The sequence below is a fragment of the Candoia aspera genome, chromosome 4, assembly GCF_035149785.1.
Source record: "Candoia aspera isolate rCanAsp1 chromosome 4, rCanAsp1.hap2, whole genome shotgun sequence".
In the NCBI taxonomy this organism is placed as follows: domain Eukaryota; kingdom Metazoa; phylum Chordata; class Lepidosauria; order Squamata; family Boidae; genus Candoia; species Candoia aspera.
In genome coordinates this window covers 116,730,738-116,791,685 of record NC_086156.1, presented here as the reverse complement: position 1 = coordinate 116,791,685, position 60,948 = coordinate 116,730,738, and the positions used below count along the sequence as shown (strand labels likewise).

General features: G+C 50.8%; 5 protein-coding genes and 6 non-coding genes across 14 annotated transcripts; 6 read left to right on the top strand and 5 right to left on the bottom strand.

Moving 5' to 3' along the window:
* Window positions 1-320: 320 nt before the first annotated feature.
* KIF4A (kinesin family member 4A) lies at window positions 321-22,339 on the bottom strand. 3 transcript variants are annotated; one of them, XM_063301625.1, is made up of 30 exons: window positions 21,794-22,336; window positions 21,382-21,496; window positions 19,157-19,347; window positions 18,120-18,212; window positions 17,302-17,468; window positions 16,941-17,035; window positions 16,483-16,602; window positions 16,190-16,365; window positions 15,963-16,024; window positions 15,024-15,156; window positions 14,591-14,649; window positions 14,224-14,329; window positions 13,206-13,262; window positions 12,126-12,311; window positions 11,464-11,567; window positions 11,233-11,377; window positions 10,745-10,855; window positions 10,072-10,155; window positions 8,659-8,772; window positions 8,305-8,460; window positions 7,994-8,079; window positions 7,106-7,235; window positions 6,717-6,887; window positions 5,497-5,604; window positions 4,757-4,834; window positions 4,568-4,669; window positions 3,885-4,037; window positions 3,124-3,243; window positions 1,771-1,896; window positions 321-603 (listed from the first exon to the last, which is right to left on the bottom strand). In XM_063301625.1, exons 1-30 carry the CDS (start codon window positions 21,914-21,916, stop codon window positions 397-399), a joined length of 3,678 nt encoding a protein of 1,225 aa, XP_063157695.1. In that variant the 5' UTR covers window positions 21,917-22,336; the 3' UTR covers window positions 321-396. The 3 variants fall into 3 exon arrangements, with proteins under 3 accessions (XP_063157695.1, XP_063157696.1, XP_063157697.1); XM_063301626.1 differs by lacking the exon at window positions 4,568-4,669 and having other exon boundaries at window positions 21,794-22,339; XM_063301627.1 differs by lacking the exon at window positions 3,124-3,243 and having other exon boundaries at window positions 21,794-22,337.
* Window positions 22,340-24,283: 1,944 nt separating this feature from the next.
* On the top strand, window positions 24,284-29,226 carry PDZD11 (PDZ domain containing 11). Of its 2 annotated transcripts, XM_063301634.1 has the most exons (7): window positions 24,293-24,411; window positions 24,990-25,128; window positions 25,364-25,447; window positions 26,438-26,494; window positions 27,172-27,270; window positions 27,669-27,729; window positions 28,189-29,226. In XM_063301634.1, the coding sequence occupies exons 2-7, from the start codon at window positions 25,030-25,032 to the stop codon at window positions 28,221-28,223; spliced, it is 435 nt and encodes a 144-aa protein (XP_063157704.1). In that variant the 5' UTR covers window positions 24,293-24,411; window positions 24,990-25,029; the 3' UTR covers window positions 28,224-29,226. The 2 variants fall into 2 exon arrangements, with proteins under 2 accessions (XP_063157705.1, XP_063157704.1); XM_063301635.1 differs by lacking the exon at window positions 25,364-25,447 and having other exon boundaries at window positions 24,284-24,411.
* Window positions 29,227-31,429: 2,203 nt separating this feature from the next.
* On the top strand, window positions 31,430-31,501 carry TRNAQ-UUG (transfer RNA glutamine (anticodon UUG)). Its single transcript has one exon. It is a non-coding gene; the product is annotated as a tRNA-Gln (tRNA).
* A 472-nt stretch (window positions 31,502-31,973) lies between these two features.
* On the top strand, window positions 31,974-32,044 carry TRNAG-GCC (transfer RNA glycine (anticodon GCC)). The gene has a single exon. It is a non-coding gene; the product is annotated as a tRNA-Gly (tRNA).
* A 1,101-nt stretch (window positions 32,045-33,145) lies between these two features.
* On the top strand, window positions 33,146-33,227 carry TRNAS-GCU (transfer RNA serine (anticodon GCU)). The gene has a single exon. It is a non-coding gene; the product is annotated as a tRNA-Ser (tRNA).
* A 231-nt stretch (window positions 33,228-33,458) lies between these two features.
* Window positions 33,459-33,540, bottom strand: TRNAL-AAG (transfer RNA leucine (anticodon AAG)). Its single transcript has one exon. It is a non-coding gene; the product is annotated as a tRNA-Leu (tRNA).
* Window positions 33,541-33,694: 154 nt separating this feature from the next.
* On the bottom strand, window positions 33,695-34,225 carry LOC134497242 (histone H1.01-like). The gene has a single exon (XM_063302911.1). The coding sequence runs from the start codon at window positions 34,223-34,225 to the stop codon at window positions 33,695-33,697; it is 531 nt and encodes a 176-aa protein (XP_063158981.1).
* Window positions 34,226-36,589: 2,364 nt separating this feature from the next.
* Window positions 36,590-36,661, top strand: TRNAD-GUC (transfer RNA aspartic acid (anticodon GUC)). Its single transcript has one exon. It is a non-coding gene; the product is annotated as a tRNA-Asp (tRNA).
* Window positions 36,662-37,789: 1,128 nt separating this feature from the next.
* LOC134497476 (histone H3) lies at window positions 37,790-38,231 on the top strand. The gene has a single exon (XM_063303134.1). It carries the CDS (start codon window positions 37,796-37,798, stop codon window positions 38,204-38,206), a length of 411 nt encoding a protein of 136 aa, XP_063159204.1. The 5' UTR covers window positions 37,790-37,795; the 3' UTR covers window positions 38,207-38,231.
* A 2,714-nt stretch (window positions 38,232-40,945) lies between these two features.
* TRNAA-UGC (transfer RNA alanine (anticodon UGC)) lies at window positions 40,946-41,017 on the bottom strand. Its single transcript has one exon. It is a non-coding gene; the product is annotated as a tRNA-Ala (tRNA).
* A 2,406-nt stretch (window positions 41,018-43,423) lies between these two features.
* Window positions 43,424-43,894, bottom strand: LOC134497475 (histone H2B 1/2/3/4/6-like). The gene has a single exon (XM_063303133.1). It carries the CDS (start codon window positions 43,886-43,888, stop codon window positions 43,508-43,510), a length of 381 nt encoding a protein of 126 aa, XP_063159203.1. The 5' UTR covers window positions 43,889-43,894; the 3' UTR covers window positions 43,424-43,507.
* Window positions 43,895-60,948: the final 17,054 nt, after the last annotated feature.

The following is a 60,948-nucleotide window of genomic DNA, read 5'->3' as shown; positions in this document are numbered from 1 at the left end:
CAGGTGGCCCTCCAAAATCCACGCCCGCCCTCGAAGGCCTTCAGTGGCTGCAGTACAAAGCCAGGCCACCACAGCTCGGCCACCGCTGGTGTTCGGCTCTGCTGGAGGGCCGCCCATATTTCCTTGGCACGGACACGCATAGGATGCCCCAGTGGCTGCTGGGCAAAGCAGGCAGCAGAGCTCCCTGCTGGAAGAGGCCAGTCCTGTTTCCACCACTCTTTGCTCAAGTGCGGTCTGGGGCGCTGGGCTAGGTTCTCCATCAGCTTTGAGGGGAGCCACAAAGTCTAGGTTCCCCTGGAGCCAGGCAAAGAAGAGACTGGTATGTTGCCAACGTTTATTCAAAAAATCTATACATTCTAAAACAACTATACACGCTAAAAGAACGGCTCGCTTTGCTCATTTCTCCCCTTTCTCCTCTGCAAGCCCCTCTTTGATCGGGGTGCACCCCGAGAAGAAGCGGCTGGTGCTCAGGAGGCGCGTCCGGCGTTTCTTCATTATCGGCAGCAGGGGCTGGCCGGCCTCCATGGGGCGCAGGGGCAGGAACGAGGCCGGGACGCCGTTCTGGGGGGCCGAGGCCTCCAGCTCCATCGTGTCCTCCAGGACCTGGTGGGGTGGGGGGAGAGCATGTGAGCTGAGCTGCCAGGCCGGAAAAGCCGCCAACAGAGAGGGGTTCTCGGCCAGGCCGGGAGCTGGAAACGGCACATGGCTGGGAGAGATTCCCAAATCAGTCTCTGAAGCAGGACAGAGCGGGACTGTCTGGACCAGCAGAGGGTAGGAGGAGGAAACCAGGTCCTGCACCTCCACAGAATCTAGTCGGGGGTCTCTGCAGGGAGGGGGATCCAAAGAGCCAAGTTGGCGACCACGACCCTGCGATTGAAGGCCCGGTCTTTTTTACACACATTGTGGCACACGTTAAAAAGGGGCAGGACTTCAACTGTGTGGTGTGGCAGCCATCCTGATTTTTTCTGACCCCCCCAGCCCCCCATATGGATCCCCCCGAAATCTGGTCACGCCTTCTGCAGAGCGCGCTCCTTTCAGACAGAGACGCCCCGTGCTCTCAGGCGGGGCCGGGGACTCCTCCATTTCAGGGTCCCAAAAAGCCCTGCAGCAGGGAGGCTCACGGATCCCCACGCCCTCCCTGCGGATGTGGGGCTGGCAAAGCTGGAGTCCAGCTCAGGCTTCCCTTAGGGAAGGCCCCAGGGCAGGGCCCACCTCTGCATCGCTGAGCCGGAGGCTGCCACGGAAAGAGGCCGCTGCTGGCTGCTAGCGAGAGCGGGGAGCAGCGCTCCTCTTAGGGAGCAAGCGCCAGCCCTGCTCTCCTTGTGCCTGCTGCGCCCTCCTCGCTTGGGGGCACTCCAGAGCCCCAGGCTGCGCTCGGCGCTCTGCCTGCTCCAAGGGAGATGGCAGAGGGAACGGCTTATATGCTTGTCTGTCAGGAGAGTTTGTGCCAGCTTCACTCTTTGGGCATCAAGTCAGCCCAGGAACATGGCACGTGGGGGAGAAGCCCTTGCCACAACCAGCCGAGAAAACTTGTCTAGAGGGAATACCCTATAGCAACAAGCGTTAATGCATCCGATTTCTCCACGCTGCACCATGTAACATTCACCTCTCCTTTCCATTTTTTACGTTTTGAGATGGCCAGCTGGCTCGCCGAGTGTCTGGTTCTGGCTTGCTAAACGATGGCCTTTCCCTGCCCCCCAAGTCGCAGCCCCCAATGAAAACTCAGAGCCCTTCCAGTCCACCCCAGCGGCATCCTTGCTGGGCCTGTACCTTTTTTGTCGGTGCGATGGCGGGAGGCTCGAAGAAAGTGTCCCCTCGGGCCACCTGGGTGGGATCTTCCAGGTTGAAGGCGGTGTCTTGGAGGCCGCCCATCTGCTCGTCGGTGAGCACCCCTTCCTAAGGGGAAGACACAAGGCGGGCATTAGCCAGATGGTGCTCGCATCAGCCAGGTTACAGCACTTGCTCTGATAGACAAAGCTGGCCGAGGGCAAGTTCAGGCCAAGAGCTCAGTATTCTCCAAGGCTCCAGTAATGTGAAAACAAACTCCCTTTTACTGACAAAGCAACTTAACATAAACAGGGAGAGATTTAGCAGTGCAGGGCAACCCTCCCCAGCCATCTGACCACCAGATGCACTGGAGTGGAGGCTCCATTGTTCCCAACTGGTGCAGCTGTGGTGGGATAATGGGACCTGCAATCCAACATGCCTGGAGGAGGGCAGACTGAGGAGAGCCATGGTAGAGATTTGAGACTTGCCCTCTATTTAGTCAGGGCCAGCCAAAGAATCCGAAAGATGATCTCAATGTTAAAACTTGCAGATCTGAGCCTGCAACGCGGGAGAGAGCAAACACCGCCAGCACCAGCACAGATGATGCAGGAAGGGCTCAGGAAGGGACCAGTCAGACACATACAAGGGAAGCCCTTTCCATGTCCCCAAATCCAGAACCGCTTCTTCTCAGGGCACAGAAAAAGATCCCTTTAGGAAGGCAAAGAACTGTTTTCCTCCTGTTTTTAACCAAACATTTAATCTGTCAATTGAATGAACGTGGTTGACCAGCTCCAGATTGTGTGGATTTTGTTGGAATATGCATTACAAAAGGCAGAGAATCAACCCTGTTTATCAAGTTATACAATTGCGCAAAACTTTTAATTAGATACTGTATGTTGTTTCACTGTTTTCCTTTTTTTCCCTGGTAACGATTTGTTGGCCTAAACTATTTTTCTTCTTCTATTGCAAAGGCTGGTCAAAGACCGTGATAAAAGTTATTTTGATCTGAATTTGAACCCTTTTGCCCTCATGTGGGATGTAAGGACACTTCTCGGATGTATGAAGCAACACACATCTGCTTTTTCTTGAAGCCTCCTGTTTTTGACCTGTGCAACGTTGATCAATTAGCTGGTCGATCGATTCTGCTCTTTTGAATCTTCTTTCAGCAAGTGAATCATTGGGCTGCAAATTTCAGTTCTGCTGCTGGACAAAACGGCTGCCAGTTTTTTCCTTTTAGCTCCACAGGCCCTGCTTTGCCCCCTAACGAGGTTGACCTCCTCTCCCCTTACGCTGCTGCAGGCTGCTGGGCTCCCTTGGAAGAGGAGCAAAGATGCTTCGCCCCTGGGAGGAACTCACCAAGACGCAGCTGTCCCGGTTCTGACACTTTTCTGCCTCACAGCGACAATCCTGCGAGCAGGCAAGTTTCTGTTTCCGGCAGCCGCACTGCTTGTTTCTGCAGTGGCCTCGGCAGGTGCACTAGGAGAGGAGATCCCCAGGAGAAAAGTCAGGGAGAGGCCCCCCCAGGAAAGGGCTGTGATGCGGAAGCACCTTCCCCAAGATCCACCTGGCCGTGAGGCCTGGGCTCAGCGGGCCATTCCCCCGTGCCAGAGAGAGAGCAAACTGGCCGAGGAGCCAGCAACCTCACAGGAACCCGGGTCTAGCGTGAGACAGAAGGAAGGCACGGTGCTCCAAAGCAAGTTAAAGGAAGAGATCCCAAGGGCCTGGTGCTCACACAGAATTCCAGCCTGCAGGAATTCTCCCTAGTGATTGGAGGTTAGCATGCAGCCAAGGTTCTCGCTCCCTCCTGGCAATGCTGAGGCCTTCAGATTACACACCGTGGCCATTTGGAATTGGTTTCATATTTACTTCTGCAATTGATACCCAGAAGTGAAGGTGTTTGGACAACCCTGGCTGGGCTGCATTCAGGGGGTAAAGATGGGAACTCGACAAGAGAAAATTTCAAGGGTGGCTGCCAAACTGGAGGGGAAGGCAAACCTCTGAAGGAACTCGATGGCTGCTAGCTAAGATGGAAGAGGGGAGCCCCGTGTTCAGGAGCAGTCTACTGAAAACTAGACGACAACAAATTGTATGGAGTTACTTCCCTGTCACTCTCGTACCCCTAAAATGCTCTTCCTGAGTCCTCTGGCGATTTTGGCAGGCACCCACTCAGCATCCTCCCCTTCTTCTTCCGTCTCATCTGATTCAGAGGACGATTCTTCTGCTGCCATCTCTGATTTAGGCCTTGTGCAGGTTGGCCGGCGGGGCTTTGGCTGTGGAAGGGAAGAGAAGGGAAGAAATCTGAGTTCCCAGCTGAAGCAGAAAACGAGCCAGGGTCAATATTATCAGCCTAGGAGCTTTCAGGCTGCTAGTTTAGCCAAGCCATGCATGGGCAGCCCTGAAGCCCAGAGAAGGGAGTTACAGATGAAGACAGTGTGGACTGCAACTCCTGGGAATTCTGGGAGTTGAAGTCCACCTGTCCTAAAGTTGCCGAAGACTGAGAAACACTGGCCTAAGAGCCAAAAAGGTTCTGAATAGCCCTTTCAACTCTCATCTCCTAAAACACCTTTCTGCAAACTAGCCACCCTCCAAACGTGTGGACTTAGGCTTCCAGAGTTCTTAGCCAAGAACGTGGCTGCTCCTAAGTAGGGCCAGTGCATGGCCGCTGTTTAACGGGGTCAAGGCTAACGAAAATATTATAGTTTGCGTATTTCTAATCCATGCTGAATTGTCCAGGCAACAGGATGATGGGCTTGGGATCCCAGCCGTTGCCTTGGTAGGCTCTGCCCCACAGAACACGCACCTTGGGTGGGATGTAATCAAAGGGAGACTCGGGGGCATCTCCAAGGGCTGTCTCAACTTTATACATTTTCTGGCCGCCGGCAGCCTGAAGGATCTTCAGCTTCTGCAGGAAGGAAGGTGGACAAAGAGTTGCACTCCACAGCAAGAGGTCAAGCCACCTCCCGGGCGGTTGAGTCCTCCTCGGACCCACCTGCTTGACCACTTCCAGCTCTTTGCAGAGCTCCTGGTTCTTCTCAAAGACTTCTTTCATCTTTCCGAGCTCTTCGTCCTGCTCACAGAAGGGGAGATGCGTCAGACAAAGAGCCCGCCTAGGTAGGAGGGAGGCCCAGTGCTGGGCTACTTGCAAGCGAAGCAGAAATATCCTCTCCAATCTGCCCTTGGTAAGGACTCGGCTGGGCTGAGCTTGGCTCCCTGATGGCCACTGTGGCTTTAGGGTCCCCAAAAGCTCAGATACGGCCTTCCAGAGTTCCCCCTGAGTACCAGATAAATGTTTAATACGGCCGAAGGGACAAATTATTAAGTCAATATAATGATATTTAATCCATTCCCCTGAAATGGAAGCAGAAGACAAAATTCTGTCCTGGTTCTGTCCTGTCTGCAGCGCAGCCACCTGATGCGTGAGGAAGACTCTGGCAGAGCCCCCGTTCATCTTCTGGCTCTTGACAGAACCGCTCCGCTTGCTTTAGAAGGGCAATGACTAAAAGAGGCAGCGGAGTCACTTTCTCCCGTCCTCCCCATCAACCAAAAGAGCCCTCCGGAGTGGGTGGTTGCCTGCTTTTCTCTGGAGCCGCCAACAAGCCATCATTAGGCCCTCCAATCTCTGCACGCGGCCAACGAAGGAGTTGCTGGATCGGCTGCCAGATGTCCTGAAACGCTGCTGAGGCCTGCCCGGTTTTAAGGACAACCTCCCTACCCCCCTCGCGCTTTTACCTGGAATTTGAGTCGCTCGAGAAGATGCTGCTCCCGTTCCGACATGGAAGTTTCAAGCCTTTTCTCAGCTTCTTTCTTGTGCTGGATTTGGCCGAGCAGGTAGAGAATCTACGGAAGGGGGCAGGAAAGACGGTGGCGGCGCTTGGAAAGAGAAGGTGAATGCAGCCAGGCACCAGTGATTTTGGTCCAGTGAGCGCAGGCCCCATCATCCACAGCCTCCCTGCCCTTCTCCCTCTTCGGCTTGTGTTCTGACTTTCCTGCCCTTTCCCTGCTTCCTCTCACTATTACAAAATTAAATTTGCACGGCAGCCTATTCACTAAGCAACTCTTCCCGTGACACCCGCATTTCTCTTTGCATCACAGTTTAGCATGTAAATCCCTTGGGAACCCCTTTTTTTAATCGTGCAATTAAGTTTACGCATCTTGATGATGCCAGAGAGAGACTAATTCCTGGTCAGGCCATCCCAGACCCGAGAGAGATTTGAGGTGGAAGCTCTCATTCCAGGCACACCCAAGACAAAAACGCACACAGGAGATCAACACTGGCTCCCACCTGCTCAGGACCGAGGTCAGCCCCGATCAAACCCTCAGGCTGGCTAAGCCACGAAAGGGAGTGGCCGTGCTCAGTTGGGCAGGGCCACCGAGCCACGGTGTTCCACAAACAGCCCCAAGTCGGCAAGCCGGAAAAAGGAGCAGAGCGCCATTCCAGGGTGCTCCTGCCTTGGTCCACAAGGGGACCTGTTCCCAGTCCCTCTTCTTCGCAGGAGACCAGGCAAAGTTTGGCTGAACCGGCAGCCCGTTGTGGGGATCGCTGGCGAAGAAGGTGGGGGCTCCCTCCAGGGGGGAAAGCGCATGCACAGCGTAGGATCTCTTGGGCTGCCAGCCAAGAGAATCAGAAAAGGACCGCCTTGGGGTTCGGGCGTTTTTACCGCAGAGATTGCTAGCTCTGTTTCAGTTGAGCAGGATTCTGTCTATTCGAGTAGGAGAATAAATACCAGAGCTCAGTTCCTGCCTCAGCGCGGTTCTTTGCTCTGTGTCCTGACACGGCCAGCACTTTTAAAGTCAGCCGGCAGCGTCCGGAGGGTAAAGCTTCCTACTCGCGCCTCCGGTCACAGGAGCCACTCGGCCCCTTTACGGAGGGTCGCTGCGAGGGGGGAGCCCCCCTCCCCTTCCCAAAGCAGTGTTTCTGCCGGGGAGGGGTCTCCGGTGGCAGGTGGTACCTTCTCCTGATGATCCTGCTCCATCTGGACGAGCTGCCTCTCGAGCTTTGCTTCTGCGTCAGCGGCCGCCTTCCGCTCCTCCAGCAGCATTTTGTGCACGTCGGCACAGGTGGTTTTGCTCTGCTGCAGGCGACTCTCCAACTTCCCATCTTCCACTTTGGAGGAGACCAGCTTTGGGAGCAATCGAGCCAAGGACGGGGAGGCACCGTTAGGGGCGTTTCTGAGCCAGGCGCCTCTTCGAAGCCCACATCTTGGCCAGCAGGGGACCGCGAAGGTTGGGCCTCTGCTTGAAGATGCCAGTTGGCCACACGCGGGACAGGCAACCCGGCAGGTAAGCCCCCCGCCCCATTCCTGAGTGGCTGCCGCTTCTCCATTGCCCCTGAACTTACTTCGCCAATCAGGTACTTGATGGCGCACTTGGCTTCCGGGATGGTGGCGATGCTGTCCCAGCGCTGCTTGGCCCGGTCCCCAGTCTCTGCATCCAGCAGCTTCTGCTGCAGATCCGCAATCTGGGCGCTCCTTTGGAAGGGGGAGCCGCAGCATAGGCGGACGTCAGCTCAGGAAAGAGGGCGCCGCGGGAACAAGGCCGCCTCACTCCCTGCTTATGTGCGGACTGCGACCCTCATGGGGGGCTGCCAGTCCACCTCCGTCCCTTTAGCCCTCGCCATGCTAAAATATCTACAGCAAGGATTCTGCGGGAAATTGGCCAGAACAAGCAGGCAAAGGTGGTGGCGGCGGCAACCAATTTATGAACTTCAAACAGGTTACTGGGTTGGAGGGCCACCTATTGCCAGAGAGAAAAGGGGCTCTGCGACCCTTCTGGGGGACCGCAGGGAAGGGCCAAGGCTGCTATCCTGTCCCCCTGGAGGCACCCAGTTGTCATTCCTAGTCTGCACTCCAGACGACATAAATTCTTCCCTTCATTCCATATTTGCTCTTTTGACCATCTACGGCAGCCCTTCTCAACCTCTGCACCCTGGAGGAACCCCTGAAATATTTCTCAGGCCTCGGGGAACCCCTGCCCATTCAGGCTCAAATATGGGCCAGAAGCTACAGAATTATGCTATTCGTTTCACGGGTAGGCCTGTGTGGATGCCCTAACAGTGTTCTTAAACTGAAAATAAAGAACGAAACCTCTTTAATGTGAAGTGGCCTGAATTTTAAAGAGTTTTTAAGGTCAATTGTGATCTCCCAGGGAACCCCTAGTGACCTCTCGCAGAACCCGAGGGTGCCAGGGAACCCTGGTCCATGGGGAGTGGCGTCTCGTGCCCCCTTACCGGAGCTCCATCTCCGTCTCCAGGCTCTCTATCTGCTTGCCGATGGAATGGTTGGCCTCCACGGCTTTATACGAAAACGTGCGTCTCTGGGGAGGAACGAGAGAAGTGAGTACTAGAGCAGCCCAAGAGCCTGAACAAGGAGGGCCTGAATTCACTCAAAGCAAGGAAGGCTGCTTCCGGTGCTCTTTCCCGGGCGGAGAATAATCTCCGAGGGGAGTGCCAGCCCGTCCCTGAAGACCCGCTGCCCACCCCGGATTCAGCGGGAGAGGCCCCTCCCCTCAGGGCCTCGGGGTGCACCAGACGCCGCCCACCTTGTATTTAGAGGGCAGGTTCTCCCCGGTCTCCTGCTTCTCTTTCAGCAGTGCAATCTCCTTGGCCAAAGTTTTGCGGTCATCCAGGAGGTCGTCCAGGTGGCGTCGAGCCTCTTCTATGCTCACAAGGACCTCGACTTCATTCACGAGCCAGTTCTGGGGCGGAGGAGAATATCTGGGTGCCCGGTGCCCACGAGAGCCTCCCCCGGTCAGTGCACCGGGCTACTGTCCCCCACCATCCGCTCCTGGCAGGGACACCTGGTAAAGAAGGCGGGTGCGCTTCCCCAGCTGCCCCGCTGGTCGCCCGAGACCCGAACCCGGCTGAGGAGCAGGAGGGTCCCCCGGGAGCCTCACCTTCACCCGGGAAGCCGCCCCCTCGAATCCGCGGTTCTGGTTCTCCTTGCGTTTAGCGGCCGCTTCTTGCTGCTTCTGGAGAGCCTCCTTCAAGCGTTTGTTGGCTGCAGCAGCCTGTGAGGGTGGTGGGGAAGGTCAGAGAACCAGCTGGAGGCATTCCAATCCAGGCCCTCACTTGGTGGGTGACCAGAGGACATTCCCTCTCGGTCAAGCCCAGGAGAGCCAGTGGTGAGTTTTGAGACCGGAGGAGAGGAGGAGGGAAACGGAATCCAAATAATATTCTCAGCTTCTGGGAGGAAGGGCAGGAGACGCGTCGTTGCAGTCTTGCAAGTCGGCTGGACAGAGGTGGGCGAGATTCTCCCTTCCCAATCCACAAAGGAGCAGGGATCCTCTCCGGCTTGGAAGGCCGCAGTCTTAAAACTCTGCCTTTAAAGTCCACCCGCAACTTTGAGGCGGTGGAAGGCAGAAAGGCAAGAAAAGCAGAAACAAGAGGTTGGCAAGGGTGAAAAGGGAGCGGCTTCCTCAAGGTGCTAGTCCACAGATCTCCAAAGGTTCCATTTCCTCTAAGGGAGGCTTGGATGCTTCAGTTTGCTGGGAGTCGGGTGGCAAAAAGATTTTAATCCATTGCTACTATCGTCAATATTATTATTTATCAGTGTTACTGTTCCAAGAGCCAGGGTACTGAAGCAGTTAAACTCTGAGCTGGAGCAGGGAGACGGAGGGGAAAGTCCCCACTCATTGAGGGATGCAGAGAGAATCACTCTCTCAGCCATCCTACCTCACAAGGCTGTTGCTGTGGGAGAAAATTAGGGGAGGCCCCAGGCGAGCTGCTTGAGCTCTCAGAGTAAAGGCAGGATACCAACACCATCGTACAGGTAGTCTTCAACTTACGACCATTTGTTTAGCAACTGTTTGAAGTTATGACACCGCTCAACAAAGTGACTTATGATCAATCCTCACACTGTTGCAGCATCCCCGCCATCCCATGATCAAAATTCAGGCGCTTTGCGACCGGCATGTATTTACGATGGTTGAAGCGTCCTGGGGCCATGTGATCGCCATTTGTGACCTTCCCAGCCAGCTTCCGACAAGCAAAATCAATGGGAAGCCGTATGATTCACTTAATGACTGCATGGTTCACTTAATGACCATGTGACTTGCTTAATGACCACCACAAAAATGTTGTAAAATCAGGTGTGGTCACGTGATGCCTTGCTTAACAACAAATTTTCCAGTCCCTATTGTGGTCGTAAGTCGAGAGCCACCTGTAGCACGGTCTGTCTCTTCACCTTGGAGATCATTTCCCATCTCATCCGAGCCTCTCCCTCTACAACCCTTGTCATTATTAGCATTATTATTTCAGGACGAAGCTCGGAGACCTCCAAAAGAGAAAAGGAAAGAGCAACCCCTCACTTCTTCCGCTTTCCGTCGGAGGACGGTGGCTTGTTTCTGAAAGTCTTGCTCCAGCTTGACGAGTTCGTACTGCCTCTTGCGATCCTGAGGACGAGACAAGAGTAGAAAAGGCTCAGGCCGTCAGCAGCAGCAGCAGCAGCAGCAGCAGCAGCAGCAGCAGCAGCAGCAGCAGCAGCAGCAGCAGCAGGAGGAGGAGGAGGAGGAGGAGGAGGAGTTTGGGTTGGCAGAAAGACCCAGGTCTTGTCACCTGAGATTCTGGGACATCGCCACCAGCTCAACGTTAAGTGAGCACATGGGAGGCAATTCCTATTCCACTGGGCCCAGATCCATTCCACGCCACCCTCCAGGTGATCTCCAGGTGATCTGGAACATCACTCCCAGAATTCCCAACCTCACAGCTATTGCTTGGAACGCCCGGCAGTTAGGGGAAGGGCGGTCTGACCTGCCTGGAGTGCCACAGCTGGGAAAGCTGAGCTGCCATATGATTTACTTAGGGAGAGAAGAACCCCCCCAAAAGGATGGACGCTCCCCCTGGCTTGCCACGGTCTATGACGGCCGACCTCTACATTTCAGTCGTAAACCCCCTGGAGGCAGGCAAGCAGTCCCCCGCTGCGCTCGGAGAGCTGCCTCAAAGGAAGGGGCTTTCGTTGAAAACGACCAACGTCCGACCCACCTGGGCCTTCAGCTGGATGACTTCCTTGTCCTTCTGCTGCTTCCACTGCCGGAATTTCTCAGCATCTTCTTTCATCTGCCGGATCAGCTGGATGCGCTGGTTCTTCATTGCCTGCAGGCCGAACACCGAGGAGAAGGCCGGCTTTTGGAACACCAGTCCGCGGGAAGGGTAAATACAGTTCTAGTCCTGACAACTTGGGGGAATTGTTCTGAGAGGGGCGGCAGGACCAGGATGCCTCGCACCGCACAGACAGCCTCGGGAACTGACCGTGTCACTAGCCACCTTCCTCTCCCACAGTCAACGGGTCAGGTTTCCAAACGTTGTGTGTGTCACGCATGCCCGCCCATATACCACGTGCATCCATGTCATTGCCCTCCGAAGATTACCCCAAGGTATTTTTCTAGCACTCGAGGGAAAGGCCAACCGCACAGCCCACCGGCTCCGCTCTAAAACGTCTGCGGCCGCCGCCTCCTTCCAGCATTCTTTACCTGGATCTCCTGGTGCAGCTTGCACACCGTCTGCTCGCTGGACTCTTTCATTTTCAGAAGCTTCGACTGCTCCTTCAGCTTCTTCTTCAGATCCGTCATCTCCCCTTCCAGCTCCTGGAGGCGCTTCCGGCGACGCTCGCTCAGCCTGAAAGGAGATGGGAGCCGGGTGGTCTGAGTCCAGGACCCACCTGAGCCCCTTCCCTGACGGGGAAGCCCAGGGGCATTTCTCACTTGGCTTGAGTGACATCTTTCTTTGTCATGTGAAGGGCAAGGACCAAGTCTTCCTTCTCCTTCTGCAGCTTGGCAACCTCCACTTCTAGGTTCTCGATGTTGATCTTGTCGAAAGGAAAAAGGCAGCTTAGCTTCTTTCGACTGGGGGCAAGTTTTCGAGTCCAACCGCTCAAACGCCACAGCCCAAAGGGTTGCTTCCTCAGGCCAACCAGCCTCGCCCCCCTGCTCACGCCTCTTGCGAGCCGGCAAGAGGTTTCCTGTGATTCTGAGAGGGAACCCCGTAACGGATGCTCAAAAGAGGCTTTGCAAAGAGAACAAGAAGTCCAACGCAAAGGGGCAGGATGGGGTCACCCAGCTTGTGGACGGACGTCAGTGCAAAAAGGACGGGGGCCGATCACAAGCTGAACATGAGCCAGCAGCGAGGGGACTGCTGAAAAGATCAGCGCAGTTTGATGGTGCTTCAATAGGAGTTTCCAAATCACATGAAGTTAAAATTCCTTTCTGTTCTGTGTTGGTCAGCACAACACACACACACACGCTTTGCACTCCAGATCCAGCTCTGAGCAGCCAGCCAAGAGCTGGGCCTGGCAGTGAGTCGCCACGAGGATTGAGCTCCCACGACTCGGCCTGCTGGGTCAGACGGTGCAGCCTGCCAGCCTTACCTGGGACTGGCACTGGATGGGTTCCAGCTGGCGGTCGCTCTGGGAGAGCTTCCGAGCCAGGGCCTCCTTGAGAGCGAGGGCTTGGTTGAGTTCAAGCAGCTCCTTTGACATCTGGGCTTGCTGGAGAGCATGCTGGGCAGCGTAGTCCTCGGAAGACTGCGGGGCCCCCAGGTCTCCTGCGGAAGCCTGGAGAAGAGAGAAGGTGGGGGTGGGGCGGGATGGTTAATTACATTAATGCCGTAATGAAAATAACACAAAGCAAAAACTCACCATGCCCCGTTTCTCCTGAAGGTGAACACGAGAGAGACCGAGAGAGTGAACACCCCCTGGAATTGGTGAGCCACACTCACGGATGGGGATGGGGACAAAAGGGAGCAAAGGCTGGCCCCATTTCTGCCCCGCGTATTCTTTATTTAAAAAGAAAAGGAAAGGAAATCCTTCATTCAATCCTTCAAACAGATCCTGGTTCAGACAACAGAAGAATTTAAATTCACGTCATCAGAACATGGTGGTGAACAACCTCAAGGTGTTCCTGGATGAACAGGAGTTTGGGGGCAGCTTTACAGAGTAACGCACTTAATAAAAGGCAGAAGCTCTTGCGAGTTAAGCTTTTCAGACTAACAAGTTGTTAAGCTGAAAAAGGGCTACCAGACTCTTCCTGATTTTTGGCTACCATGGACTTCCCTCCCACAACTTGTTCCTAGCTCAACGCTTGCAAAGTGAAAATCAAGACATCCTGATTTTAAACCACATTTTCCAAGAAAGAGGACGTGCCTGGAGCTTTACTTCTCAATTCACTTTAAGCTGCTGATGGAATCTGTATATACAGCATTCAACCAATTTAAAGATGAGGCTGGATAAGGCAAGTGGACCGGTGGAACTTGTACATTAAGTACCGATTACCAAAAAGCACCTGCAAAATACTTCAAGACTTACTTCCCCAACCCCAAATTCCAATTTGCACAATTCTTTGCACAATTCATTGAAATGGAGCAGTGATATATATATTCTGCCAGACAAGTGTCCATTGGGTGGAAAATAAAGGAATTCAAGCCAGCAAACTAGAGGACATTTACTTACAGGATCAGAATTCTGCTCTGTTATGTCCACGTCCGCAATAGCAGGAGGATTTTCATTCTGGAGGAAGCACAAAGTTTAGGTTGCCAAATACCACAGTTCCCACACCTTCCTATTTGCTGCAAATAATTTTACAAAAAAAATTGCATTTTTTTCCCCTTGTACTGCTGCCAAGAGAAAGACACAGCTATGGTCTTTTGTGGAGCAACAACAAATGTCACATCATGGGTAAGCAGGTTGCAATCCTTCTTGCCTTCCTCAGAGGAGTGGAATTCTGGGTCATCGGACAAGGGTGACCAATGGGAAGGTTCAGGACTGAAAGGAGATCTCTTTGATACATCCCAATTTCTTCCCTCGGTCAGACTGGAAGCGCAGGCTGCAGGGAAAGGCCCGGGCAGCGACCCACTGGGCAGAGTGCTACTTGCTCTGCCCGGATCCTGCTTTTCACCTGGCTCTGGAGAACCTCGCAAGCCCGGGACAATTAGAGGCAAAGATCAAGGGAAATAAAACGTCCCTAAAAGAGAGCCTCCACGAGAGAAGAGGCAGCATGAACTTGTCACGCTGGGCGGTGAAGGAACATGACAGACAAATAGATCAATCTTCACATAATGCCACCCGGTTTGCTCCAACAGGACGCGCTAACGGCCACCCCCTTGGAAGGAGTTGATGGACGACAAGGCCACCATGGGCAGGCAGTCCTGGGGCCTCTGTGCCCCATCTGGAGCATGAGCTGGAGGCGCCACCTCGGCCTCTGCTCCTGCTTACGTGCCTTGATCGCCACTCTGAGGACTGAAGGTGGGCTAGGCGGGCCTTTGGCCCACAGAAGGGCACGCTTCAGCTCTCCGCGAACCCTCCACCCCTCGGCCCAGCAGCAGCAGCAGCAGCAGCAGCAAAAGTGGCCCCAGGTAAACTAAACAAGTTGGGTTGCAAGGTGAGCCTCTCCAGGAGCTCCTTCAAGGAGGTCCCCGTTTGGGACAGTGTCACCCCCAGAAAGACCCACGTTTTTCTGGGCAACCCTCACCGGCAGCTGGGCGATCGTCTGCTGTAAGTGGCCAAACAGCTCCAGGCGCTCTTTCAGCTCTTCATCCTCCAGGGGCTCGAGCAGCTTCCGCAGGTCGAGCTTCAGCCTGAAATTTCAAGACGTCTGTTTGGAGACACTTCTTTGCACCGCAGATGGGGTGGGCTGACAGCCTGCATTTTGTCCAGTGAAACGGCACGCGTGGGCCGTTCCCCCCCACCCTCTTCTCAGCATTTCTCCATCAACAGAGCATGAGAGAGCGAGCTGCAAGCAACATATTCCGTGTTTTTGACACAGCTGATTCCGTGCCACTGCTGTAGATCTTATACAGCAGAGGACCTGTGGGCAGGCGCATGGAGAAGGCACTTACGCCGCATGGTCTTGGAGCTCCTCCAGCTTCAGGCCGATCCTTTCATTCTGCTGCTCTGTCTACAGGAGTGGGAAATGGATTTAGAGAGTGTCTGTGATGCATATTAGCGGGAGATCCCAAACATCCTCCACGCACACCTCCCGGGTTCCCCAAGTGGTGGATTTGCCCCGGAGCCCAGATCAGCCTTGGACAGAGGCTATTTCTCTATCTCCTGCATCTACACCCTGGGATAAAGCCGGAAAAACTCTCCGGAAAACCGATTCAGATTAAGGAAGGGAAGGGAAGGGAATAAACCCCCCCAGAGCATTGCGTTTTTACAATCTGGCTGCATTCTTTTTCACAAAAGAATTTATTCCTCTTTTGCGGGGGCCCTCTGGTAGGAAACCGTGCCTGAGCCTAGGGCGGGGAGCACTCCTGGCAGCTGTGGCCTTACCACAATGATCCTCTCCAGCATCTGGGCAATCTGACCGGCTGCTTCGCTCAAGCTGCGGCTGAGTTTTTCATTCTCCTCCAGGAGCGAGTGGTTTTTCTCCATCAGAGACTGGAGGTTCTCCGCAGGCTCAGCCCTACCGGTGGGAAGAACGGGAGCGTTAGACCTAGCCCTTCAGGTATGCCTGAAGACACTGCAGCATTCCTGTCTTTGAAGCTGCTATTTGATACACACTGAGTGGAAAAGAAGTCCCAGTAAGAGAATAAGGATTGCTCTGTAAAGGTCACCCACATGCCTGTTGGGGCTAAAAGCGGCTTCCTTTACTTTATGCTGAGACTAGGAATGTTCATTTACGTTGGAGAGATAATTTGTTGAGAGCCAGTGTGGTGGTGTGGTTAAGGCGGTGTTTCTCAACTTGGCAACTTGAAGACGTGTGGACTTCAATTCCCAGAATTCCCCAGCCAGCCATGGCTGGCTGGGGAATTCTGGGAATTGAAGTCCACACGTCTTCAAGTTGCCAAGTTGAGAAACACTGGGTTAAGGCATCAGGCTAGAAACCGGGAAACCGTGAGTTCTAGTCCCACCTTAGGCCCAAAGCCAGCTGGGGGACCTTGGGCCAGTCCTTCTCTCTCAGCCCTAGGAAGCAGGCAATGGCAAACCATTTCTGAAAAACCTTGCCAAGAAAACTGCAGGGACTTGTCCAGACAGTCTGAGAATTGGACACGATTGAACGGGTTAAAAAAAAAAAAAAAAGGAACACCGATTTATGTTGGAGAGATAATTACTGTAGACAATTTAATTTTCCTCCAACCACAGACAACGTCTTAGGGAAGCGCAGTGCGATCGAGTTTAAGAGGAGAAAATGGAGATGGGGGGGGGGACTTCCTGGGGGGCAGAGAAAATCTTCAAGCCTCCAGGCATTGAGGGACTGCCAGTTCTTACCGAAGAGACACCGGCAGGGTTCCCCCATGGGCTTGGAGCAGTAAGACTTGCAACTCCTGTACCTGGAGAGGAGAACTAAAATTCAGGGGTCTGAATTTTAAAACTTCACCCTGTTCCAGTCCGCGAGAAGACCTGCAGGGACACTGAATGTATCCCCACAGCTGTGCCCACCTTCAATGCCCACCATCTCCCATCCCCGGCCTAACGTGCAGGGTTGCCCGTATTACCTGCAGCCTCAACCGGCTGATCTCAGCAGCTTGAGGATCAATGTTCACGATTGGCTTGTTCTTTATTCTTCTGGCGCGGTCCGCGTAGCGGAGGGTGTTCAATGTCTCCTCAAGGTTGGAATCTGCTGGGCTCACGCAGGCAATCATCAGGGTGTGGCTGTTGCCACCCAAGGAATCTGAAACAGAAGCAGGCTCCTAAAACTCCCGTGGCCGCACCACTGTGGCGGGAAGAGCAAGGCGTGGCGCGTGCCCTCTCCGCCCATCCCCCCACAGGCCTGGCATCCCGCTCTCACCTTGCAAGAGCCGGGTTAGCTTGGAGTCCCGATAAGGGACAAACGTGCCTTTCTTGGTTTCGTCCCCAAGAGCGCTGATGACGTTCCCCAGGCAAAGCAGCCCTTTGTTGATGTTGATTCCTGTAGAGGTGCAGGAAGAAAACGGGTCACCTCAGACAATACTTCGGAGTGAAACCTTCACCCCTCGGAAGTGTCACACCAACTCTCATTCTGGAACATAAAAGAGCTAGAGCAGCTATTTCCTTGGCTTACTATAAAGGAAAAACTCAGGGCCATTTCCCTGTGTTCCCAATTGTCAGTGGTTTCATCCCCCTAAAGCAGCACTGCTTTAGGGGGATGAAACATGCGGGCTGGGGAATTCTGGGAGTTGAAGCCCACACCTCTTAAAGTTGCCGTGCTTGAAAGACACTGCCCTAAAGACACAAGCTTGCCTTGGTCTCATAACGTCTTCCCTTTACCTTCTCGCAGACGATCCCCTTCAGCTTTTGTCTTCTTTTGCCTCTCCGAACCAGCCAGGTCGACCAGATGCAGTTTCGAACGAAAGCTGACGTTCCTAAACCGGAAACATGCAATTTACTCCCAGGGCAACCGACGGAAAAGGCTGGGGTTTGAGAAACAGCTTAATACGGAGTATTTAAAACAGTAACCAGATATCCTGGGGCCCAGTTCAATTAAAGTAGAAACCCCACAAGAACAGAACTTGGGAGTGGAAACAGGGGGTTATTCTCCTGTGCTTCAATATCTCTCGTCCTCTCGTATCAGAGAAACCCCAAGTCTGCGCGTCTATAAAAAGGCTGGCGACCCAAACGCTCTTCTTACGCATCAGTCTTGCTTTTCTGCTCCACAGACACTGTAAAGATGGCATGGGAGCGGGATGACTGCGTGTTCATCGCCGTGGCCGCCACCGTCCGGGAGTTGTTGCCTTGTTCCAGGCAGAGGACGGTCTCTCTCGCGCTTGACACGGTGTGCTCCGTTAGACCCACAATCTGTATCGGGGCAAGAGGAGGAGAAAAGGCACTTTCCTTTCTCATGCGGCTGGCGTCCCTCCATGTTCAGAACCCCCCGGGCTGAACGTTGGCCCAGGACTATGGCTGTGCAAAACCTGGATTCCTCCCCCTCATTAGATCTGCTTCAAGCTCCAGCCATCGAGATTCACAAGGCCGTGAATCATTTGGGAAGACGGCATCCACCGCGATCACCGACCAGCTTACTTCTCACCAGCCACTGTGCATAGTCACATGGAGAACAGGCGAGTCTCTTCCTTGGGGTCCAAATGGGAGGACCCCCTTAAAAAAATCCAAAAATCCAGTCCCACTTACTCCAGAAGTACCCTTGAGGTGGGCTGGCCTTCAATTCCTAGAGCCCTCCAAACTGGAGAATTACAAGCTCGCATGTACTACCATAGAGCGAGGGAGGGCTAAGGTAAAGTCTCCTGCAGCCTGGAGCTGACCAGCCTGATCTCCAGCTCTGATGGTCCCCCACGTAAGCATTAGCTAAGCTCAGTCCCCTTTAGTTCTGAGTCCAGCCCAGATTGGGCACCTGGTGGAAAATGATCAGTCGGATGGTTGGGGCCCAGCTTCTGAAGGTCCTTGATGTTACTCCCTTAAAACTGGTAAAGTATTAATAAAGACCCCTACCTTAATGCCTTCCTTGGGGTCTTCACGAATGCTGATTTGAGAAGTCCGTTCTTTGCCTGGTGCCAGGAGGTCCAAGATGTCTTCGTTGTAGATCTGAAGGCACGGAAGAGAATAGAGGAGGCATGAGGGGAAGAACCAGATTTAAAGTGTCTAAATTCCCATTTCTGCTTTAGAAAGACCCTGAAAACCAGGCTTCAAGGTATTTCGTGATCCCAGGTGATAACTGATGCGGGATGGCTAAAACTTTTAAACGTACTTCCTTAGAGAGTCATTTAAAGTTCATACCTTTTGCATTTTGATCGTTCTGAGTTTTTAACATAAGGTAACTTGAGTTTTTCTGATTTGATGGCAATAACAACAATCTTAACAACAACAATAAATGAAGGCTGTGGTCTTACAGTACCTCACAGGAGAATTTATTTTCAGGTCAGCTGGCAGAGTTTACGTGGAGTGGTCTTGCTTTTGAAACACAAGTCAAGGGTTCACAAATCAGCTAGCTGGCTGGCTGGCTGGCCGCTTAACACAATCACTGTTTCAAAGTGCAGTAGAAATGTTTCTAAATTGCACTTTAAGTGTATTTGCTTACCGATAACACCTGGCACGTTGACTGGCATTCTGATAGCCAAGGGACAGTGCCTGTCATTTACTGGCTCAGCCTCTCTGGCACTGTCAGCTCCTCCGGCCACCCTGCCAGCAAATCCAAGCTTGGGGGCCTTTTGGGAATCTAGTGCCACAACAGGGTCCCCCTTATTCTTCCAAAGACGGAGAATGGTTTTGTTTCAGCTTACTCGATTTAACTGTAGGTTGTTGGTAGGCTTTATACGCTCTGGTTTATTATTTGATTGTACTGTAAAGGGATTATCTGTTCAGTGCCCCACTCAACCAGATCCTTCTTGACTGTTCAAACGCCCGATGACCCATCCAAAGGCCATCGCGGTCCTAAGCGTTACTGCCCTGTTTGGATCTCAGAAGCCCAAACAAGCAGATCTGCGGCAGGGCGTTGGCACCCCTTGCTTTGAATATAAAGTGGAACCCACCTCCAGGTAGGAGACCTTCAAGGCGAAGTGCCACTGCAGCTTTTGCTTCATTTCTCGGAACAGAAGCGCTATCACCCGGGGAATGGCTCCCACCGTGGGATCGTTCTCCTGGTCAGCGGTGTAAGCCCCACCCATGGAATAGGTCTTCCCGGAGCCTGTCTGCCCATAGGCCAGGACCGTGGCATTGTATCCTAGGTGGGGACAAGCACAAAACCAAGTTAGGGTTAGCGGCACATCCTTAAGGCAGGGAACGTGGGCATTCTAGTTCCCACAGCGCGGCGGAGATACCTCAAACTGACCAGCGTCCACATCGCCAGATCATGACTCCCACCTTGTTCGGGTCCTGCTTTGCGACTTCGTAACCCGGAAGTATCTTAGTGTAATGATTGCCTAGCCTGACAGACTCAGACTCCCAAGCAGGTACTTAATGATATCTGATTTATTAAAAGAATAGTACGCAAATACAGAGAAAGCTGAGAATGAGCAAAAGCGCGCCAGATACAAACTAAAAACCCTCGGCTCGAAACGTAATCCCTCCCCTCGCCCAACTGCAGCAGCCACCCCCCCCCCCCAGGTGCTGGTAACCGTTTCTGCTGATGTCCTGGGAAAGCAACCTTGAACACACGAGATAGCCCAAACACATTCCAAACCAGCAGCCAATAGGATAACGACTCCCCGAAGTGGAATCCTCCTCCCTCCCGAGATTACACACGTATCAGGGAAATGACACGTGAAACGTTACGATGTACCAGGAACATTGGAACGGTGAACATGACACTTAGTCATAATAGTTTATATATTATATCAGCCACGGTATATTTTATTTTCCAATCCCTGTTACAGTGAAGGAACTGCAGCCTGGTGATCAAGGCCTGGCAGCCTACCCAGATGCAGTCCTCACCCTGCCCAGCTGACATAGCTATTGTGAGGAGGGACCGCGGTGAGATAAGCTGCTCCTGATCTGACTGTGGATGGAAGACTGTCTGGGACCTTCTAACTGTGTTCCTTTATCTCCATGAAGGGAGGTGAGTACATCAAGGATTGCAAAGTGATGTTTCTAAACTGACTCTTTTTTTGTGATTAGAACAGTGATCTGATAGACTTCCCCCCCCACATCTAGCATCGTTAATACAAATACTTATGAACAGCTGCAGTCCAGTGGAGGCATTCTCCTCTTACTGTCCCACAGGCGGGGACGCCTCTTTTTAGAAGAAGCCTCCCCCAAACCATGTCTATAAAATCTAAAAAGATACTGCTTTGTTCCAGTTTATCTTTACAAAAATGCAAATTTAATGGGCCGAGAGAGCCAGTGTGACACAGCAGTTAAGATGGCAAACTAGAACAGGAGACTCTGGTATATGCAGCCTTCAGAAGAGAAAACCGGGATGAGATATGGCAGCCTTCTTCAAATAACTGAAGGGCTGTCACACGCACAAAAGGGAGTGGACTTACTCTCTATTGCCCACCAGCACCACGGCTAAAGGTACAGGGAAAGCAGATTCGGTTTAGATAGGAGGAGCAAATTCCTGATGGCAAGAACAATCAGCAAACGGAATTGGCTGCCTCGTGAAAGGATGTATCGTCCTTCAGTGGAGGTCTTCCAGCAGTTAAGACACTGCCTCTCTGAAATGCTTTAGGATAGTGTTTCTCAACCTCAGCAACTTGAAGATGGGTGGACTTCAACTCCCAGAATTCCCCAGCCAGCTGGCTGGGGAATTCTGGGAGTTGAAGTCCACCCATCTTCAAGCTGCCAAGGTTGAGAAACACTGCTTTAGCACCTCTTGCACCAAGCCGGAAGCTGGACTTGACGACTTGTACAGCCCCTTCCGGTTTTATGATTCCACCACCTATATCTTTAAGAACCTGTTAGGTAAAGCACATTATTTACTCAGCTGAGTGATCTACAGCAGTTTGCCAGCCATGCTTTTCAGCAGGGTGGGACTGGATTCCTGGACCTTATTCCCAGCCTTTGTCCCTATTGAAGGTGAAAGGAGATGTACTCCAGCTCAGAAACTCACAGATTAAAGACTGTAGCTCTGGTATTCTCATTTGCAATAAATATTGCTCAGATAATAGATTCCAGGCTGGAAATATTTCACTTCTAAGAAGTTAACTATTCCCAAGCATACCTGCTTCTTGAAACATAAAAGACTAAGTGTGTCTCCAGGATACTGTCCCTTCTACTGAAGATGCCCCCTGAATGTTCAGCTTCTCGAAGCTCTTACCAGAGAAAATACCCCTTACAAGGGGGGCAATGCAGGTATTGAACACTTCCTCCTGCTCAGTTGATGGGTCAAACACATAATCATATGTGAATGGTTTGTCCTTGCCGAGAACCACCTGTAGAAAAGGAGGAGAGAGAGAAGAACAGTACTATACAATGTTGTCTTCTCGTATATTTTTTTATTTATTTATTTTCTATCCTGCCTTTATTGTTTTTATAAATAACTCAAGGTGGGGAACATACCTAATGCTCCTCCCTACTCCTATTTTCCCCACAACAGCAACCCTGTGAGGTGGGCTGGGCTGAGAGGGAGGGACTGGCCCAAGGTCATTAGTGTGAGAGGCTCCCAGATGAGCTGTAAGATTTCAGTAGTCAAAGGGCATAGCACCTTCCAGGTGCAAATCTTCCCTCACCTGTGGTTCTCCAGGGACAAAAGACAAACACATCTGACAGCCCTCAGAAATTTCTTTTGGAACGAGCGGGCGGCATCTCAGTGCCACCTTCACCGGGATTACCCGGTCTTCCTCTTTAGGCATTTTATATTGTTATCTTCCTAAAAGAAATCACAAATGTTAGGAGACACCAAAAATGTATGTAGCTGTTTTTTTGCAGCAAGCAACACCTTCCAAACATAACCATCCGTGTATAGGTTGGTAATGATCAACTGTATAGCAAGGAGAAACCCTGTGTCCAAAAACTCATAATGATTTTTTTACAGTATTAGGACTTGTTTTTTTAAAAAAGTAAATTCTAGGCCTAGTACAAAGGCAAGAGAATTAAAAAGCTTTCTAATCTTTTGAATGAGCTGCTCCAGTCAGTATTTGGAAAAACACAAAGTAACTTTTAAGCCCTAAGGCTGCAACCCTATATTCTTACTGAATTCAGTGGGCCTCATAAAGGAATAAACCAACCATTCCCAAAATAAGGGCTAGGTCCCTCATGGTGAAGTGGAGATCTCAAAAAAGCCCAGGAAATGGTATAATATAAGTAGAAAAACCTCCCACACTCCAGGCCAGATCTGCAGGGGCCAAACATCCCTCAGCCGAGGTTCACATCAAGCACAGCAACCTTCCCCTTGACTTAGCTGTTGGCAAGCTGATCACTGAATTCCTCATATGAATAACGCTAATACTGTACTAGGAATCACGTTATTCTATTCAGGCTCAACCCCTTGTGATTTCCCAGGCTGGGTCATATGGATTTCTTGGCAAAGGTACAGAACTTGTTCGCCACTGCCTTCTGGGAAGTTGGGAAACTTCCTGGTCTAACCTACCCCCTTGGATTTCTTAATAGTATCCCATCCAAATGCTAACCAAATACAATACTATTTAGCTTTTCGAGATGAGCCAGGCTCCACCAGAGGTATAACTTTCTGCACAGCACAGACAAATGCCCACAAGGCCTTGTTGGAACCCCCCCCCCCAGCCCCGTAAATCAGATCAACATCAATGCATCAGATGAGGGTGGGAGAACTGAAAATTCAAGACTATGCTTGCAAGGAGTAAAATAATAATACTGTGGGCTTCTGCACCAGTCCTCTGTCGTCGGAAGTCACAGACTGCGTTCTTTCCTGCGATTTCTGACCGACCTCGCACCTCTTGGCTGCCAAGCAGCCGCATTCAGCCAGCCTCGGTCTCCCAAGCCCTTCGGTGCTGGCGCTTAAGGACGAGCGGCTCGGCCAAGAGGACGAGGCCCCCAGAGGAGCACCGCTCCGATCCAGCTACGTTGAAAAGTCGGGCAGAGGAAGGGGAAACAGCCCCGGAGCAGCTCAGGAGCAGCCGGGAGGCCCCCGGAAGGGGAGCCAGAGCGGGAGGCGGCGAGCGCTGCGCGCCCGGAGAGGGCGGTTACCTGCTCCGGGGCGCCCGAGGGCCAAACCGCGGGCCGCCCGGCGCGGCTGTCACGCGGGAGGCTGGGCTCGAGCCCCGCTTCGAGGCGTCCCGGGCGCCTGCGAGGAAGAGCCCGCGGCTCCCCGCCGAAGCCTACCTCGCGGGGTTGTTGTCTGGGGAAAAAGACACCGGGCGGAAGAAAAAGGCGGGGGAACGGGGGGAGCCCTCCTCGCCCCGGCGGTTTCCGAGGCCCCCAGGCGCGGCTCCGGCGCGGCCCCGCCGAGAAGCGCCTCGCCCGGCAGGCGGACAGGGAGGGCCGCGGGCGCTCGACCGCCGACCGTTGCCCGCCGAGCGCCGGTCCTCCCTCGCGTCCGCCCACGGCGTTCGAACGTGGCGCCAACCCGGGTGGGCGGGGAGCGTCGGCCGTGACGTCCCGACGCCGCCGTCAGAGCCGCGCATGCGCCGGAGGAGGGTTTCCGGGGCTTGGGGCGGCGAAGGCGCCCGAGGAGTCTGCCGGTTGGGGCTGAAAGGGGCTTGGGACCAACGCGTCCGGAGGGCTGCTGGCGGGGCGGGGCGGCGTACTGGGGGGCGGCACTTTCTGCGCCGTGAGGAAAATAAATGGCGCCCGCCATTTTCCCGACTCCTTCGTGGCGTCGCTCTACCCTTCAATACACTATTGTGAGCCCTGGCGTGGCCCCTCCCGCCGCGCCTCATCGCCCGTGTCACGTGGGCGGGATTAATCCGGCCTTTATTATGCAAAGAAGTCGCCTTTTCCGGGGCGCCGTTTGCACGTCGCCCGCCGCCCGGAAGCGTTGCCATGGCAATCCCCGCAGCGGCGAAGAAGGCGGGGCCGTTTCTTTTTCTCGGCCCCCCTCCGGCAATTCCAACCAATCCGAGCGCCGCCTCTACCGTCAGGCAGAACGCCTAGACCAGTAGCAGAAGGGGATTCCTTTCCCTCTACCTGATTGGGTTGCTGGTGAGAAGGGCCTGCTTGGATTGGGGGAAGGAGAAGAGGGAGGCGGGCCCTCCCCGATTCCTTCGGATCAGCTGGCCAGGCTGGGAGCGGAGGCGGGAGAGTCCCGGTCGCGGCGTCCAGCGGTCGCCGCCCTTGGAAGGCGGGCGTGCCCAGATGGGCTGGCGCCATCCGCGGAAAGAGCACGGCGGATCGTGGCCTTCGGAACTCAAGGCGACTTGACGCCGAGCAGGTCGGGCCTAGGGAAGCTCGGGGCTGCGGCGATTTAAGGGGCGCTCGAGGGAGAGCTTCCTCTTTCTGGCCGGGAATGGGGGAGAAGGGTTTCCAGGCCTTTGGAGCTGACAGCCTTTTCCTGGGAGGCCTTTGGCGCTGCAGCTGAAACAAAACAGCTGCCACCATCTGGAATGACTCTCCTCCTGTTTGCTTTCTCTACAGGTAGTCCTCACTTAACAGCCATTTGTTTAGTGATGGTTCAGACTTACGACGGTGCTGAAAAACTGGCTTGCGACCCATCCTCACGCTTACGGCCTTCGCAGCAGCCCTGTGGTCGTGGTTTGGGCGATTGGCAGATTCCCTTAATGACTGCTTTGCTTAGCAACCAAAATTCCGGTCACCGTTGTGGTCATTAAGTGAGGACTACCTGTAGTTCCCTCCATTTCCTCATTTTTAAGATGGCAAGGGTTTAGGGACAGGGATGCATTCATTCTCTTCTGTAAAAACCCAAAGAACAGCTATGTCTCTGTCTGGAAAAACTGTTAATTAATTATGGGGGAACTTGTAGATGGAAATCTCACTGATGCCTTGTGCTAGGAACCGCTGGCGAGCTTTCACGTTTCTGCACTGAGCCAACATGGATATTGGAGGCAGTAGCCGGATTCCGTATGATGATTATCCTGTGGTCTTCCTCCCCCCCTATGAGAATCCTCCAGCCTGGATCCCCCCTCATGAGGTGCGTAGCTGTAGATTCCCTTCTGTTTCCAGTGGAGATCTACCGTCTTGCTTGGATTTGATATAATGCTGACCTTGCTTTTAAAGGGCCTGAGACATTCTCTGCAGCAAATCCCCAAATTCTGATAACTTTCCACCTGGCAGAACTAGGGAGTGGTGCATGCCAGCAAGGTGTCAGATTTCCAAGAATGGAATTCATCATGCTGTATCTTGGTGTATCCTTTGATTTTCCCTAGAGAATTTACCATTCTGATTACAACAACGAGTTAACGCAGTTCCTGCCTCGCACCATTGTCCTGAAAAAGCCTTCGGGGGCTCAGGTGAGACACAACCCATTCTCAAGGGGGAACCTCTAAGGCATCCTTCCCACACTGATGCTCTCCAACAACTCGCATAATCCCCAGCCATAAGTAATGGGAACTGTAGTACAGCTGGGGGAATAGCACTTTGGTTTTTCATGGACAGTTCTGTTAACTGAAATCCTCTACAAAAATGTTCGTTTTCCTTGGGAGGTGTGGAATTTCTTCTGCAGCGCTACTGGATAGCCGGTCAGTCGACCTTAAAAAGCTTAAGGTTTTGCTGAATTGGGAGGCTGGGTAGAGAGGCCAAAGCAGTTCGGGGGAAAGAAATGTTAGTGGTTACTGAACACTTTGCAAGAAGATTAGGCTGTGTGAATCAGAGTGGGTGGGATAAAAGCGAGCTGAAAATCACTGTGCTTTTCTGCCAATGGGTTGGATTCCCATCTTTCTGGGATCCTGGTCTATTGTATCTCTGAGGAGGGCAGAACTGATAATAACAGTCAAGTGGTGAAGGCACCAGGCTAGAAACCAGAAGACTGAGAGTTCTAGTCCTGCCTTAGGCGTGAAAGCCAGCTGGGTGACCTTGGGCCAGTCCTTGTCTCTCAGCCCAACTCACCTCACAGGGTTGTTGCTGTGGGGGAAATAGGAGGAGGGAGGATTATGAGGTATGTTCACCGCCTTGAGTTATTTATAAAAAACAAGAAAGGCAGGATAAAAAATCTAAAAAACAAAGCCCAATGCTGGCTGGGGAATTCTGGGAGTTGAAGTCCACACATCTTAACGTTGCCAAGGTTGGGAAACACTGTTCCATTATAAAGTGTTGTATTGAGGTTACTTCTGAAAAATAACTAGTGAGATTTGTCATGTACACCCTGACTGTAAAAGCTGTTGGTTGCTGGGCTTCCATGCCAATAAATGGCTGCACAGATCCTTCTTCAACAGCAAATTTGTAGAGCTTTAAAGAAGCAGTGATATTTGCTGCCAACTTTCTTCATTCTTTTTCCTTCATAGCTGGGCTTTAACATCCGAGGTGGCAAAGCTTCTCAGCTGGGTATTTTCATCTCAAAGGTATGGTGTCCTCTTGTTTCACTCCAGGGCTCCTTCCTCCTTAAGCAGCATGTGACATGGGATTTCCAGCCCTGTGTTTGTTGCAGAATCTGCGGCTTGATCCTTTGTCTTCTCTAGCCAGCCGCCAAGGGCCTACCTAGTCATAATCCCATTTCTGTTTAAAAGATTACAATACAGAAGTAGACTGATAAGATCCCATTCTTCTGGGATAGCATCTGTCGGTTTTTCTGTGTGTTTACACAGGAGAAAATACCACGTAGTTCTGTGTGGCTTCCTTCGAAACAAAATTTTAAGTTGCAGCGTGTGAGAGAATTCATCAGAAAGACTGAAACTAAAATGGAATGTATGGAGCCAGATGTAACTTGTTTAGCTGTTTCCAACATGTTTTAGGTTGTAAAATAAGTGGTAGGATGGCTTTCTGGTCTTTTCAATCCCACTTCCATTATTTTGCTTCAATCCAAATCTTTTTTCTTCTGCGCTTCCATTTTTCTGGGCAAAGGGAACAATACAATGCACTGGCCTTCCCCCTAAACTTGTCCCCGTCCCCCCGATGGATTTTGAACTATAACATCTGTCATCCCTATTTGTCATCTAAAGTATTTGGACTGCCCAGGTTGGGGAAAAGGCTGTCTGACAATTGTCTTTGCTGTGGTGATCTCTTATTTGTTCCGTGCTAGGTGATCCCGGATTCTGACGCTCATCGAGCCGGGTTGCAGGAGGGAGATCAGGTCCTGGCCGTGAATGATGTGGACTTCCAAGACATTGAGCACAGCAAGGTGAGTGGTAGCTTCCCACTGGGTGGAGAGTTTGGATGTTGGACTTGGCCCTCAGCCAAAGGAGGTCCCAAATGGCTAATCATGCTCCCTCAGCCCAGCCTGTCCCACAGGTACAATGATGTCCAGTGGTGCAAAGGTGGGGTATAAATCAATGTTTGCAGGAATTGTCCCAGCACATCTTCTGGACAGCAGGCTGGGGAAGGGAAGGCTGACCTTGCTGAAATGCCAAATCGCGTGTTCCTTGCTGAAATGCAGCCACTAAGTAGCTGGGTGGAAGTTGTTCTGAACCTTTTAGGGTTCCCCCACTTGAATTCCATCAAGGAAACAGAGAATTGACATAACACGACAGTCCTGTTTGCTGCTGTTGAGGATTCAGCATTTTTTCCCCTCTCCCCCAGGCTGTGGAGATCTTGAAAACAGCTCGGGAGATCATTATGAGAGTCCGTTTCTTCCCTTACAGTAAGTACTGCTGCCACTTTTTGGGGGGAAGAATGCACCTTTTTAAAATGAAAGTGTATTGTGTGATTCACAGTCTCACGAAATTCCTAGTTGTGAATGTGCCCCTTTTTACAAGAGGCTTTACGGGATCCCTTCTGGACTTAGGGGAAAAGAGGAATCTATTGGATATTCATATCACTGGGAAGGATTACAGGCCTAGTAGGTTTTAGGAACATTCTAGGAAAATTGACAGAAGAGATTCTGTGCCAGGCTGTGATGGGGGAATGGAAGCTCTGTGCCCACTGTGGAATGCCAGTTCCTGGAAGCCATAGCAAAGGAGGGCTTTTGACCTCGCCCCCATCTGGTGAACTTCACGCTGACCTCTGTCCACCAGAAGCAGGCTGTCGGGCTTTTCATTCTGACTCAACGGGGCTGTCTGAGATTCTGGGCTTCATTTCTGTTTCTTCCCTTCCCTTCCAGATTACCAGAGGCAGAAGGAGAGAACCGTTCACTAGACATTCCATCCCAGTTTCCACCTTCCCTTTGCAGAGAGCTTGCCAACTTCCAGCCAATTCTCATTTTTAATTGCTTTTTGTAATTCTGGGCTTTGTTATGAAGCGCACTCTGTTATAAAGCACACTCTTTTATTCTATTTTATTTATAAGTCCCACTGAGGGCCCAAAAAGTTTTTTGGGTGCCAAAAGGAAAAGAGAAAAGAGTTCCCCTCTGGTCAGATGCATCGTGGAATCTCTACAAAGGAAGACAGAGCTAAATTTTCATTTTACTTCCTCTGCTTCATGCTGTGGACCAAAAGATGAGGGCTCTCCGACTGATCCAGAAGGAGATATCGATGGCTAAAGATGCCATGTCCCTGTGGAATTGCAATCCTTTTTTTTTTTGGTCTCCCAGAATTGGAAGAGGAGCAACCATCTGTCTCAAAAGGAGCAGATCAGCTGTTTGGCTCAAAACTCTTGGACATCGGAGGCCTGTGGGGCAGGCTCGTGGCACAGCCTGCCACAAACATCTGCCCTGTGCCCTGTTGCTTTGAAAGGGGTGATTCCGGTTCCCTTGTTCAAAGCAGGAATGCTCCTTTGCCTCTGCTGTTGCATATGCTCTTCCAAAGTGGGATTAGGGTTGTTTTCTTTCAGGGAAGATGATTACGTGGTGCTTCTGTCCTTTGTCATTAAGGTGTTAATGGAAGGGAGGTGCCTTCCTTAGCAAAGGATTCACCTGCTTCCCCTCCTTTCTCTTTGGCCTTTGATCCACCCAAATGAGGGCAGCCGGAAAGGCCACCCCTGCAGACACACAGGGCAAGCAGCCATAGATTCCGGTGCTTGAAACTTGCAACACAGCCTTCGCAGAAACAGGTTTTTAATCCTCCAATGTCCGCTTTTGTCTGACTACTTCAAAGCTGAGTTGTCTTGGGACCTGCAACCTTCTGTGCCTTGAGTTTGATTTTTCCATCATGGCCCTGGTTTTGGATAAGTTTCCATCTCTAATAAAATATTCCTATCACGCAATGACTGATATATTGCGCTGAGAAGCAGGTGTCTTCCAATGTCACATCCCCTTTCTACCTCTCCATCAGAGATGTTGCTTTAACCATGGCTAAGTAGGAGTGATGTCTTAAAAAAACAGCTTTTCTCCTGGTTCCAGAACCGGAGTGCAAGCTGGGGAAAAACTTGCTCAGCCGGTGATGACAACTTGTTCAGTGAAGTTTCCAAGGCTTTGGTGCACAGCAGGAAGAAAATTAGATGGTCCACTCCAAATTGGCTTTGAGTGGGAGGGGAACGTATTTCCTTGAAAGCAGTGCAACTGTAAAGGGGTCAGGAGCAGCTGGGATGCTGCCTTGTTTTGAAAGATTCCAGCAACAGCAAGCAAAGTCACTCTGAAGCCTCTTTCTAGCAAGGCAAGGCATGTCTGCCTTCAGCTGGAGAGAGACTTGGACATCTGGGTGTGTGAAAGGTTCCAACGAAGAAAAAAAAGGGTTTTCTTCCTGCACAGAAGTTTCTATTTTTTAAAATGGTCTGCTCTGGTTAAAGCAATTGCAGACAGTGTTTCTCAACCTTAGCAACCTTAAGATGGGTGGGCTTCAACTCCCAGGATTCCCCAGCCAGCCTTGCTGGGGAATTCTGGGAGTTGAAGTCCACCCATCTTCAAGCTGCCAAGGTTGAGAAACACTGCTTTAGCACCTCTTGCACCAAGCCGGAAGCTGGACTTGACGACTTGTACAGCCCCTTCCGGTTTTATGATTCCACCACCTATATCTTTAAGAACCTGTTAGGTAAAGCACATTATTTACTCAGCTGAGTGATCTACAGCAGTTTGCCAGCCATGCTTTTCAGCAGGGTGGGACTGGATTCCTGGACCTTATTCCCAGCCTTTGTCTCTATTGAAGGTGAAAGGTGAAACTCGTTCCCCTTGCTGGCTGGGGAATCCTGGGAGTTGAAGTCCACCCATCTTAAGGTTGCTAAGGTTGAGAAACTGCAAGTTTGATGTGGAAGGTGGCTCCAGACAACAAGCAAAACTTGGTTTTTTGTGGCTTGGGGTGATTTGGACACCCAGTGCTTTAGGCCACGTAATGGCCCAATGTCACGTGTGAGATGGGATTCATTCAACCTGTCCCATGAACACAGTGTGATTATTCCTCAGTAAAAGCAGTCAGCCTACTTACATAGCCATCCATCCAAGTGATGCCCTAACAATTGATTTTGGAGCCCGTCATTTACAAATCTGATTTCAAACTAGTGACCAATAAGCTGTGACGGAGGCTGGTGAACACGGTGACCTTGGGAAATGCTTCACTTTCTGTGTAAGCTGAGTCAACGCGGGTTGAGCAAACGTGGCTCAGTGTGATATATGAGCTCGGCTAGTGCTCCGGTGTGCTAGATATCGCCCTGCGGGAAGTAGCTATTCCAAGTATTTGGATTGCTCTAAAACCTTAAAATGGGCTGCTGCTGAGTTACTAGAAGTCGAGAACGCTGGGTGTGTTCACACAATGCAATACAGTTGGGGCGCTAACCCAAGTTCTGTTCGCCCCACAAGGCAATCTAAGGTAACCAAACCGGTTGGACCGGACCACCGTGATAAGCCACAGGGACTCCCAACCTACAAAACGGGAATCCAATCTATGCTCGTGCGGCCAGAAGATTTGGGGCCAGAGTTCAGCATTTTGTGCGAACCTAGCCCATGTGTAAAAATGCAACTATGGAATACTCCTCTTTACCACTGCCTCACCTTTCTCCCCTTTCCTGCTAAAGGCCTGCTTTCAGAGAGGCTAAGGGTTGACCCCATTCCATCCATGTCAAAGGTGTGGGCTTTTATGTCAGCTAGCGATTCACCGGTAATCCAAAACACTGGTTGACCATTGCGCCACGCCAGCCTTTTTTCCAACCACACCCTTTTCCCCCCAAAGTCACCCTTCCAGTTCAGCAGCAACCGGCAAGACAACCAGGACTGGGATCTCCAGGTGGTCTCCCATCTGGGCTCTAACCAGTCAGCAGCTCCCTGGGGATCAGCCTGGTCCCCATGGGGCTGCCACCTGCTGAGGCCAAGCCCGGAAAAGCGATGCACTCCTGGCAATGTGCAGCTGCCTGCTCGGTTCTTCCCCAGGCGCCTCTCTGTGTTCCGGGATGCAGCCAGAACGTGGGAAGCAAGCGAGCAACGGAAGGCAGGCGGGCAGGGCCTCAATTGCGGCCGAGCAGAAGACCAGATTGCTGCTGGTTCCATGGTGTAATGGTTAGCACTCTGGACTTTGAATCCAGCGATCCGAGTTCAAATCTCGGTGGAACCTGCTTTTGGGCTCCGCTTCCGGAGGAGAGTGGGAGGTGGTGTACCTTTCTCACCCGCCCCCTCCTCAAGCCCCTTTTGCTGCCCGCTGCAAGCCCGTTTCACCCGCAGCGTGGTGGAGGGGGCCCCCCCGGGGGGACTTTCAGGCAGTGTTTCTCAACCTTGGCAACTGGAAGCTGGGTGGACTTCAACTCCCAGAATTCCCCAGCCAGCTGGCTGGGGAATTCTGGGAGTTGAAGTCCACCCAGCTTCCAGTTGCCAAGGTTGAGAAACACTGCCTGAAATGGCAGGCAGGCTGGGCCGCTGCTCCTGCTCTCGGGGAGACCCAATGGCCAGAGTTGGCGGGAAGGGAGCCCAGCAAGGGATGTGCCAGAGGAGGCTTCCAGGGCAGGAGGAGAAGGGAGAGTTTTGGGGAGCGCAGCGCACCCCCCTTTTAGGCACACACTACCAACCAGGAGAGAGACCTCCCTGCCGGCGCATTGGTGGTTCAGTGGTAGAATTCTCGCCTGCCACGCGGGAGGCCCGGGTTCGATTCCCGGCCAATGCAAGGCGCTCCTTTTGAGCCGCCCCCTTCCCCGCAAAAGTCCTCGGACTCTTCTCCCAGGGAGGACAAACGCTCTTCGCGGATTCCCCCGCCGCTTTCGTTTTGCAAATCCCAAGACCGGATATTGGCTTCCCTTTCCCATTAAAGGGCTCTTTTCCCCTTCCAACCGCTGCTGGCGGCCGAGCAGGCAGCGAGCCGGCCTGAACGGGCAGCCCGGCTGCGGCGGCGGCGGCGGCGCCTGCGTTTTCCTTCCACCGGCCTTGCTCTCCCGCGGAAGATCCCCCGATCCCTTTGCACGGCCCGTCGTGCAAATCGGGCCTCTTGCACGCTTGCGGATGCTAACAGCCCCAAAGGCGTGCAAGGTTTTGTGGCTCTCCGCGGAAGACGTCTACGATCCAAGTGTCTTTAGTCACCTTTGCAAACGAGAGAGGAAGTTCTCCCTCCGGTTCCTTCCTCCCCCATTTCCACTTCAGCGGGGACTAGCGGGGCGCCCCGAGTTTGGCGTGGAGCCGATGAAAACCTGGTCCCTGAATTTGGGAGGGAGACTAACTTTGCAACGTGGCTTTTTGCCCACCTGGAAACACGAATCACACAGCCACGCAGGCAAAAACAAAAGCCTTTATTAAGGGGTGTGTGTCAAGTCCTTTTATGGGGCACAGAGGCAAATGACACATTCATCTGGTGTTCGTGGTAGGTCACGAAGCGAGTAACCAAACGATAAAAGGCATTGATTCCACGCAAGAACTGAACAATAGAAAACATGGATTCTAGGTAACATTGCAGAAGGGGCAAATTTCACTCCCTTTCCCAGCCGGGCTTGTATCGTCTTAAAACCGGCCAGCGTGTTCGAGGGCTTTCGGAATACGCCCCCTGTCGTTTGGCTGCTGAAAAGGCGAGTTTTTGCACGTAAAAGGAAGAAAGGGGTTTGGGCGAAAGGAAAACATGGTTTCCCGAACTTCAGAAGCAGGCATGGATGCCATGCTAAAATGCTAATATCGCCGTTATTGGAAAGCTAACAAGGAAGGCTAAACATTGCAGGTGACAGGTAAAAATTTACGCGAGTGGAGCTGGGCAGGGGAAAACCGGGGCCGCTGCTCCGCAGGCGACGAGGTGGCCGAGTGGTTAAGGCGATGGACTGCTAATCCATTGTGCTCTGCACGCGTGGGTTCGAATCCCATCCTCGTCGGCGCTGGGGACGTTAGGAAAATACGCGCTTCCGTTTTGTTTCCGGCGGTCAGGAAGGGGCGGCGCTCGATACCCGCACGCGGCTCCCTCGGGCGATTCCTTTTACGGCGCGTCGCACCTGGCGGGGTGCACCTGCCCGTCCCTCCCCAGAGGCGGGGAAGTCACGTTCGGTGTACGAGTAAAAGCATAAGCGCGCCTTGAGCGCGCCGCAGGCCGGCGAGAAAAGGGGTTCTGGCAGCGGTGGGATTCGAACCCACGCCCCCGAAGAGACTGGAGCCTTAATCCAGCGCCTTAGACCGCTCGGCCACGCTACCTTCCCGCGGCCCTCCCTGCCCAACCCTCCCACCAAAACAGGCGGACGGAGGCGGGCTCCTCCGGCCGGCGAGCGCAGCTCTCTCCAGGACGGTCTGGGTGGCTCTTAAAAGAGCCGTTGGGTGGGAAGCGGCGGCGGCGCCGCCGGGCGCAGCCTCACTTCTTCCTGGGGGCGGGCTTGGCCTTCGCTTTCGCCTTCAGGGGCTTCGCGGCCTTGGACTTTTTGGCCGCCGCGGCGGGCTTCTTGGCGCTCTTCCTCGCCTTCTTGGCGGCGGCTGCTGCGGAGGGCTTCTTGGTGCTCCTGGCAGCCGCCGCCGGCTGCTGCGGCGGGGGCTTCCTCCGGGCCGCCGGCGCCGCCGCCTTGTCCCTGGAGCCCGCCTGCTTGCGGTTGAGCTTGAAGGAGCCCGAGGCGCCCGTGCCCTTGGTCTGCAGCAGCGCCCCTTTGGTCACCAGGCTCCGCAGGCCCAGCTTGATGCGGCCGTTGTTCTTCTCCACGTCGTAGCCGGAGGCCGCCAGCGACTTCTTCAGCGCGGCCAGCGAGATGCCGCCGCGCTCCTTGCAGGCCGTCACCGCCTGCATCAGCAGCTCCGTCACGCTGGGGCCCGACGGCTTCCGCGACTTCGCCGCGCCCCCCGCCGCCTTCTTGGCCGGAGCCTTGGCCGCCACAGCCGGCGCTACCTCAGCCATCACCAACCGCCCGCCGAACCCGAACTCGGGCTGGGCGCCCGCCGCGCCTGCTATTTATAGCGGAGGTTGCGCTCTGATTGGTCCGTTTCGCAAGGGGCTTGAGCCTTCTAAACGCTCCTTCGCGAGCTTGCGTTTCTCAAGCCTTCGGTGGATTCAGATTGCTCGAAGCCCCCTTTCGCGGATCTTTCTGGTTCCTGGTAGGATCGATGAGGAGGAGGATGACTCTTTCCAGCGTCCGGACGTTCACGCTTGGGCGAAGTAAATCAATTCCGGCAAAGAGAAAGAAGCCCAACCACCGCTTGCTCTTTCTGCTCGCCAATTTGTAAACTTCTGCTTTTCTTTGGAAATAACAGATCTTCGTTTCCGCCGCTCTTCGTGGCCGTTCTTGAAGACGCTGCTCTGAAGGGTGCGCATCTTGCAGGCGAGGAAAGGAACATTTCTGGCTGAAAACTCCACGGTAATCTCCCAGATTGTTGGCTCAAGTAACACACATAGCGAAGACCTCCATCAGTCTCGAAGGTCCTGGGGTCGGTTGTTGTTTATTCGTTTAGTCACTTCCGACTCTTCGTGACTTCATGGACCAGCCCACTCCAGAGCTTCCTGTCGGTCAACACCCCCAGCTCCCCCAGGGACGAGTCTGTCCCCTCTAGAATATCATCCACCCACCCTGCCCTTGGTCGGCCCCTCTTCCTTTTGCCCTCCACTCTCCCCAGCATCAGCATCTTCTCCAGGGTGTCCTGTCTTCTCATTATGTGGCCAAAGTATTTCAGTTTTGCCTTTAATACCATTCCCTCAAGTGAGCAGTCTGGCTTTATTTCCTGGAGGATGGACTGGTTGGATCTTCTGGCAGTCCAAGGCACTCTCAGAATTGTCCTCCAACACCACAGTTCAAAAGCATCGATCTTCCTTCTCTCAGCCTTCCTTATGGGGTCGGTACTTATTGTAAACTAAACACGCTTCTTGCAAATGTGTCCAGGCTGTCACATCACGGCTTGGTCATCAGTGATCCCTCTTCCAAACCGCCTGGCTTTAACCTGCCTCCCTCTGTCTGCATGAAATGGAATAGAATCGGATGCGAGTGCCTCTGCTCTGCATCAACGGGGCTGGAAAGATTCCCCTTGTTGTGACCGTGGTGCGGAGATGCGAACTTTGAAGCACACTGCGTGAGACTGCCCACGACGCGCGTCCCCCGGCTGCTTAGAAGACCTGCCCGAAGCAACACCGGAAACCATCGCCTGGATAGCTGAACTGGACATCCAGTTGCGAGGCTACTGCCGTACCCCCTCAGAAATTCTGCATATAATTATGTGGACTGCGTGTATATATTTGCCTTTTGTCATGTGCTCATCATACGCTACATATATATTCTTGTAAAGACGAACAGAGAATTTAAAAAAAGCCATTGATCCTGAATACTGTTATTCTGAACAAACAGTTCCCATCAGGCATCGGTAGCCATCGGAAAAAAAAAAGAGAGGATGCACTTTACATGGTTTTGAGAATAATTTTAGGGTTAGAAAACTCAGCATCTTTGGACCAAAGATGTTTGTTCTGAAGCCTCCCCCAAAATACACCGGTTTTAGTAGGGATGGTATTTCTTTATTTACTGATTTGGACCTGCACCCCATTTTTCTAGTAATAAAAGAGTTTGCTACCTTTAAAAGAGAAATGCCCTCTTTGGATTTAAGTTAAGCTTCCTCTTGGACTCCATTATCAAGAGTAGATAATGGTTGCATTCTGACTGTTTCCTGGGAGTTAGGAAACAGGGAGGGAAGAGGGAGCTGTCTGCAGACGAAGGGCCCCCAACTCCAAAGTCACAGGGCATGCCCTAGTTGCTTTCATGCTGATGCTCAGGAGCAGAGCGATGAGATAGCCTAAGTCAGCAATTTGTGTGTCCAGTGGAGGTTCCTCCAGCTTCACCTTTGCTGCACCTCCCAACAGAAGGACCCTAATCGTTGTAAAAAGGTGTCCCCGAGACCCAGCTTTGTCAGATGCCCCAGAAGTTAGTAAAAACTTCTAAGGGATGCTGGAAAAGTAGCCCAGTTGGGCTCTCCCCATTTCAGGGCATTTTGGCCAGACAGAGAGCCCAACTCCACACTGGAGACTTCCTTTCTTCCCTATACAGCAAATTTTGCATTTGTCTAGAAGTCAGACCAAAGCAGTTAAGGAAAGTCAGTATTTGGATGGGAAACACGCGGTTGGCGAACCCAAAAGATATCCGGGAAGAAGGCTGCGGAAATCGCTTCCGTGCTGATGGGAAGAAAACGGCTCACGGAGCCACCCAAAAAAGAGATTTTAAACCGATCGTTCGCTTCTCGCTCCGTGTCCTGAAAGCGGGCAGGCGAGGGACCGTTACCAGCGGCCTCCTCGTTAGTATAGTGGTAAGTATCCCCGCCTGTCACGCGGGAGACCGGGGTTCGATTCCCCGACGGGGAGAAAGCGGAGATCTTTTTAAAAACGGATTCCTCGCAATTTGGAGTTAATGGAAACGCACCGAGTTTCGAGGCTGGATGAGGAAAATGAACGCCGTTAAAGGGCGGCCGCTTCATGCTATGGATGGGGGGCGCGACGCGATTAAATCTATGGGAGAGCGCCAGAGGCCACGCCCCCAGGTGTAAAAGGCTGGGTGGCGTCATTGAAACGAGCCTCCCACGCGTGGGGCTCGGTTGTTGGTGGCTTCGTCGATCGCCGTCGCTTTTTCCCGGGATGTTTCTTAGATATCCGCGCTGTAAAAACCAAGTCCATTGCTGGAGACCAAGGCAACTTCTCAGCCTTGGGAATTTACCTCTTGAAGTGCATTTCGTGCCTGGCAAGAAAAGAGCCGGTGATGGTGGGGTCCAAACCCGAAGGCCCGAAACGAGGGGAGCCCCGTGGCAGCGCCTTGCCCCGCAGCTGCCTGCTTCTCTTTCCTGTTTAAAGAAACCCGGGATTGTTTAGCTTGGCTGTTCCTCTGCCGACCTGACGTGTGCGAACCTGCATCGTGTCAACCTATTCCATTTAATGGCCCTTCCTTTCCAAGTAGTACTATACTACTACCGCCTTTACTTATTTAGTATTAACTACTGCCTTCCTATGACTGGATAAAATTGGGGGCATGACCTAACGAGCCAAGCGCGCCCCAGCGCGGAATATTTAAACAAAAATCATTTTTCTCAGGAGAAAAATCTTACCTTTAGGGAGCATTAAGGGAAGACTGCGTACTAAAGCACCATGATTCGTGTTCTTTTTAAATGACCTAGTATGTAGGCTCACTTACCAGTAGAATTTACTGAGAATCTTATTTTATTCTTCGTGTAATTGGGCCATTAACCAAAAGACTTAGCTGTTGCGCATTCATCAGCAACCCCGAAAAAAGGTAGCCCGGTGCAAAGCAGGCTTACGAAGCCGCGTTTCTGCCAATCGCCTCCGATCATTGCAGGGCGCGGAAGATTTAAATTCAGCAAGTGATTGGCTGAAAGCAACAGCCAATCAAAACAGAGGAAGCACTGTATAAATAGCGCGCCAGTCGCGGCTTCTTTTTGATTCTCGTGGCGGGAGAGGCTGTGGTCGCGCTTCTGTCTCCGGGTTGTAATGGCTCGCACGAAGCAGACGGCTCGCAAGTCCACCGGCGGGAAGGCGCCCCGCAAGCAGCTGGCCACGAAGGCGGCGCGGAAGAGCGCGCCGGCCACGGGCGGCGTGAAGAAGCCGCACCGCTACCGGCCCGGCACGGTGGCGCTGCGCGAGATCCGCCGCTACCAGAAGTCGACGGAGCTGCTGATCCGCAAGCTGCCCTTCCAGCGGCTGGTGCGCGAGATCGCGCAGGACTTCAAGACCGACCTGCGCTTCCAGAGCTCGGCCGTGATGGCGCTGCAGGAGGCGAGCGAGGCCTACCTGGTGGGGCTCTTCGAGGACACCAACCTGTGCGCCATCCATGCCAAGCGCGTCACCATCATGCCCAAGGATATCCAGCTGGCCCGCCGCATCCGCGGGGAGCGGGCTTAATAAGCAGGTTCCTTTCCTTTGTTTAAAAAAAGGCTCTTTTAAGAGCCATCAAATCCTCCCAAAAAGTGCTGGAACCCATGATACGAATTGCGCTTGCGCTGTTCTCAAGATAACGCTACGAAGCACTTACAACCCTGTCAAGAAAATGTGTGTGACTGCGCGGGCTTGGGCGCCTTGACCGCCTACACTATCAGCTCGGATCCCGCAGTAAGGCCGTGAGTTCCGCACGCTCAAATAATAGCTTTATGCAAATGAAGTCTTCGGGCACTTACTTGGCTATTGGCTGTGGGAAGAAGGTGCCGCGGGACGAATTTTCAAACATTGAGTTTCTATTGGCTAGGAGAAACGTCTCTATTGGTTGTGCTGGAAAGTCGTACTTTCATTGGTTATCAGTTTAAATGGGTATCCAATGAATGTTGCCAATTTGAAACCAACAAAAGATAGGACTAATAGAAAACTGCTGCCGCTAGCTCAGGGGTTCATGCTGCCTGGAGGATTCTGGGAGTTGAAGTCCACACAGCTTAAAGTGACCGAGGTTGAGGAACAGCTGAATATCTAAAATGTGTGCCAGAATATATATTTTTTGAGAGGTGGGATAAGAGAAGTTATGTTTTAGATTATGTTCTCATGCTTAAAGTGCCAATTCAGTCACCTTTTTCTTTGCCCAATTTTTTGTTGAATTTCCTTTAGCTTGACTCCTGTGTTCTTCATTGATAAATGGGTACTTTCAAGGTCCCTTCCCTTAAATGCTGTATTCTAGCAGGACCTAGGTCTTCTCCGTGGCTGCCCCTACCCTGTTGACCACCCTTTCCCCTGAGATCGGGCAGGGTCCCACCCTCCTGGCCTCGAAGATCTGGCTCTTCCCAGAGGCACTGGGGTAGGATGAGGCCGGGACCCAGCAGGAAAAGAGGAAAGAACAGGATTCCTTTGCAGGGACAACAGGAAGGTGCTCGGGATTTTGCATCCCCCAGAGCCTTGTCCTGGAGAACTGGGACCAGGGAAAACGAAGTTTGCGCCCTTGGACACAGACGTTATAGAGAAACGCATGAAAGCAGATGGGGTCATCTGGGTCTTTGATCACTTGGGGATCTTCAAAGTTAAGAGATTATTTTGTAGATGAAGCAACTCCAGATATCAGCAGGGGGGCGCCTCAAGGGTCCAGTTGATGGGCTGCAGCTCTTGAGAAACAAGTCAAAAAGAGTCTACAGGTAGTCCTCGCTTAACAACCATTTCTTTAGTGATGGTTAGGACTTACAATGGTGCTAAAAAAACCAGACTTATGACCAGTCCTCACACTAGTGACCGTTGCAGTGTCCAGAGTCACGATTCAAGCACTTGGCAGCTGGTTCACATTTATGACCATCGCAGCATCACATGGCCACGCGATCGCCATTTTGACCTTCCCGGCTGGCTTCTGGTGAGCAAAACCAATGGGGAATCATGTGATTCACTTAACAACCATGTGGTTCACTTAACACCTGTGATTTCCTTCATGATTACTGCAAAAGTCAAAATCTAGTCAGATTTGCTTAATGACCAATTTGCTTAGCAACCAAAATTCTGGTCCCAGTTGTGATCATTAAGAGGACTACCGTAGATGCTTCTGCTTAAATCTGCTAAACTTGGATCAGCATTTTCTTGAGACACAGACAAGGAACTAAGAGGAAGAACACCACCAGGCCCTGGAAGACTCTGCTAGGGAGTGGATCAAAAAAATCAAAATGGCTGGCTGCATCTGTGCTACCCGAGCCCTGCCACTTTTCACTAGCATTGCAGGTAGGTAAAAAGGGGCAGACTTTGATTGCATAGTCACAGCAGCCATCTTGACTTATTTGGACTGCCCAGAGTTCCCCAATGGGGGGGGATAAATTAATAAATTTGACCTTCAAAATCTCTGCTAGCTGCACTATGAAGGGAATCTTACAGCATGGAAAAGTATGAATACCCTCAATATCTATTATTATTAGATTTATATCCAGCCTTTTATTTTGAACAAGGCAGCAAACTAAGGCTCCCTCCTGTTTTCTCCACAACAACCCTGCGATGTGGGGAGTTTCCATTGCTAATTACCATGCAACTTCCATCAATATAAACGGAGTTCAAACCATCAGGGTAACCGAGTTCAAGTATTGATACTGTACCACACTATGCAGAAATATACAATCACATAATTTTAACCAAGAATTAATGAAGGCCGAAATAAAGGATAATCTGTTGCTGAGCAATGTTCGGTAGGTCCCTGGCAGGAGCATGCCTGTGGAAAGAGGAGACACCGCTGAAGCTCCCCGCTCCAAGACTGTAAAACAATCAGCCCCTCTTGAGAGTAGAACGGAAGCCTAATTGACTTCCTGTTTCTTGCAATCATTGATTAAGTGTGGTTCAGAATTTCCCCAGATGGCTGGGGAATTCTGGGAGTTGAAGTCCACACAGCTTGAAGTTCCCAAGGTTGAGAAACCTTGGTCTCAGTAGAGGATTTCCGTGTCTTTCCTCCTAATTTTCGACAGCTAAACAGGAAGTGCACCTAACAGAACGCAACGTTAATCCAGACTGAAAGGGGGTCCCGCCCGGAAAATACCAGGAAATCCCCGTGCTGGTGATTAAACGGGGAAGTCAAATGCAAGTCTCAGGCCCCTTTAGTTTAACCAAGGCGGATGTGTCTTAATAAGTCCAGGTTATCTGGAAGGAGAATTTACCGTTTCCCCCCAGCCTCAGGCCAGCGCAGGCGAAAACCAAAACGACTGGAGATGCCGGGGATCGAACCCGGGGCCTCATACATGCAAAGCATGCGCTCTACCACTGAGCTACATCCCCTCCCGGCTGCACACTCTCCGAATAGGTGCTGAAAAGGCGCCCCTTCCCGGCGGGGGGGGGGAGAAATTTACCGCAAGTCATTATAGATCTAAATTTTTCGCCAGAGGCACCCCCTGACCAAGCATCACGGCAGACAGTGCCAAGAATGAAAGCAGAACTGGGAATCTCGTCGGCTTTCTCAAGTCTCCTTAGCCCCCTTTGCTAATTCGCGGGGAGCCTCATCAACTCGCGCGGGGGAGGAAGAGCCTCTTTTTTGATGCAGCTCCTCCTCGCCCCCAGCCCTGCATTCGAGCAGACGCAGCTCTTTCCCAGGAAAAGGGAGCGGCCCTTAAAAAGGCCTTGTTTATCCCGGATCTGCTCAAAGCATCCTCTCAGCCCATCTCCGAGTTAGCCGCCGAACCGCAGAGAGCCCGGCCTTGGCGCTTCAGGGCGCAGACCACGTTCACGGCGCCGCGGGCCACGTTCTCCAGGAAGGCTTTCGGGGCGCCCCGCATCGTCTCGTAGATGAGCCCCGAGACGCGCTTGACGACGATGCCGCCGCGCCAGCCGGCGAACGGCGGGCTTCGCGATGCCCTGGATGTTATCCCGGAGGACCTTCCCGTACCTCTCGGCGCCTCCTTTCCCCCGCACCGACCCACTTCCGACGCGCACAAAAGAGCCCCTATACCTCAAAGCGGAGAAGTTAGTTGATATACCTCCCAATCGGACCAGAGGGGAAACTAAATCGGCAGCTTTTTCGCGCCTTTTCTGCGCTCCCCATAAAATCTCGTCAGGAAGAAATGCGTTAAAAACAAGTGAAGGGCATGACTGTTAAGAGAGAGACTTCAGTGTTTGTAATCGACGTAGATTTCTGGAAAATGAGGATTATTTGCTCCAAATGTATGTCAGGCTATGGTTTATAATCCATGGTTGGTTGTGTGGAAGTTAATCCTAAATCAAACGATCAGTATCACGGTTAACGCATAAAGAGGAAGCATTCACAATTTGCATTACATTAACACATTTGTTAATTCAACTGAGAATGTCATAACGAAACGAAGGAAATATTCCCTGGAGTTAAACTCAGCTAAGTACACTCTTGGCCATGGTGAAAGCAGTTTGCCACTAATTTCGGAGATGTTTCTCCAGACTAGCCTGTAACCCTGGCATTTCCTAGTGGTCTCCTATCCATGTATTAAACAAATCTAATTTGTTTAGCTTTGCAAGCTCATTCATAGACAGAAGGTCAGAGAAGTGAGCAGTTCCTTGTCTGAATGTACACAACCTTCAGTTTTGCTTAGCAGGCTGAGGCAACCACAGTTAAACTATAGGTTACCCCACTGCTTGACTGGAAGATAGCTTGTTCAACCAAGCCATACTTGAGCAAGAAAGTTGGGGGGGGGTGGTATATGGAATAATACAATTTGTAAAAATAATAATAATACCAATTATTATTGATATTATAAGGCAAAATCATATAGATCTTGGTTGGGGGAGATTTTAAGGTATAAATACTAATATTAGTTAATAGCAAAGTTTAAGCTAGTGAGTAACACAATGATAAATAATTAAACTAACATGAAGACAGAAAGAGAGTTAACACAGGTAAAGGTTTAAATGTGTAAAAGCCTTGGGCTAATGAGGTGGCTTACAAGTAAGAACTCTTTCAAAAGAAACAAAGGGAAGCAATTGGTCTCTAACTAATTAGCCTAACACTGACCAACAGAGGAGACATATGAACAAAGGCTCCTCCAGGGTGTGCTAAGCAAGGAGATAGAGTAAATGTAACCATATGAGATATTGTCCTATGAGGATTTCACTGTGTGAAAACCTTGGAATGTTTCAAATGCTTCAAAATAGGCTTTTACAAGCATAAGCAAAATAAGATAGAGGGGTCCAGGGAATGAGGCGGTCGGAAGATTGTGCGTCTGAGTGCCCAGCCAATGGGTAAACAGGCCAGAAAGGAGAAGGGGGAGGCTGGACAGGGAAAGGTATAAGAAAGTGTGTATTTGTAATTTTGTGTGTGGCATCTTTCCTTTTGATCGGACTCTGCGTAGCCTGGTCAAGGTGCCCACCGCGCTTTGCAAACCGCTTCAAATAAAGTAAGTTCCTTTTCAGAAATCTCTGGTCCAGTTCTCGTGTTTTTCATATCTAACAGGGGGGCAGGGGTTGGTATAGATGTCCTAAACCAGGGTTTCCCAACCAGGGTTCTGCAAGAGGTCCCTAGGGATTCCCTGGGAGACCCCAATTTATTTAAAAAAGTATTTCAAATCTGGGCAACTTCAGTTTTTAGTTTCAGAACATTGTTAATGGGCCTACACAAGCCTGCCCAGGCCCAAAATAAAACACCCCCCACCACACGGGCTTGTCAGCTTCACTCCCTTAATGGTTTCCTTTCCAAGCCAGGCGCCCGCGGAAACGCCCCAAAAGTGGCTTCAGGCTTTCCGAGGAAGAGGTGAGCGGCTCTTAAAAGAGCCTTTTGGGTGATCGACCGGCCGCCTCTCCTCGCGCCTACTTGGAGCTGGTGTACTTGGTGACGGCCTTGGTGCCCTCGGAGACGGCGTGCTTGGCCAGCTCGCCGGGCAGCAGCAGGCGCACGGCCGTCTGGATCTCGCGGGAGGTGATGGTGGAGCGCTTGTTGTAGTGCGCCAGGCGGGAGGCCTCGGCCGCGATGCGCTCGAAGATGTCGTTGACGAAGGAGTTCATGATGCTCATGGCCTTGGAGGAGATGCCCGTGTCCGGGTGGACCTGCTTCAGCACCTTGTACACGTAGATGGAGTAGCTCTCCTTGCGGCTCTTCTTGCGCTTCTTGTCGCCCTTCTTCTGCGTCTTGGTGATGGCCTTCTTGGAGCCCTTCTTGGGCACCGGCGCGGACTTCGCGGGCTCAGGCATCCTCTCGCTTTCCCCCGTTACCTCGACAGGCAGGGAACTAGCGAGCGCCGCTGTCCCGCTCCCTTTTATAGAAGCCGTATGCATATGAAGGGCTCAAATCTTCCCGTTGCTATTGGCCCGCGCAATGCGGGCGGGAAATTTGAATGCAAATCAGCGCGTTCGAAGCGTCCGCTTGCTATTGGATAAGCGAACGCGGCTTGTTCGAACGCTCCCCGGAGTGGCTTTCTCATTGGTTCGGTTGAGAATTCGCTCTCATTGGTCCATTTCCGTGCCGAATGGCTGAATTGCTGTTTTCAACCCGAACTGCCAAATACGATACCGTGCAAACGAGCACGGGGAACTAACTGTTCTGGCTTTAAAAACAGATAAAAGGAATGAACCGGTTTGCTAGTCTACCTGGAATATCGCGATTTGGAAAGTTGGGTGCCCTCTTATGAGTTTCACAGAACTTTTTGTCGGTTTACGCTAGGCTGCCTTGCATCAGCCTTGTCAATGGAGCGCAAAGGGCGTTAGGGCGCAGCAGATCTGGGGCGGCCGTCTGAGGAAGATTAAACCGCGGAACTCGCCAGCTATTAATCCGAGGATCTTCATTTAGTCATCTGTAAAACCAATAGGGTTGATTTAAATTACAGTCCAACAATTCTGGAAAATGGTTACTAAAAGAATGGACCAAATCCCACTGCAGCCTGAGATATTATTAAACTTTATCAAACCACACATCCCTTCAAATACACTGAATTGCCTTTATATATGTTAGCAGCTTCCTATATGCTGTCTACTGGAACACGTGTTTGATTCCTTCTTTGGAAGTATAGCTAACCAAGTTGTGGGACTATGCTTTGATGTCCAGAATGACTAATATTAGGCAACATATAATGAAATATGACAATTATCACTCAAAATGACAAGAAACAAGGATGTCACGTTGGCTGAAAATGCTGGGAGTTATGGAGGGCCATGAGTTTCCTGCCATAGAGGGAGATTATGGGAAGAGACCTGTCTTCACAAAATAGTAAAGTTTTCAAGATGAACTCCTAGTGACATCACAGATATATCCATGATTTTTTAATGCAGCAGTATGGAAGTAATTTGCCGTTGCCTTCTTCAGGATGTTTTGCCTTTCTTAATCTATCCTCCAGCCCTGGGGTCTCCTGGTGGTCTCCCATCCAAGTGTATTCTTCTCATGAAATTCAACAAGCAGTGCCTGGACTATCCTCCCCAAAAGGACTCATCTGTGGCATTCACCTTTTGGCTCCAGAGTGAGGGTGGTCATTGACTTTTTCCTCGTACCTGCATCTAAATTCTCCGGTGTGATTGGATTGGGCATGGTGGTCTGAAGACGCATTCCCAGGTTCTTTGGAACTCCGCAAAGATTCTTCTCTGCTGATCTCAACCCTATCCTTGCAGAAAGGAAACCTTCTCTTATTGTTGATCTGGTTAGACCGAGCAGGTAATGAGCCGAGGATCGCCTTTGTCCACATCCCTGGAAGGGGACCCACTTCCAGAATCAGAGGTGAAGGGCAACTTTGCCGTAAAGACGAGATTATTAGCAAGGGATTTTCTCATATGGCATGGGCTGTCCTTACAATGGAGGATCAGTTCTGCCAGGTAGGCCTGTTCACAAAGCTCACGGAAGGCAAATCCGGTCAGGACCTAGAAAGAGGATCAAACGGGTCCGATTCTTCAGCTACTAAGGGCCTCACCAAACCTCGCGTCAGATTTTATGGTCTGTGGTCCACCACTTGTCACAAGGAGAGACCGTATACTTTACCTAGTTGCAGGAGAAGAAAGCCACATTTCGGAGGTCAACGGCATTTGGCATATTTCTTCTTCTCTATTTATTTAATTTTATTTTTATCCCGCCTCTGTTATTTTTATAAATAACTCAAGGCAGCGAACATACCTCATACTCCTTCCTATTTTCCCTTATTAGGCTTTTGGAGAGGAAAAGGCTTGAAATAGACAGTACTTCTGCTTCCCCTTGAACACACCTACATTTTAAATGGTATTGCCTTTGCTTTAAAGAACGTTGATTATGCTTTCATCTCACCGAAATCAGTTAAAAATGTCAGTCACAACTCTCTGTTGATTTAATCGAGATTAAGGTTAGTTTGTGGATCTAACTCCATTAATCACCCTTTAATTAAATTACATTGTAATTGTTAAACAGTCAGTCATGTATGTTGAAAATCATCCTTGGCCCGGTTAGCAGAGGCTGCTCAGCTGAACTTTCCCCGCAGTTTTGCGCCAGGGATTGTTGGGTTTGGGATGCTGAAATAGTTCTGCTGGCCCACACTCAGAAGCTCCTTGACAAGAAAATAAAGGTTGTCCTAGGAACAGGGAGAGCGAAGATGTGGTTAGGCACTCAGTCAGGAGAAGGAGAGGAACCTGGTAGTTAAAAAGGTTTTGCTTACTCCCTGGGGCAGTGTTTCTCAACATTGGCAAGTTTAAGATCTGTGGACTTCAACTCCCAGAATTCCCCAGCCAGCATGGCTCTCTTATTCTCTCTGACATCAACCTATTTTACAGGATTATTTTAATGGGGGCGTGGGGCGAATGGAGGAAGGAATGCTGCATATGCTCCCTATACCTTCCAAAGGGAGGGATATAAATCTCACAAATAAAGAAATGCTTAAAAAAAAAACCTTGTATTTGTGATATCCAGCGGCTAAACCTTTGGAAAAAGCAGAGAGGCCTCTGCAAGTCAAACATTTGAAGGTTTTCCTACCCACTCTGCAGGTTTACCACTTCTCTGCTATTGCAGCTGATTAAACTCTAACTGCGTTTTAATCATTGCTTGCATAAGGAGCAACTTGGCAGGTCTGTGAGGTGAAGGAAAGCTGAAGGAAGATTGTAAGCACAATTGCTGTTTCACTTAGTGACTGCTTTGCTTACTGACCAAGTTGCCAGTCCTAATTGTGGTTGCTAAACAAGGACCACCTGTACTGAACAAAACGTACAGTGTAATACATATACCTCAGTGGGTGCTGCAAGAAATAGACCTAAAACAATAAAAATCACATCTCACAGGCTCACAGTAACCTTACTCCCAGGAATGCAACCATTCTTTAAGACTCTCCAGCAAGCTATCAGGCTTGGGGCTAGCCTAATCTTGGGGTGTTCCAAACGATAGGTGCTGCAACAGAAGAGACTCACTTCTGTCCTGCCAGGTCATCAACAAGACCTGCAACATAATTCTCCTGTTGGTCCTTGTGGGACAGAAAGAAACAATTGGAGAGAGGTGCCCCCCACCAAATAACCCAGCCCCATATCCTGTAGGGCTTGTGACAACCAGCACCTTGAATTTCACCTCAATATGCCTTTGAAATACTCTTCTGATTCATTGTTCGTATATCTTTTTAAATTTTGAAGTCATCATCCAATTTCATTTGTACATCCATCATTTCCATCTCTTTCTGGTAGGCTGTAGTTTTTAAATCTGCCTGTAAGTCAATTTCAGTTTTATTCAATGGGGCTCGTTCCTCTTCAGTAACACCTTCTGATTCCACTCTGGAGTTCAATGTTCAAAAACTTCCTCCAGCCATAGACCAAACATTTCTTTTAAGGAAGCCACCCTTTTTTGAACCATCAAAGATGGCTTTGAAGATTCCAAACGAAAATCCAGTATATTTTGGGGGAAAAGAGGAATGGTTTTACATCCCTTGTCAACAGAACATTTTTTTGGAAAAACGCCCTGACTTCAGGACTTGAGATGAAAATATCCCAACGACCCAAACATTAAATTGATGTAAATTCAAGTCGTGAGTCCCACAGACAGCCACCTTTACTACGCAAACATGGAGCTCCATTTCCCCAGTCCTTGCAGCCTTTTTGGGAACCATGTGGCAGAGGCAATGTTTTCATCAAAACTTTGAGAAGAAATCCAAGAAGTGGTTCAAAAGTGGGGTCAAAAAAGGATCATCCCCTCCATTTCCTGAGAAATAATTGGCTTTGAGCTTCCTCCCCAGGTGGAAGAGAAGGGGGGCCAGATCCTCCTTGGGGTATGGGGCGTTTGGCTCTGACTCCCTGGGAGGAAGACAAGGGGGTGCAGGGTCTTCCTGCCTCTCGCTGCACAACCGTCCCTCCTGCTTCTGCCTGCAGCTCCCTCCTCCCAGGAAGGACCTGAAATGATGAGAGGAGACGTCGGGGAGGCCCCTGCCATGGGGCTTTGGCCAGTGCAATGCATGGGCAGGAGGGAGGCTGAAGAGGATGGGAAGCTGGGGGACAGAAGCAACAGGACAGGCAATGGCACCCTGAGGTCAGCAGGAAACTCCCCCAGGAGAAAAGAGAAAGGATTCTCAAGGACTTAGTGAAGGCTCCGCCTTGCAAGATCAGGAGCCCAGAGAAAGTGATGGGGGAGAAGAATCAGGTGAAGTTCAGAGGGAGGAAGAAGGAGGTCCCAGACCTGTCATCCAGGTGATGCTCTCCATGTTCAGGGTTCCCTGGGAAGCTGTTGTTTGGCCCCGTCGCTCTCTTCTCCCTTCCCAGAGAGATGGAGACCTGCACCTTCTCTTGAGTCAGTCCTCAACAGCAACAACCAAGGAAGGAACTGCGTCATACCCACCCAGGACCTCACACCCACGCCCCGGCCCAGGACGTGGCTCAGGTGCCAGGCCCTCTTAACCACACCAAAGCCTTTCTCTGTGCAGCAGCTCACTGCACCCATCCTCCTGGCCTCTCTTGTACCCCAAGAGAGTTAAAAATAAAAATAGCTGTCCTGTGAGGCTGGAGGTCAGAAACAATGGACCAACATGAGGGGAAATGATTCTGATGGTCTTTTTTCAGCAAACTAGCCTTGGTCACACTTGCCTGGATTAACTGTGTATTTATTCTTTGAAGAACCCACGTCTGTAAAAGTTGCAAAGACCCAAAAACTGTTTACAGAGGTGAAGATATTCGAAAAGTGGTCTATAAAAGTCCTCTATCAGAGGACGAATGATGAAAAGGAAGCTGCATTTTGAGGCAATCAGTATCTTGTCTGTTTTCTTGCTCTTCCTTTGAGGGGCTGAAAAAGGAGATCGCTGTACAACACCGTCCCCTCTTCCTCTGCTGGGCGACGGTCCTCCCTCGTTGGTCCAGGAGCAGATTGCGTGGAGGAGACCTGAAGGACGCTGTAGGTGACCTCTGAGTCCTGGGAAAGAAAGAAAAACAGAGGATGCTGCTCACGGATTAAACGTGGCTGCACCACAAGAATTCACTGAGCGCAAGAGAGTATTTTTCCATAATTGTAGAACATGCTGAAAAGGAAATGAATTGGACTTTTCTGGTAGCACCTCAAGGGACCCTGGAAACTAATACACAGATTGATTGATTGGTTGATTGCTCAAATTTCTATCACCGCCCATCTCCCCCAAATTGGGGGACTCTGGGCGGTTTACAGTAAAATTTACAATTTAAAACCATCAAATGCAAAAGTTAGAATACAAAAAATCCAACATAAAAATAAAATAAAATAGAATAAGTTGCTAAAATAGATTGAGGGGTGGAAAGATGGACAGCTGTCTGAGCAAGAGAAGGATCACCCTGTGGCACAGATCTGGCCCAGCCTGGTTTGGTCTGTCTTTGCAGCTCTAGAAGCAGCATTTAAAACTACAGAAGCCGAAGAGGACAAAAGACAGTCAACCATACCACAAATCGGAAGGACATGGAAACACAAGCAACTGAACGCAGAGGACAGAACAGCCGTAAACACCTAACGATGGACCAATCCACCATCATCCTCCCAGCAGACAGAGGTTGCGCCACCGTCATTATGGACAGATCACAGTATATACAAAAGGCCAAAGAATTACTGGAGGACAAAGAAATTTACACCCCAGTGAACACCAATCCCACACAGAAACTGGACAACCAGGTGAAAAGAAATCTCAAGAACCTCGCTGAGAAAGGTCAAATTGCACAAGAAGAACAGAGGCGGATGATAAGCAGTGGACCTGTCCTCCCACGCTTCTACGGACGCCCCAAGGCACACAAGCCGGGCACACCACTTTGGCCCACTGTTTCATCACCAGGGACTCCCACACAGAACAGAGCTAAAGAGCTCACAAAGGAACTCAGACACCTCACAGAGGGGAGCGAACATTCGATCAACTGCCTGCTGCGGTGCCTCCAGAAAATCCAAAGCATAAAAATAGAAGAAGATGGGATCACGGGATCACTCAACGTCACAGCTCTCTTCACATCCATAGACCCAGCCCTAGCAAAAGAATCCATGGCTGCAGCTCTGCGCAACACGCCGGCCCTGGCCAACTACACCAGAATAGAAATGCCCAGGATCATGGACCTCATCAGCCTCTGCCTTACAGCCTACTTTCAGTCTGATGGAGAAATAGACCCACAGATCAGAGGAACACCCACGGGATCACCGATTTCAGGACTGAGAGCAGAGATCGTAATGCAGCGTCTGGAAAGGACAGCACTCGCCCACATGCAACCCAAAGTATGGATCCGGTATGCGGATGACACTTTTGTCATAATACAAAAGAAACAGCTGGAAGGAACCCACAAACCCATCAACAACATCTTTAATGGAATAAAATTCACAAGGGAAGAAGAACACAACAACTCACCACCATTCCTGGACATCCTCATCAGTAGAGGAAATGATGGCAAGTTAGAAACACAAGTCTACCGGAAAGCTACCCACACCAACCAGGTGCTCCACTACCAAAGTAACAATCCAACCTCCCACAAGAGAAGCTGTGTAAGAACATTATTCAGATGAGCACCTACACACTGCAGCAACCCAGAACACCAGAAAAAGGAAACAGATCATCTATACAGCATCTTGCAGCAAAATGGATACCCCCTCAACTTTATCAAAACGTGCCTCACCACCCAACCCACTACAACCCAACCAGTGGAAACTATGAAAAGGGTAACACTGCCATACATCAGAAACATCTCAGAAACCACCAACAGACTGTTACAACCACATGGCATCACTGTAGCACATAAACCAACCCAAATCCTTCAAAACACATTGAGCACGCCAAAAGACCCAATAGCCCAAGAAGAAAAAAACAGGAGTTATTTACAACATACAGTGCAAAGACTGTAACAGCCACTGTGTAGGACAGACGGGCAGAAGACCAGCAGAGCGCATCTGCAAACACCAGCTAGCAGTCAGAAGACACGATGAGATCTCCTTAATCTCACAACACATGGACAGACTCAACCATAGTTTCAACTGGGAAACGGTGAGCATCCCAAACCAAGCCAAATCCAAAAACGCCAGAGAATTCCTGGAAGCCTGGCACTCAGACCAAGCAGCCATCAACAGACACACAGAGGTAAACAGCATTTACATACCATTCAGAAGAGACAATAGAAAAGCCAAAAGACCAGTTCACTCCCTGGCCAGCAATCAACACCCAGATATGCAAAGACTAAGGCTAGGATTAACACCAGATGAACCATCAAACAGCACAATACACCCTGATCAAGGAACTATTAACTCAATCAGTCAACCAAGCAGCAAACAACAGCCCAGTCAACGAACTCCCAAGGGGAGAACAACACCCCCACCCACACAAGCAGGGCAAGCCACGGGGTATCAACTGAGAGCAAGGCCCACTCCCTCTTTGCACTGAAGGTGTTGCCCAGTCTGGCAATGAAACGTCTGCAAGAAAACAGCAAGGCTCAGAGAGCACCCAGGACGCCACAAGACAGATTCTGGCTGAATTGGAGGATCAGAGCTAACAGGACACCACCTCCTTTCAGTACATGGCCACGACTGGGGCACTATAAAGCCCATCCTCCTCACTCTCGTTCTGCACAAACCATGGTTGGATGACTGTAGAGGACGCCATCAGTAACCAAGTGGGATTCTGTGAACCTGGTTTAACTTTCCAGTGTAAACAGGTCTCCCCAGCATGGATTGAGCTAAATCTTTTATGAATGCCACCAGGTACCTTGCCAGGGGAGGGAGCAGCTGCCCTTGCTGCTCGGGGATCCGTTTCTCCCAGATCACCTCTTTCTTCTTTCCTCTCCTTGGCTTCAGATTCTTCCCAGGATGGCGATAATGCCAAGGCAACAGGAAAAAGGAAGAGAAAGATGAAGGGGTGAGGTTGTATTGTACGTTTCTTCCTGGATTTCTTGCTATAGGTAGTCCTTGATTTACGACCACAGGACTGGAACTTCCATTGCTAAGTGAGATGGACATTAAGTGAGACACACCCAACTTTGCCATGGTGATTAAGTGAATCACCATGGTCATTAAATGAATCACATGTTTGTTAAGTGAATCTGGCTTCACCCATTGATTTTGCATGTCAGAAGCCTTCTGGGAAGGTTGCAACTGGTGATCACATGACTCCGAGATGCTGCAACCATCGTAAAGACATGCTGGTTTCGAAGCACCTGAATTTTGATCACGTGACTGCAGGGATGCTGCGACAGTTGTAAGCGGGAGGACCGGTCGTAATCACTTTTCCTAGTATGGTCATACTTTCAACAATCACTAAATGAGTGGTCGTAAGTTGAGGACTGCCTGTAATTGTTTCCCATCCTCTCAGTCCCACCGTCCCTGGAAGGTCTCTCCATCAACGTCCCCAACCCCAAGCAGCTGCCTCTGACTGCATGTCGGGGAACCGACCGTTGAATTCACATCGCTTCACTTACTGCTCTTTTTCTTCCAGCCGTAGAAGGCAAAAGCCACCAGCAGGATTATCACAGGAGGCGCCAGCCACGCGTAACTCCACACAGTGCCCGAATGTGGCGTCTGGACTGATGAGAGATGCCGAAAGAAGGACGGATGTGTTAGCATTTCTGGGGAGATGTTTTGCCCTGGGCTCTTCTCTCCTGCTCACCGCACCTTCCCCAACCGACTCACCCGTGACGTTCACCCGCTGGCTCCAAGCAGACACGATCCATCGGCTGCCTCTCTCTTCTTCGTACCTGCAAGCAAATTCCCCACCGTGGTTGGGCTTGGCATGCGGGATGCCCAGAGAGGCACTTTGAAGAGGATCTCTGGGTTCACTGGAACTCCTTAGGGGACATTCCTGGTGGGAAGTCATCTCCACCCCTTCCTTGAAGAAACGGAACCTCTTCGGTGTGTTGCTTCCTTCAGCCCAGCAAAGGAGGAGCAGACATTCGCCTCCCTTCACCGTCTGGGACAAGGGATCCACCTTCAGCAGGGGAGGGGGAGGAACACCTGCAAGAGAGATTCAAGGGGGACGGGGGACCAGCAAGGGACATCATGCGTGATGAAGCACGAAGAGTTCCTGGCTCCCTCCGCCTTTAACCGGAAAACAGCTCGTGGCCCAGCATCGCGAAGAGAATTTGGACTTATGGAAATGGTGTCAAGGTTGCCTATGCAACAAAGATTTCTCTTACCAACAATGGAGAACACCACCTTGTTGCTCTGTGTGTAAGAGGACCAAATCCAAGAACTGCATCTACATGTTTTGGTTGTTTCCTTTGAGTTCAGATCTGTAGTGTTGAGGTTCAGGATACTCTCGCTTTGATGTCTGTCTAGGATTTGTGAACCTGATTCGTCCTTGCAAGAGAAAAAGAACCACTTTGCCAAATATCCTTTAGTGACGGAGCAGTTTAAGGAAATCCATTCACCTTGAACAAAGAGCGTATGTGGAGGAAATAGGGAGAGCCTGAGGGCTGGTTGGATTAAATCTGTCCCTGAACCTGAGGAAGGAAAGAGACGCCATTTAGCCCTTCCGTTTGATTCTTCCAGGAACCAAAATTCCACTGACCTCGTTGTCTTACCTGCTCCCAGGATCATCCAGGAAAGAACTGAAAGAGAGAAGAAGGGAACGTGGCTCTCATGAAACAGGAAAAGCTCAGATCTCTCTGCAGAACTGGGAGTTTCAGCCTCCATAATGGGGCTTCCCAGAGGGACAGAGAGCAGAAGAGACGAGCAGAGGAAAATCGGTAGGAACAATAAAACCCAGATGGAAGAGAGAAGGGGAAGAAGTGATGCAGGGAGGCCTTGAACATGGGACTGACCCCGAGTATATATATTTTTCCCATAATTTGATTAAAGATCATATTATACAAGTAAAACGAATATGACTACATAATACAGAAATACATTTAAAAAATTAAAAAGAAAAAGTGCAGAAAAAAAAAGAGACAAGAGAAAGGGAAAGAAAGGAAAATAGAAAAAGAAACCTCCCCCTCCATCCCCATAAATGGGGTGAACAACTTATCACTATTTCTTAAAATGCCCCAAACGCTTCTTCATTCCATTCCTCCCCCCGTTCTCTATAAGCCCATCTCTAAAACAGGAGAGTCTTTGTTGAGATGAGCGATGGAAAAATGTGATAAATAAATAGAATAAAAAAATAAAACGTCATCTCTCCATATTGAACAGCAAAACTCCAGACAGGGTCATCGGAAGTAACAGCCCAAGTATTACATATTATGTCATTTAAGCCCTATCTGAACCCTTCCTTCCCTTTGAAACAGACACACACACCCCATTTCCGCTCTTCAATTAATCAAAGTTCCACTCAAAAAAACAATTACACTTTACCAGACATAACCATCTTCATCCGGCCCCAGTCGAGAAGCCATTAAACATCATCAGAAATAGCAACCCTTTATTTCAAGCTTGATCAGATCAGCCAATTCTCGATTCTTTCTTCTTTCTCCCAACCATCTTTAAATCCCTCAAAAAAATACAACCTTCTGCCTCCGCCTACGTCTCTTCCCTCAAAGTTCTTGCCATCCCTCCTTCGTAATTCCAAGGTGGCAACCCCAGCAAATCCCTTTTGTAAAACCCGTGTGAGAAAAAAACCCACATCGCTCTTCTGATTCATTGTTCATATATCTCTTTTAATTTTTAAGTCACCATCCAATTCAATTTGCACATCCATTATTTCCATCTCTTTCTGGTAGGCTGTAATTTTTAATTCCGCCTGTAAGTCAGGTTCAGTTTTATTCAATGGGGCTCGTTCCTCTTCAACAACACCTTCTGATTCCACTCTAGAGTTCAATCTTCAAAAACTTCCTCCACCCATAAACCAAACATTTCTTTTCAGGAAGCCACCTTTTTTTGAAACTGGTAAGATGGCTTTGAAGGTTCCACCCGCAAATCCAGTATATTTGGGGGGAAAAGAGGAATGGTTTTACATCCCTTGTCAACAGAACACTTTTTTAGAAAAATGCCCTGACTTCAGGACTTGAGATGAAAATATCCCAACGACCCAAAGATTAAATTGATGTAAATTCAAGTCATGACTCCCACAGACAGCCACCTTTGATTGCCTACCCTATTACGCAAACCAGGAGCTCCATTTCCCCAGTCCTTTCAGCCCTTTTGGGAAGCATGTGCGAGAAGCAATGTTTTCATCAAAATTTTGAGAAGAAATTCAAGAAGTGGTTCAAAAGTGGAGTCAAAAAAGGATCATCCCTCCGTTTCCTGAGAAAGAATTGGCTTTGAGCTTCCTCCCCAGGTGGAAGGAAGGTGGGCCAAATCCTCCTTGGGGGACGGGGCGCTTGGCCCTGACTCCCCAGGAGGAAGATGAGGGGGTGCAGGGATGTCCTGCCTCTCGCTGCACAACCGTCCCTCCCGCTTCTGCCTGCAGCCTCCTCCTCCCAGGAAGGCCCTGAAATGTTGATAGGAGACATTGGGGAGGCCCCTGCCATGGGGCTTTGGCCGGTGCAATGCATGGGCAGGAGGGAGGCTGAAGAGGATGGGAAGCTGGGGGACAGAAGCAACACGACAGGCAATGGCACCCTGAGGTCAGCAGGAAACTCCCCCAGGAGAAAAGAGAAAGGATTCTCAAGGACTTGGTGAAGGCTCCGCCTTGCAAGATCAGGAGCCCAGAGAAAGTGATGGGGGAGAAGAATCAGGTTAAGATCAGAGGGAGGAAGAAGGAGGTCCCAGACATGTCATCCAGGTGATGCTCTCCATGTTCAGGGTTCCCTGGGAAGCTGGAGTTTGGCTCCGTCGCTCTCTTCTCCCTTTCCCAGAGAGAAGGAGACCTACACCTTCTCTTGAGTCAGTTCTCAACAGCAAGGGCCAAGGAAGGAACTGCGTCATCCCCACCAAGGACCACACACCCACGCTCCGGCCCAGGATGCGGCTCAGCTCCCAGGCCCTCGTCACCACACCAAAGCCTTTCTCTGTGCAGCAGCTCATTGCACCCGTCCTCCTGGCCTCTCTCGTCCCCCAAGAGAGTTAAAAATAAAAATTGCCGTCCTGTGAGGCTGGAGGTGAGAAAGCAAAGGGCCAGGATGTGCTGTTCTTTTGCAAGGCCTAAGCGCCATTTCTGCATGTCTGACCTGATCAGCTCCACCTCTCATCCTAAGCCCGCATTCCCATAGTGGAGCCAGAGACACATATAATAAAACAACTGTTAAAGCTTTAATTATGGAAAATTTAAATCTGCGCATGAGCAGTATGTTCCATTAAAACAGCTCTGAGAGGCATTTGCTCTATCTAAAACATGCTCTATTCAAAAACTGTGATGGGTTTGAAGGGCACCCAAACCATCCTCTCCCCTCAAAAAAGTGTTAAACTTTGTTTGTAAGATGGATGGATGGGTGTGTGTCTGTTTGTATTTATATTTTATTCAAAATTAATGCTTTTATTGTATTTTAATCTGTATTTCTCTTAGTTTTATTGTAAACCAGCCAGAGTCAGTCTTTGAGTGAGATGGGCGGTGATAAAATTATACAAATAAATAAATAGGTAAATAAATAAATCTCCAAGAACTTTGGAATTCGGGCACCGACCATCGCTATTGATTGACTGAATCAGTGACTCTTCTCTGTTTCCAAAGTATTCAATACCTCCTGAGCAAACCTTTGGGGAGATGCATTTCAGGATGGGGGAAATGATTTTCCTGGCCTTTAATCAGCAAACTAGCCTTGGTCACACTTGTCTGGATTAACTGTATATTTATTCTTTGAAGTACCCACATGTCCTAACAACCAGGAAACACACTGAGACAATGAACTGGTCTCTAATATTTATTGCTAGTACTTAACAGGAATCCTAACAAACTGAAGAAGCGTGGGAAAAACCCAGACATATAACCCCCAAGGGTTAAGGCGGTCCCGATCTGTGTCTCTTTGAATGGCTGAACAATTCCTCAGTGCTACGCATGCGCTTGACAGTCTGGATGGGAGCCCCCTGCTCGCCATCCTTACTCATGACACCACATCTCTAAAAGTTGTAAAGACCCAAAAACTCTTTACAGAAATGACATTGGAAAAGTGGTCTATAAAAGTCCTCTATCAGAGGACGAATGATGAAAAGGAAGCTGCATTTGAGGCAATCAGTATTCTGTCTGTTTCCTTGCTCTTCCTTTGATGGGCTGGAACAGAAGGTCGCTGTACAACACCGTCCCCTCTTCCTCTGCTGGGCGATGGTCCTCCGTTGTTGGTCCAGGAGCAGATTGGATGGAGGAGACCTGAAGGACGCCGCAGGTGACCTATGAGTCCTTGAAAAAGAAAGAAAATCAGAGGATGTTTATCTATCTATATCTATCTATCTATCTATCTATCTATCTATCTATCTAATTTATCACCACCCATCTCCTCCCGTTGGAGGCCTCTGGGCGGTTGCTCACAGATTAAACATGGCTGCACCACAGGAACTCATTGGGCGCAAGAGAGTATTTTTCCGCAATTTTGGAACCTGCTTAAAAAGAAATGAATTTGACTTTTCTGGCACCATCTCAAGGGACCCTGGAAACTAATACACAGACTGAGGGGTGGAAAGATGGACAGCTGCCTGAGCAAGAGAAGGATCGCCCTCTGGCCCAGGTCTGACCCAGCCTGGTTTCCTGTTTCTGATTCCAGGGGCTGAAGAGATGCTCCTGAGAAGCCCACAAGAAATCCTACAGCCATTTAATGTCTTGGACAGAAACCCTTTCCACATGTGAAGGCTATAGAGACAAATGTTCCCCATTTATCTAAATAAGATTGAGGGGTACTAACACAATTCAGTGCCTTGACTGAAGCCGAGGAAATCAAGGAACCTGGAGTAAGTGTTCTCACAGGGCTAAAGCTTTTCTTCTGATATCCCAGGATCTACGAAGCAAAACGGTCTTAAGGAAGACAGATTCTGGCTGAATTGGAGGATCAGGGCTAACAGGACACCACCTCCTTTCAGTACATGGCCCTGACTGGGGCACTATAAAGCCCATCCTCCTCACTCTCATTCTGCACAAACCATGGTTGGATGACTGTAGAGGACGTCAAGAGTAACGAAGTGGGATTCTATGAACCTGGTTTAACTTTCCAGTGTAAACAGGTCTCCCCAGCATGGACTGAGCTAAATCATTTATGAATCCCACCAGGTACCTTGCCAGGGGAGGGAGCAGCTGCCCTTGCTGCTCGGGGATCCGTTTCTCCCAGATCACCTCTTTCTTCTTTCCTCTCCTTGGCTTCAGATTCTTCCCAGGATGGCGATAATGCCAAGGCAACAGGAAAAAGGAAGAGAAAGATGAAGGGGTGAGGTTGTATTGTACGTTTCTTCCTGGATTTCTTGCTATAGGTAGTCCTTGATTTACGACCACAGGACTGGAACTTCCATTGCTAAGTGAGATGGACATTAAGTGAGACACACCCAACTTTGCCATGGTGATTAAGTGAATCACCATGGTCATTAAATGAAACACATGGTTCTTAAGCGAATCCGCCTTCCCCCTTTGACGTTGCTTGTCAGAAGCCTCCTGGGAAGGTTGCAACAGGTGATCACGTGACCCCGGGATGCTGCAACCATCGTAAAGACATGCTGGTTTCGAAGCACCTGAATTTTGATCATGTGACTGCAGGGACGCTGTGACAGTTTTAAGCGGGACGACCAGTCAGAAGTCACTTTTCCCAGTACCATCGTAACTTTGAACAATCACTAAATGAATTGTCGTAAGTAGAGGACTGCCTGTAAGTGTTTCCCATCCTCTCAGTCCCACCGTCCCTGGCAGGTCTCTCCATCAACGTCCCCAACCCCAAGCAGCCCCCTCTGACTGCATGTCGGGGAACCGACTGTTGAATTCACATCGCTCCACTTACCGCACTTTTTCTTCCAGCCGTAGAAGGCAAAAGCCACCAGCAGGATTATCAAAGGAGGTGCCAGCCATGCGTAACTCCACACAGTGCCCGAATGTGGCGTCTGGACTGATGAGAGATGCCGAAAGGAGGACGGACGTGTTAGCATTTCTGGGGAGACCTTTTGCCCTGGGCTCTTCTCTCCTGCTCACCGCACCTTCCCCAACCGACTCACCCGTGACGTTCACCCGCTGGCTCCAAGCAGACACGATCCATCGGCTGCCTCTCTCTTCTTCATACCTGCAGGCAAATTCCCCACCGTGGTTGGGCTTGGCATGCGGGATGCCCAGAGAGGCACTTTGAAGAGGATCTCTGGGTTCACTGGAACGCCTTAGGGGACATTCCTGCTGGAAAGTCGTCTCCACCCCATCCTTGTAGAAACGGAACCTCTTCGGTGTGCTGCTTCCTTCAGCCCAGCAAAGGAGGAGCAGACATTCGCCTCCCTTCACCGTCTGGGACAAGGGATCCACCTTCAGCAGGGGAGGGGGAGGAACACCTGCAAGAGAGATTCAAGGGGGACGGGGGACCAGCAGGGGACATCATGCGTGCTGAAGCACGAAGAGTTCCTGGTTCCTTCTGTCTTTAACAAGAAAACTGTCATGTTCACTGTTTCAATGTGCACTGTACATCGTAATGCTTCACATGCCATGGCGCTGACACGTGTTTCTGTTTGGGAGGGAGCTGCTGTGAAACCTTGTGCCAAGCTCTGTATCTATGTTCATTTCAATGGAATGTGTTTGGGTTATTTTCTCTGCTCAAGGTCTTTTCCCACGGACCATCAGAAACCGTTAGGAGCACCTGGGATTGTGAGCTTGGGAAGATTCTACGGGGGGAGGGATCTCATTTGCACCGAGGGTTTTTAGTTTGCATTTGGCGCGCTTTTTTCATTCTCAGCTTTCTTTGAGATCCTTCATACTATTCTTTAATAAATCAGATATCTTTGTGATCCTGCTCATGAGTCTGATGATGTTCTAGAATAGGCAACCATTACACTGGGTGGAGTTACGCGTGGCTGGCGCCTCCTTTGATAACCCTGCTGGTGGCTTTTGCCCTCTATGGCTGGAAAAAAAAGAGTAAGTGAAGCAATTTGAATTCAGCGGTCGGTTCCCTGACTTGCAGTGAGAGGCGGCTGCTTGGGGTTGGGGACATTGACGGAGAGACCTGCCAGGGACGGTGGGACTGAGAGGATGGGAAACAATTACAGGCAGTCCTCAACTTACGACCATTCATTTGGTGATTGTTCAAAGATATGACCATAATAGGAAAAGTGATTACGACCAGTCCGTACACTTACAACTGTTGCAGCATCCCTGCAGTCACGTGATCAAAATTCAGGTGCTTTGAAACCAGCATGTCTTTCCGATGGTTGCAGCATCCCGGGCTGACGTGATCACCAGTTGCAACCTTCCCAGAAGGCTTCTGACAAGCAATGTCAAAGGGCGAAGCCGGATTCGATTAACAACCATGTGATTCAATTCATGACCATGGTGATTCACTTAATGACCATGGCAAAGTTGGGTGTGTCTCACAGACAAAGCAAATGCCTCTCAGAGCTGTTTTAGTGGAACACACTGCTCATTCGCAGACTTAAATGTTCCATAATTAAAGCCTTAACAGTTGTTTTGTTATATGTGTCTCTGGCTCCACTATGGGAATGCGTGGCTTAGGATGAGAGGTGGAGCTGATCAGGTCAGACATGCAGAAATGGCACTTAGGCCTTGCAAAAGAACAGCACAACCTGGCCCTTTGCTTTCTCACCTCCAGCCTCACAGGACGGCAGTTTTTATTTTTAACTCTGTTGGGGTACAAGAGAGGCCCAGAGGATGGGTGCAATGAGCTGTTGCACAGAGAAAGGCTTTGGTGTGGTGACGAGGGCCTGGGAGCTGAGCCGCATCCTGGGCCGGGGCGTGGGTGTGAGGTCCTCAGTGGGGATGACGCAGTTCCTTCCTTGGCCCTTGCTGTTGAGGACTGACTCAAGAGAAGGTGCAGGTCTCCATCTCTCTGGGAAAGGGAGAAGAGGGCGACGGGGCCAAACAACA

Coding starts and splice junctions, on each gene's coding strand:
- KIF4A (XM_063301625.1), bottom strand. CDS start 21,916: ATGCCTAAAGAGGAAGACCGGGTAATCCCGGTGAAGGTGGCACTGAGA. Junction 21,497..21,793: donor TTGTCCCTGGAGAACCACAG/GTGAGGGAAGAT, acceptor CCTTTTCTACAG/GTGGTTCTCGGCAAGGACAA. Junction 6,888..7,105: donor TCAAGTACCTGATTGGCGAA/GTAAGTTCAGGG, acceptor TTGCTCCCAAAG/CTGGTCTCCTCCAAAGTGGA.
- PDZD11 (XM_063301634.1), top strand. CDS start 25,030: ATGGATATTGGAGGCAGTAGCCGGATTCCGTATGATGATTATCCTGTG. Junction 25,448..26,437: donor AAAAGCCTTCGGGGGCTCAG/GTGAGACACAAC, acceptor TTTCCTTCATAG/CTGGGCTTTAACATCCGAGG. Junction 27,271..27,668: donor AAGACATTGAGCACAGCAAG/GTGAGTGGTAGC, acceptor CCTCTCCCCCAG/GCTGTGGAGATCTTGAAAAC.
- LOC134497242 (XM_063302911.1), bottom strand. CDS start 34,225: ATGGCTGAGGTAGCGCCGGCTGTGGCGGCCAAGGCTCCGGCCAAGAAG.
- LOC134497476 (XM_063303134.1), top strand. CDS start 37,796: ATGGCTCGCACGAAGCAGACGGCTCGCAAGTCCACCGGCGGGAAGGCG.
- LOC134497475 (XM_063303133.1), bottom strand. CDS start 43,888: ATGCCTGAGCCCGCGAAGTCCGCGCCGGTGCCCAAGAAGGGCTCCAAG.